General features: G+C 42.5%; 3 protein-coding genes across 3 annotated transcripts; all 3 read right to left on the bottom strand.

The window, feature by feature from the left end:
* Nucleotides 1-26424: 26424 nt before the first annotated feature.
* On the bottom strand, nucleotides 26425-28979 carry LOC122401433 (apolipoprotein D-like). The gene is made up of 5 exons (XM_043403559.1): nucleotides 28893-28979; nucleotides 27494-27617; nucleotides 26933-27063; nucleotides 26658-26837; nucleotides 26425-26569 (listed from the first exon to the last, which is right to left on the bottom strand). Exons 2-5 carry the CDS (start codon nucleotides 27602-27604, stop codon nucleotides 26425-26427), a joined length of 567 nt encoding a protein of 188 aa, XP_043259494.1. The 5' UTR covers nucleotides 27605-27617; nucleotides 28893-28979.
* A 1691-nt stretch (nucleotides 28980-30670) lies between these two features.
* On the bottom strand, nucleotides 30671-32611 carry LOC122400382 (apolipoprotein D-like). Its single transcript, XM_043401829.1, has 4 exons — nucleotides 32441-32611; nucleotides 31816-31946; nucleotides 31359-31599; nucleotides 30671-31117 (listed from the first exon to the last, which is right to left on the bottom strand). The coding sequence occupies exons 1-4, from the start codon at nucleotides 32552-32554 to the stop codon at nucleotides 30671-30673; spliced, it is 933 nt and encodes a 310-aa protein (XP_043257764.1). The 5' UTR covers nucleotides 32555-32611.
* A 1802-nt stretch (nucleotides 32612-34413) lies between these two features.
* On the bottom strand, nucleotides 34414-70019 carry LOC122401255 (transcription factor Ken 2-like). Its single transcript, XM_043403283.1, has 6 exons — nucleotides 67024-70019; nucleotides 40484-40774; nucleotides 40220-40392; nucleotides 39731-39958; nucleotides 38764-39055; nucleotides 34414-38245 (listed from the first exon to the last, which is right to left on the bottom strand). The coding sequence occupies exons 2-6, from the start codon at nucleotides 40772-40774 to the stop codon at nucleotides 37784-37786; spliced, it is 1446 nt and encodes a 481-aa protein (XP_043259218.1). The 5' UTR covers nucleotides 67024-70019; the 3' UTR covers nucleotides 34414-37783.
* Nucleotides 70020-72089: the final 2070 nt, after the last annotated feature.

Raw genomic sequence — 72089 nt, 5'->3', positions numbered from 1 at the left:
CCGCACGGCGGACACGACGGTCTTTCTTGGCTGCCGAGGGTTCAGAGCGCATAATTATTCATCAGGGTCTTTGCCTAATTCTCGCTCGTTAATCACCGTCTTCGGGAGACGCTGCGAATCCTGTGCTCGGTCAATGACACGTACGAGATCGACGCTTTAATCTCCATTATTAAATCGTCGACCGTGTAACGGTGATATCTTTCCAACGTTTATAAAACCCATCCATCTTCGACGCGAAACTATATTTTATTAAAAAACCACTAATCATTTCGTTGCATATAAAATCTCCCGTATTTATCCATTGCTTTCTTATTACGTACACGCAATTTTTCAGCTAGAAATGTTATCGAGCGGATCGTTCTCGCGATTAGTTGAATCGTCGACGCGATGGAAGTCTATTACACGGATGGCTATTAATTGAATCCTGTGGACGGTTCGTGTTATGTAACCGATACGCAAATAGACTGATCCGTTTCGCGGCGTGTCGTGCGCAGAATTAATTCCAACAATTGTTTAACGCACGAGCTAGGAAAATCTGAAAACGGCTTTGAACGACAAATTTGGAATTTCTCTTATTTTCGAATTATCGATCGCGAACGAATAATTAAATGCCATTCTACTTAAACCTGCATCGGTAAAACTATGAAGATTTTGCGAGGAAGCGTTAAGAAAAATATGGATGATATCTTGTTCGATTGGAACGAATAAAGACAGATTCTCATCTACGACCGACGGACTTCATTTATTGCTTCTATCCGTATCACCGCAGCGCAGAGCTCGTTCGTACGGACAGAGATTCGTATCGGTAACGAAACCGGATCGAAACTACTCGGGAACGGGTGTGTATCGCGGCAGCGTATCGAAATAAAACCATGGAAATTAGAATTTTCGTGCTAACCGATACGCCAAAGGCAATGCTGGCAAGATGACGCGTGATTTTTATTTCCATGGCGAGACGGTTGGAATTTCCAGATAAAATACGTAACTGGATCGTTTAAATATCCATTAATTATAGAGCGCGAACGGTTACGGATTTTCGACCGATCGAGAACCAAGGTACACGGTGGGATTTTTTATTCGCGTAAAATGCTTAAAACTAAAAGTCGAATAGACGTAATGTAAGGGGAGTGTATGCGTTTCGGTTGTGCGTTGTAACAATAAACGTAGTACGAGTATGCGCCGTATCGATCAGCGACTCTGATCGTGTCTGCGTTTTCCGGCCTGCTATCCCCTAAATTCTCTCCTCGGATTTTATTTCGGAGCGTTCGTTAAGCCGTCAGCCGGAAACGTATTTGGCCCCGTAGGTCTATCGGTAATTGACGCCGTTCGATCCGGTCGCGTACCGTCGATAGATCGTCGAAGCAGGTCGGTCAGACTGCTTTCGGCCCTAATTACCCAGCGCGTCCGCGTAAAAACCGACCACTCGTTACTTCTCATCTCATCCCCCCGCTCCCGACGGACTAATTAATTCCAAACGAGTCCGCTTAAACCGTGAAAAGGTGACGCGGTGGTGTGCGGCTGGCTGTGTGTGGACGCGCGCGCGGCTATGGAGAGGGATGCGCTTTTAGGCGGTCTCCAATTAGACACGGATACGTAAGCTTCCCCCGTGGTAAATTAACTCCGCGAGGCTCAGTGTCATGCGTGAGATTGATCGTCGGTGTTCTCGGAGCGGGACCACGTCCCGGAGAATAGTTTTCTTGACAGAGATACAAGCGCGTGAAATACAGAACGACGCTTTGTGCGCCGGACAGCAGAGAAATTGTGCGAGAACGTTTGCTTGCGCGTCGCGAAAAACAACCGTCTCGAGCTTGCCTTCGGAACATTAGTTTTCCACCATTTTCGAGATAAAAAAACTCTTATCGAATCCTATATAAAGACAAAGTTCATCCAAGGATCAGAGTTTATCTCGTTGCTCGCGTACCGACAAAGTTTCTGGACACTCGACAACTTACGATCTTTCCACGGTACTCGAGCAAGCCATATTTGTTTCAGCCAGTCTGGTTTCTTCCAGAACATCCCGTGGAAAAAGAACCAACTATGATCGAAGCCGCGAACAATGCCCGGAATTTAATTTCTTTCTTTCTGATTGGAGTCGTTTAGGTGCGTGCGAAACCAGCAGGACGCAGGGACTAGGGAGAGAGAAAGAGTATAAAAGGGCTGCGTCATGTTTGGAGTTACCGGTGAGTTCGCTGCGCGAAAGAGACTTCATGGGAAGAGCAGAGTCGTGCAGACCCTGATTACATCATAAATTGAATCTCGACCGTCCGCGCGGAACCTCGGATTAAATGAAATTCCTATGCCGACTCGTATATCTTTCGCCACGACCGGTTGCTTCGGTAACGAGTATTACTCCGATGTTACGTTTTCCGTTTGAAAACGTTCGCTACTCCCCTTCCAATTATAATTCAGTTTTTCTTTATCATTCAAAGCAATGCATTTTACGCGCCGAAATAGTGTAAAATTGTTTTAAATTTCGGAAAGTTAAGGTCGTGTCGCGTGGTCGAAGAAGCAAACGAAACGTTATCGTGTGGGATGCATCTCGGTTCTCTTTCACAATATGGAAATATTCCGTGGAATAAGGAAGACGAGACTCTGATTAAGAGGAATGTGGTATCACGAGTAAGAGGAATGCGGACAGTGTCGAGTAACTTTTCTTAGCCGCAGGCCTTACGAACGCTGACTACATACGACGTCTGACCCAATACTACTTGCAATTCTTTCCTAGACTGATTTCTCTCTCGCAAACAAAGAAGCCACAGCTATCGTTGAAACAGCTCTTTTCTTAGTCTTACGATACAGAAATATATGCTCGATTTATACGTGAGAAATAGTTGTACCCGAGGAGGCATCCTCGGTAAACATTCGACGAGGCGAACGGACGTCAACGGCTCTCGAACGAAACGTTAGAGTAGCTCGTTGTGGAAATATCTAGCCTCGAAAAGTTTTTAACGAGCTTCCTCGCTCGTCTTTTACCGCGAGACCGGGACGGTGTTTACTTTGTCCAAGTCCAGGCGACGCTGGTACCCGTAGATGGAAAATCTTGCGGTGTACCGTCGTTTCTTATTTGTCTTGGCCCGTTCCAAGGCAACTGACGAAAAACCGTCTCGCGGTACAACTAAAATGCGCACACCGGCGGAAACTGCCAGTCCGATTGCTCGTGTTCGACGCTTGCTCCTTCTCCGCCTCGCGCGATGTTAATTAAATTGCGGAATTGAATTCCCGCGGGAATCAGCATCGATTAAAATCAAATCGCTTTTAACGTTCGCCAACGAATCTCGGGCTTTATGCATCGTACCGTTCAATTATCAACGCGTGACTCATCGTTGAACGGTCTTTTGTTCGTTTTCCGTACGTTTCCTCGTTGTTTCCGGAAAATGAATAGATAAATAATCGATGCGTTACGTGCAAACATTTCGAGAGTAGCTGTTAAAGCAGAAGACGAAGCTGAAACAACTTTAATCCTTTGACGGTCCGAGAAGGACTATTTGTCGTAGCAATGTCACGCGACGGAGTGGATTGGGAGGGGACGGACAGAGAAAGAGCGATAGTTGGTAGGGACCAGAGTATAACCGGGATGACCCTCGTGCGAGTGTCCCACCCTTTATTTGAGCTTTGCCAGGCGAGATACATTTTCCATTTCGCACCGAGGCGAGGGTGCGAAACGATTGTTCCCTGCCAGGAGTCCACGCACCAAAGTATCCTTTGGTTCTAGTTACGCGCGTGATCACACCCCCGCTTCTAATCGCTCCTTCGCCGCCTCGACAACGCGAACGATGACAGTTACGAGGATGAAGGTCGGTGCCTTCATACAATAACAAGCAAAAAATCAACGATTTAATACGAAACCATTCCTACCATCATCGGTCAAATGACCAGTCTTTCTTTTTTTTTACACGAAGCAACGCACTTGTAATTTTTCCATTATATCTACAGAAAGTTGTGTTTTGAATTTTTATCCTTCTCTTATATGTCGCATATTCTTTCTTGAAGCATGCATTTTAAGAACCTATACAAAAATATTCAATACTTAAACTTCGTAAAGAAAATTTACAAACTACGTCGAAACTTTTTAATTTTCATCGGATAGAAGATAAGACGCACTTGAAAACGAATTTTGTATAAAGTCAATACCGTAGTTAATTCCGGAGGAAGTAGTTATTTACGAAAAAATGGCATAGTAATTACGCAACCATCCTGTATATAGTAATTTTCAATCAAATAAACAATTTATGGTCCAGTTGTATCGTACACTAGTCGTATAATCAATAGAAGTTGTCGAAACGTCTTTGGGTATGTAGAGTCAAAGTAAATGTTAAAATAAACACCGAAGACAGCATAAAAAGTAATAGTTGATACGGTCATCGGATAGAGGATGAAATGCCCTTTAAAATGAGCGTTCGAACAAGTTGATAGTGTAATTAGTTCCGGAGATATGAGAATTTTAATTTCAAGTCGACGCGGTGGCTAGTTTCAGAGATACGAGGATCCGAAGCGTTTGTTTACGTTCATTGACGCGAGGTGAATGAACTCGCACGCGCAGATAGTGCGTAGTAAATTCTTGGAAATACTACGCTTCCGCGTCACGCGACTGTCTCGACTCACGCGCGAGAGAGAGGTACGACGCGACGCGTCAGACGATGACAGAGATAGTCAAATTAAGAAAAATACTCCTTTAGATAAATTACGATATCTCGAAAACGGAAAGTCGGATCGCCAAAAACCAAAAAACATTTTAAAGGGGAAGGTTTATCGCTTCCAACGATGGCTGAATAATGGATAAACCATGAGTGATTTCGGAACTGCAGGCGTTTAAAGTTTATGTATTTTTAATACGCGTTCTTAGACTGTTCCAAGACAAATTTTATCTCTGTTTTTACAAAATAATATAAATCATTGAATAGTTTCGCTTTAACGATGAATAAATACTCGAGCGTGTTTTCTAAATTCCAATGTCGAGAATTGCAAAGTCATCTCCTGGCGAATCTAAGAAAAGAAACCACGGTGGACAAGAGACAGAGGAGAGACTCGCGGTCGATATATCGGGCATTCCTTGTAAATTGAATGAAATTGAACGGTTGCTCGATAATCGGAGAAAAAGCGAAGGGCAATCGAGGGTAACGGCGGGACGAGAGAGGATCGCGTCGTCGGCGCAGGTGTGCGCGACGATGGGGCGACGTGCAGGTGTAATCCGCGTCGCTCAATCGCGGCGAGAATCGGTTGTAGCGGGAATCGGTATTAACACTCCCCGATTATGTAAAGCCCGAGCGATTATGGAGATCGAATTAAGCTCGTGGCGTGCGTTGGCGTACTCAACGGGCTTGACGCGTGAAGAGATGGCTCGCGGGGTGCGTAAAGAGCCGGGTATTCGCGAGTGCTCGCAGCTCTGGGAGAGACACGAACCGGGGCTCGCAATTCCCGTAAATTAAAGGACAATCGAGCCGAGGTCACTCCCCGGCCGTGTCTCTATTGTTACTGGCTCTGCTTGAAACATTGCGAACGGACAATGCGCATCGAGCGAGTTTCACCCTCGTATTTCATGTAACTGCCAAACGCTCGTGGCTTCCGACACGAAAGAGAAACGGAGATGCGCGGAGACGGACAGACCGGGAACGTCGACCGGAGAAACAGAGAGGACGATCGACGACGAACGACGCCTAGGCGGTTGTTGGGTAAGGGTGAGTCGGCCCGGGCCCGGCCGACCCGGAACGGCTCGTGTTTTAAGCTCGTTACACCCTGAGTAAATCGACAAGTTCTAGAGCCGGTTTAACACCACCACCTTCTGGGTCTTGCGTTTGCATACCTCTAACCGCCCGCTCAGTTTTCTCCAGTTAGACTGGATCTTCTTGGTTTACCTCGGAATCACGACGCTTTGCCTCGAGTTGCTTGCCACGCTTTGATCTTCGGCTCCGATAAGTCGCGAAAGGACCTCCGTCCGTGTCGATTGGTCGGGCAAACTTTGACAAGTTTCGATGCTACCTTCCCAAACTTTGCTTCCTTTCTTGCCGCTGTATAGCTCGGCAATGCTTTTAAAAGAGTCGATTTTCGATTCGTCGACATTCTCTTTAACTTTCGGAAGGATAATCACGAGCACCGTTTCAGTTACCAATCCCAACTCGATCAAAGGACAAACTAATTAAACGTGTTCGAGTGATTAGGCCGAATCAGGAATTAAAAATGCGACCTTGTTTCGATATTTAATTTGAATCTCGCGTTGCATTAATATTCGTCGAAGCATTCGCGGGACGGATAATTAAAGCCAGGAGGAAAGCAGAGCCGTCGTATAAATCAGGGATCAATAAATTAGTGGATGGTTCAAGCTCGAAGGTGACTTTATCTTCGCGATGGCATCGCGGCGTGGCAGCTGCTGGCCCGAGGGAAGTAAAACGGAAGCTGGCTCCAATAAAACACTTGCCACCCGACGCTCTTACGTTTACGTCTGCGTTTGCGTTTGCGTTGCGCTCCTCGAGCCGCGCTAATCTGCATTTTAAATGTCCGAGCGTCCCTCCTGCCGTGACGACCGATAACAGAGCCGAAACTCACCGAGGCTCCACTGGTTTACCATTACGGGCTCCTTCGACCCCAATGCCGGATCTAGCACCGGATACTTGCCGAGTACGTTTTCGCACCCACCGCCGGAGATAAAGGTACGTGGCGTTGCGCGGTTCCTACGTCGAGTGCCTGTCCGTGCCAGACCTAACCCACACCTTCGCGAACGCCTAACGCCATTATTCCTTCCTCTTTTTCGACATTTCACCATTCTAAAGATATTAATATCCGCCCGGTCTCGGAGGAGCGTTATTTTTGTTACTTTCGCTCCGCGCGATTATCATTTTCTCGAATAAGTCTTCCTCTTTTTACGCCTCTTTTTCCAAGCGATACTTTAATTTGCGCGCTGCAGCCGATTCTTTCAACACGCTCGCGACGTTTAACGGCACCACAAAAATATTCTGTAATAATAACCGAAATTCCGAATATTATTTGTAAATCGAACGATTTCTACGGAAATATCGCTTCTTCCCGATTTTCGATTTCTTTCCAGCACGCGTATGTGTACATGTTGTATGTGTGGGAGGTTCTCGATGAGAAGTAGAACCGAGCATCGACGGAAGTGAGATGTCGCGGATCCTCCGACAACATAAATCACCATTGTCCGTCGCTCTGCCCGAAGAAATGCTCGATTTTACGGTCGTCTCGAACCGAATGGGACAAGAGTTACGAGGACGCATCGAAATGCATAGCCGGAGAGAGGGAGTCGTCGACGAAAGGGAAAGATGAGTCACACACAGCCAGCCGCCTCGTTGGCTAAATGGCCAGAGATCATGGGGGGGCTACGGTGAAAAAAGTTCCTTCATGCGTGTGCAATTGTTTCGCGAACGGCAAGAGATCTCGGAAACGCGACACAAGAAAGGACACCGTGTTCGGCTTTGTCACGGTAGGTACTGTGCGCAACCAGCCGTCCCAACGCGTTCAAAGGATCAGCAGACGTTTGTTTCGTCGAAAATTTAGCTCCTCGTTTCTCCGTTGTTTCGCGCGAAATTAAATACCTATCTACGATACACCATTCTATCTTTTTTCGCGCAAACGGTGCTGTTGAATTATTTCTGGGAAATCGCGGTAGAAAATTAAGAAGCGCGAAATAACATTTTACGCACCGCGATAGATTGGCGACCTGGGAAACGAAACGCAACTCGAGCGTGATCGTAAGGTCATGCTCGCGCAAAGTAGATAACATACGAAAGTCGCAGGAATAGCTTTTTCTCAGGTACATCTTAAGGAGACTGCGAGCACGATTGTCCCGTAGGAAAGCGAATAAAGAAGTCAAAGGCACGAGTACCGACTACTTTCATCGTTGGACCTATCTACCTTCTTCGTTTTCCCTACAGTAAATTTCGTCGTAGCTGTTCCCGTGCGGCCGAACAATGGATTTTCGCGAGCGACTACCCGAGTCGCGAAAAAACAGAAATTCCCGGAATGGAAAGATCCTTTGTTTCCTGCAATACTTGGTAGCTTTTAAAGGGACCAGCCTCGACGAGAAAGGATCCCGTCTCGACCAGCAAGTTTCTCCTTTTCCTTCGGTACAATATCTTTCTACGTTAAATCGGAGGAAACAAATAATTCCGGAGTACGCCGGCTGGAAACTAACATCGCCCCGTGAAAGCATCTTTTCGGAAATCATCAAATTAAAACATTCGGTCGGCCAAAGGAACTTTCAAAGTTCCGCGGCGTTTCTATCCATGGAAATTTTCCAATCTCTTAGTCTTTCGAGAAATGTCTTTCTCGCGAAAGTCCTTTGGCGTTGTTTGTCGGACGCAGTCTGGAAACTCTGTCGAAGACAAAGTTCGAAACCTGAATTACTCGAGAAGCGACAATCCAGAGATTAACACGCCGCGACGCGAATCGTCAAATTCGAGTGCATAAAACGACCTTTGGCTTTGAAATATTCGTTCGTTTCTTAACCAACGACGCAACGATCGCGTACCACGAACCAAAATCGAAAGAGTTGGTTTAAAAAGCGATCAACTATTGTTTTTAGTTACGTTTGACTTGTTGATTTCTATAAAATACGAAAGAATCGTGAATTAAAATTGCGTGTACATTTGTTCACGGTTCGTATTCCCATCTCTCTGTTCGTATTCAGCTCCGCCCAAATTTATTAACACCCCATAGGATCGAGCGTCGAGGGGAAAGTCGCGAACAAAGTAACGTGACGGCGTGGCGTGGCGTGGCGTGGCGTTTCCAGTGGCAAAAGCGTCATCGAATAGAGATACGTCGGAACTACGCGTCGGTTCTGTCTATCTGTCGCGGGCAGACAAAGCGAGATCCGACGACAGACGTGGCCGACCGCGCCCCTTTCGTGTACCACTGATTGATACCCCCGGTCCTGTCCGATGTGGGGTTGCGACGGTAATGTCGTCCCCATTGCCAGCTCCGCCACATTATCAACGCCGGCTCGAGATGCTCCGATCAGATCTGGATATCTCACGGACGCGAGGATGCTAAAATTGTTTACAATCAGCCACGATCCGCGGCACGTTTCTGTCCCCGACGAGATATATCCTTGCAACTATTTATACCCTGCTACCGTACATTTCTAAAAATAAACATTCTTTTCGAGACGACGCGTCCGCCTAGCATCGACGGAATCTATTCTTCTCGGACCGCGAAATGACCCGTGTCTCGATTACGATGATATTTTTGCTTTCGAACCGGAGTGGTCCTTCTGGAACTTTTCACAAATATCGTTCGCGTCTGTAACGGAGGTGTTTCAAAGGACCAGACGAGAGCTATAACGGGAGGATCAGCAGATACAGAGCGGCGAGTTATGCGCCGTTTCTTGTTAGAGTGATGTTCGCGAGTGACGATCAAAGGGAGCATTCCTCGGAGGCAAGAATCTACGGAATTGCTTCCCGGATGCGGTGACAAACCGAGTGTGACGATTCCGCGAGGAAATTAGCGGCTCGTCGTCTCTGCGTCGTCGACCAAGATGCCTCGACGTCTCGATGCTACAGTTTCTCGGCTTAAGCGTTCCTGATCCTCTACGTCGGCGCGCGTGTACACAGCAAGAATCCCGAGTCCCTCCGATTACCGATACCGCTAGCCTCCAGGCACTTTTCGCTCGTTGCAAATCTCTAACGCCGGATGCAGAATCGCTTTCAACGTTAAACGAATATAGACGGACTTGCACGTTCTTAAAATCTTGAAATTATCGACATGCTTTAACAACATAAAACCTCCCTTACGAAAATCAAAACACGGTTTCCATCGATCGTAACGACTATAGTGTTCTTTTATGCTCTACGTACCGCGATCGTCCACGAGAATACCACCGCATAAATATTCACGTCCCAAAGAGAAAGAAAAACATTATAACTGCTGCGCGTTTTGGCTTTTGCTTTTTTCTTACCGGACTAAACGAAGAGTAATTACGCAAGTAATTACGGGACGTTAAATACCCTTCAAGGACTTTTTTCGCCCAAGGGTAATCGTGCAAAGATAAAAGGAGTAGCTTCGGGTTGCAATTAAAGTATTTATTGCCGTAAAACGCACGACATCTGCCATGCTGGTACGAACTTTCAACTTTTTCGTACTCTCGTAAAAATTGTTTACTACGTGGTCGTGATCTGTTCGGAGCATCTTTCGCTATGCGAAGAATTCGACGTCTAGTTTATCCAATTGCATTTACTAACTATCTACGTAATAATCATTTAAGTTACTCAATTTGTAAACGTCAAACAGATTTTCACATTTGAGTACCAAAGCTATTACGCCCTTTTCCTTCGAGTTATTCCTACTGTTCTCCGTAATTGACTACGCTCGAATCGCCACCCATAAATCCATTTTTTCCAACTGTTTTATCGGATTCGTCGATTACGCATCCACCGTCTCCTCGATAATCCGATGGCTCGAGACAACGTCGATCTAGAAACGTATCGAAACACCGATACTCCTGACGATCCGCATTTCGCATTAGAGAGAGATAGACACCGGATCAGGGATTCGCTCGAATTTCCGGCTCAGCGAGTCGGAAGTGATTTCTCTGGGCTACATCGGCCACGCGCCTCTTCGTGGAAATGACCTGCAGAGTATGGCGAGAACATCATTTCCGGTCCTGTCAAGTCACGATGCTTGCCTACGTTATGTAAATACGGAACGACCGAATCTCGGCAACGTCTTTCCAGACGTCGTCGTACTTATCCAGGAAAAATAACAACTGGCCGCAACCTCGTTTATCATTCAATCGCGATAAATTTTAACAAAAGACGCGTTAAAAAGACTTGAAATTAAATTAAGATAGAATAATCAGGAGATAACGATTGGACGAAATTTAATCCCTTCTCTATCGATTTCTGTTCATTTACGCAAAGCTCGTTCGTTACCACGTCTACTCTCGAAACTTTTGCGACTTGAAATGTCTTTCAAATAACGGAGATTTCTCTCATAAAATGTTCAAAAGTATCAGTCATCCGGAAGAGGACATGCACAGAAGAATTTGCCTCGAGAAACGCGTCATACTGGTATCATCGAGCAAGACATTTACCAAAAAGACACAGACCGAACCAAGACGTTCGATATTTCGGATGTAGCGCTCCAGTTCTATATCTACGATTGTATCCTCGAATCTCACCTCGACGCGACGCGACGGTCTCTCGATTAACGGGCAAATTGGATCCTGGCCTCGAACCGCCCCGGGTTCAGATGCATCGCACCGATCCACTGCCATTAATTTCCCTCCCGGCCTTTCCTGATTACCTTGCGAGGATTACACGGATCTGCCGAATCTACGGGTTTTCGGCTAGTCCGAAAGAATCCTACAGGTTCAGTTTGACCACAGTCTTATTCTAACTACTGGTACGATCCTTCCCCGTCTTACGATCTCATTTACGAATCTGTTCGCTCTTGGTTAACATTTTCAATCTCGCCTTTTAATCAGTCGGTTGTCTCCTACTACCGAGTCAGCTTTCTAGGAAGGTGTCTTGCCTTTTTTTAATCGATCGTTATGGGAAGAGTAATATCTTAAGATATCAACTCTTCTTTATTCGATTTTTACGTAGATCTGATTTAATCGATAACGATACAAGTGACCTGGGAATGATAATGATGCTTTAGAGCCCCAAAATGGTATGACAATAAAAAATAGCATCGTTTGCTAGGTCTGTTCTATACTTTGTTTGTGATATATGCATTTTACTTATTGTCGTGCATCTGAGGTGTTTCGATAATGTCGCTATTACTATCGTTATCCCTTTTAAAATGATATTCAAGGGATGCCCTATGAAAGGGTATGCTGGTAGTGACATCTGTGCACACCGAGTAGAAACAGTAAATTTCACACTACACCATGGTTCGTAACAATCAAATTTATCAATGAGTAGAGTACCGTCATAGACGAGATATATGTATAATAACACGGACAAGGTATACGAGTAGACCGTTCACGCAATATATATTATTACGGCCCATTTTTCTGGGGTTCTAGAGTCCCATTATCATTTCAGCATCGCTCACAACATTACCAACAGGCCAGAGAAAACGACCATAGCGCTTCTTATGGTAGGAGATGAAATTACAAGAATTTTTTTGCTTTCCAACGGAGTGCAAGGAAGACTCAGGCTGTGGAAATTCACAGCCGATTCCTGGACCCTACCCTGAAAATCGAACGCGAAAAAATAATCGCAACACTAAAGACAATCGCGGTCAAATTTATATTATTTACAACTTGCAACGCGATTAATATTCGTATTTCGTAACGCTACTGCAAACCGAGATTAATGTTTACACGCAACTCTACCCTGGAAAAACAAACGCGAAAATTGTCATTATTCGCAACTCTAAAGTTAACTATAAAACTAATTATTTGCAAAAATAACTAGACCAGCAACGCGAATAACATTCATGTTTCGCAACTCTAATGCAAACCACGATCAGTGCTTACTCGCGACACTACTCTGAAAGCAAACGCGAAAATATTCAGTTCGCAACGCTAAATGGAATCGCGATAAGTTTATAATATTCGCAACGCTATCTTGAAGGCAAACGCGATCATTTGTACTTCGTAACACTAATGCAAACCACGATTTGCCCCAAAGTATTGGACGTTGTGGTACAAGAGCCATCTGAAAAACTACAACTACTACTGCTACAACTACAGACGCATACAGTGACAAAGTAGTAACAGAGAATGACTTTCCATCCTCATCCGTAGATGAAGATGAAGAGCCATTTGTTGTAGCCCACTCTTGAAACAATTTGTCAGGGCCTCTTCGACTCCGCAGAGCCTTTTCTCTCTTCGGCGGTCCTGCCGAAGCCTGAAACTTAATACTAGGCTCGAGATTCCGTGCAACGTACAGTTCTTCGACGATTCTAGAAATCGTTATCAGAACAGATGCGACGAAACTCGAGCGGGACGAGCGTTTCGAGGAACCTACCGCGACAGAGAACGCGACCGCGAAGAGCGACTGTGAAAGCCGCGCGATTCCAAGAGTCGAAACTAAAACCAAAACAAACGAAACAATCCGTTTGGATCGGCTAACGTTTCGACTCCTCAAATCGAACTACAGGCACAGGACCTGTACAGCCCTGCCCTGACCCTACCTACTTACAACTAACACACATACCAAAAACCAAGTTACCTACCTACCTAACCCTGTATTTAAAAAATTGCAAAACTCATTCTCGCAAGCAAACACTCCACGGTTCTCACACATAATGTTCGGGCGCAAAAGCCTACACTAGAGAGGATTCCCCGGGGTTCCTCCGACACCCGAACATTGTAACACATTCATACTCTAAGGTACGTACCATTTACTGAAATCGTCTGACAAAAACTAGCGACCATTGCGTGTTTTTATTATATGTATATATAAGCATTTATACAGAACGTTTTAATATTGTCTTTAATAAAATATAATATGTGTAAAATTGAGAAGTTAATCTATTAATCATTTTATAATATTACTGTAGTGTATGCAATATCAACTATTACCAAATAAAAGATAAATAGAAATTTCATATTATTATTATTATAATTCATGAGAATCTAGTGTTAGAAAATTCTAAACTACAAAATAATGAACTTTTGAAACGACGCACTTCCACAGCCTAATCACACACACATGTAGAAAGTACGTCGTGCACGATACACTAGCATTGCCAGCCGCACATACATAGATTATTGTTACAAATCTAAGTCATCATGCCCATTGCCTTCGCTCACGCAAGTAGCACCTGGGCACTTGGGTGAGTTTAGGCAATGAACACGGAAAAATAACCTGAAAATCCTCAACTAAAAAAATGATTATAATGAATACTAACGAATAACGAAATAGTATTTATTTATTTCTTTTACTGGACTTTCTATTTCCGATAAATGAGGAACAAACTTTAATATACATTAATAATGGAAAATATTATTAGTTTGGAAAATTATTCAGATTAAAACTGAATTATTTAAGAGAAAATACTTTAATCAAGACTTTACGATAAAATACTTTACTTTGAAAATTGAAGATAAATTATTGAAGGATACTAATTAAAATATTCAACCCTCGGGCAATTCTGTCATCAAAGCATATTTTTTAAGAATGAAAATAGTACATAATGCATGATTCAAGAATTTATCCGTCGCGAAATGTTTTCTTGTGCATAAATTGAAACATATTTTTCAATATGTAAGGAAAGGCTTTGATACAAAGTTATTAAATTATATTTACATGCAAGACACGAGCAATATAAAAAAACAATCAATATTCAAAATTATATATTCAATAATCATTCTATAGTATATGAAATTAATTTAATACAATAATTTATCATACTATGGAGCATCCATTTGTCCAATTAAAAATCGCGGAGCACAAGAAGACCCTAGCCTGCACTAAAAAAAATATAACAGTACATGTTACTACTCACGGGTATGATTCATACCCGTGGTCACTGTATTTGTCAAAGATTGCACGTATACAACTGGTCACCCGCGTCGATTCGGACCTTTTTGTCCTACGACGTGATTGGGGACCAGAGGAATAAAAATTGGCATGCAACTCACCAATTGTAGAATGCAAGCACCCTCACGACGATGTTGGCTAGTAGGAGTCATCAGCAAAGTCATCAGCAAAGTCATCACCGAAATCAGCAACGTAGTCAGCAGCGAAGTCATCCAAGAGGTTACTGGATCCGTAAGTAGGTACGTTGATGGGATGTTAGGAACCTGTAAAAAGAAATAGCAAATATAACACTCTATTTCTTAAATTGTAGAGATTTTAATTTGAATAAAAAAATGTTTCCTAATAATGAAGATTTAATGTAGCAACATTTCAAAAAAAATTTTTTTCTAAACGTACTCGGAACAAAGTACGAAGATACTTACATTTTTTGCTCGTGGGCATCGCCAAATATGTACACCTGTTCATTGCAGCCCTGACTCTACTATCTCGATTCATGAAGCAAAGAGAGCCCCGGTGCTCTGACTACAATTCAGGAGAACTCAATATACACTGACTCGAATTTCGTGTGTCTCTAAAATCGAAACGATAATTTACTGGAAGCCACTATGCTTCGAAAAAAAAAAGAAACTCTAAACAACGCAAGCACTGAATTTACTGATCGCATTGCGCGCGGTCATCAAAATTTCTAAAAGAAAAAATTAAAATTTGGTATTAGAAATAAAAAATAATTTAATAAACACACAGATCAGTCTATCTATCGATTTAGTATTAAATTTCATCGATAAAAACACAGAAACTGCTAAACATATGTAGGTACATACTCACTTGTTACATATAATAAAGTTGAGTTTACCAATATTGAATTTCGTATTCCCTCGATTTGCGATTCCCAAGCAACAATGGCGTCCATCTATTGCATGCCGGTAGCGTCCCTTCCAGTCGAATTGCAGCAAAGTTTGTAACAGAAATAAAACAAAAATTACGATCCGATGCGTTAAAATAAATGCATCCACACTTTAATCAAAGATCGACTGAACCCGAAACATGGTATATGAATTGATAATTACGGTTGCAGATATCATAATTGACGTCGATTAGACATGTAAGAAAATGCACGAAACAGACTCGACTTTTTTCGCGATGCCGGCAGAATTTCTAGTAGATACGCGTTAATATTGCATGAAAGCATCAACAAAGAGTAACGGAGCGTAGTATGAACGATTCGGGACATTCAGATGACAATATTTATAAATTACGTACCTCATTAGATGCGAATCTGTTAACGCACTTATCAGCTCACTTTCCAGACGAAGAATGACGAACAGGTTCGGACACGCTCTCGCGCGAGGAGTGGGGAGTGGGGGGAGTGGTGTGAGGGAGTCACGTACCCCGTCTCGATTCTCGATGTTTACTTCCAAGGTAAGATTAAGCCTGATATTTCGAATAACATCGATGATATACATATTTAGGATCTGTGGCTGTAAAATAAATATAAAAAGATATCAGAGAAACAATTAATTACTTAATTGACGTTATATTCTTGTGACGTCAGAATGCAAGCTTCTGATTGGCTCTGCTTGAACTTTAAATATCGACCTGTTATTGGATGCACAAGTTACTAGATCGATTCAAATATATTAATTCTAATCATAGAAACATATAATGTGTTAATATTAATATTCAACCTAAAATTCAATCGGTTTCTTATATAAATGTTCCTATTGTGTGTAGTATATTTTCTAAAGTTATTTGTCTCAATTTTCACTAGATCTACATAAAAGCCTATCGTGATTCTGTGACGATACCACTGGGTAATCTGTTGTGGGGGCAGATGTCAGCAGCAATAATTTTTTCGTGACAGACGGATTAACGACACAGACAATGGATCGTGTAGACGTGTAAACAACACAGTTTCCCGTGCCACGCGACCAGAGAGTCACGAGCCCAGCTTGAAGGTGAAGTCGAGAGCCCGGCGACCAAAGATATAAACACGGACCGATCGAGTTTCCAAAGCACAAGCGTCTCGAAACACCGACCCTGGCTAGCAAATGCTAGCAATGGTAGGAATAAAATTACTTTTAAGAAATATTTTAGAATAGACATGAAATAGTTGCAGACGAGTAACAGATTAGAATAGTCATTTAGTCAACCATTGTGAATATTAATGCTTCGTGTATTCTATACATAAACTACAAAATTTTCATGAAAAGCATTGATTAATTTTTCGATCAAACATTAATATATTTACATGTCATTAACTAGATATTTCGATCGACTTGATTACCCATGAATAGTATAATACATCGATATGTCATTTTTAAGAGACACTATCGAATTAATCGAATGTATCGATGTTCTAGCAGAGCCAATGACAAGCTTGCATTCTGACGTCACAAGAATATAACGTCAATCAAGTAATTAATTGTTTCTCTGATATCTTTTTGTATTTATTTTATAGCCACAAATCCTAAATATGTATATCATCGATGTTATTCGAAATATAAGGCTTAATCGAAGTACATCGAGAATCGAGATGGAGTACGTGACTCCCTCACCCCACCCCCCACTCCTGCCGCGGTGGACACGTCCGATCCTGTTCGTCATTCTTCGTCTGGAAAGTGGGCTGATAAGTGCGTTAACAGTTTCGCATCTAATGAGGTACGTAATTTTTAATTATTGTCATCTGAATGTCCCGAATCGTTCGTACCACGCTCCGTTACTCTTTGTTTATGCTTTCATACAATATTAACGCGTATCTACTAGAAATTCTGCCGGAATTGCGAAAAAAGTCGAGTCAGTTTCGTGCATTTTCTTACATGTCTAATCGACGTCAATTATGATATTTGCAAACGTAATTATCAATTCATATACCATATTTCGGGTTCAGTCGATCTTTGATTAAGGTGTGGATGCATTTATTTTAACGCATCGGATCGTAATTTTTGTTTTATTTCTGTTACAGACTTTGCTGCAATTCGACTGGAAGGGACGCTACCGGCATGCAATAGATGGGCGCCATTGATGCTTGGGAATTGCAAGTAAGTGTGAATTAGTGTGATAGACAGCAATTGAAAAGTACGAATTATTCGCGATGCCTTGACTAGTTAAAGTTGTAAATAATTTACTTAAAATCAGTCTATCCGCGGCTTCTACCTGAGGCAGCGCTCGGATTCGTAATGCAAGCTTCGTGAGACATCGGAGCTGTCCCCACCCCGACGCCTAATTCGCGAGCGTTGCCGAGCACAGCGGACGGCCGTCATTCGTACTTTGAAAATAAACATAGCAAGACGTGTCAAGACGTATCGGCGTTTCGCGGCCGAGGTGCGTATTTCTAACCTCTTTATCCTTCCACTATTACTACTCGCGTATTACTACTTACGATCTCTTGCAATACGGCTTCGATTTAATCATTACTTAATTGTAATAATCGTTTGCGTACATTAATGCATCGTTATTTCGTTTCTGTTACAGTCTCTTATTGGAATTCGAAGTTAAGAAATAATAAGACTTGTTGAAACCTGTCAAGACATGTCGGCGTTTTGCGACCAACGAAGTACGTATTCCTAACCTTTTGTTATTTCCTCATTGTAATCAATCATTGTTTAATTATGATTTAATTTGTATTTTATTTCTGTTGCAGTCTCTGATTGAAATTCGACGCCATGGGAAATTTTATTGGCGCGTAAAGGACACCATAACAGATGGCAGACGAGTCGACAAATTGTGGTGGGAATATTGGTAACATTTAAACAATTGTAACAAAAATTAACATTCATATTAATATTTATACATTTTTATTGTAGCTTTATTACGTTCGTTGCAAGCATGATTTTAATTTTATAATCGGTCATTGTTAAGATAAAATATTAAAATCATTAACAAACTTTTTATCTACTTCGATACATATCGAAGTATACCGAAATGGCTTCGGTAGATATTAACGATAAATTGGAATAGTTTATATTAGACTGTATTCCGATCGCGATTAACTATTTCCGACTTTTATTTATTCAATTGATCGTTTATATTTCTTTATGAATTGTTGTAATTGCAATTTGCATACATATTTCGATACAAGTTTCAGAAAACGTAGTAACTGCGAAATTGAAATATGCTATTCGAGAATAAATAACTAGCGAACTTTAATTCTCGCAAATTTCGGAATATTTATAAAAATTACGGGATATTCTAACGTTCGATAAAGTATACTTAATCATGCTTACAACTCTAATTATGAAATTTGGTGATATAATATTTATAAATTGAATAATTACTTCCGTAGATAATATTTTGTCGTTGAAATTCTCATTGATTGAGAATACACAGAATATACAGCAGTACTAAGTAAAGCAGTGTTTTCGTTGTCGAACTCTAGTAAGAAGAAAAACAAAAATCGATAGGCAAAGCACAGATGTGCTTGTTGTATTTCTTGTCTCCTGTCCCTTTTCTTTCAGCTCTTTTCTTTCCAGGAAATTTGTTGGCCGAGCGCAATGCGGCCGGTAGATTCAGTGATTGTGCGTAGCAACGAGTTTGTTTTTCTGGGCAAAGTGACCCCAAGCACGTTATCGTTCACGGTGTTAGACAAACGCGAGAATAGAAGCAGTGTTTCTTACGCTGTATTAAATTATTTCCAGAGCATCGTGGCTCTTTCTGTTTTCTGAATCGCGATAATAGAATCACTTGTTCGCCGATTTCAATCTTCGGTCGCGGTAATCTAATTTATTATTTTCTAATCAAATCAATTATTTTTACAATTTGAAATTTAAACTCCTCGTTATCGGAATTAGAGTCAGTGCATCACCGAAGAGGATTATTTGGCAATGCTCCACGAGCAAACAATGTAAGTATAAATTTATACTTTGAAATTTTTAATTTAAAATCTCTACAGTTTTAACAATAGATTCTAATTGTTTTCTTACAGTTTTCTTACAGTTTCTGAACATGCTCCTGGGAACCAGCAGCAGTACCCGGGAGGTATCGGGCGGTGGACCACGAGCGAACAACGTAAGTATATAAATTTATACTTTGAAATTTGTTAATTAAAAATCTCTATAATTTTAACAATAGATTATAATTGTTTTCTTATTCTTTATAGAAGGACCATGCAGGGGGCTCTGATGACTTTCACTGGACAGCAGCAGCATAATTATGCAGTCATCCCAGAGGTACAAGTTCATCACTGGTGAGTTGCATGCTATTTATGTTCCTCTGGTCCCCAACCATGTTGTAGGATGAAAGATCCGAATCAACACGGGTGACCAGTTGTATACTTAGTATTTTTGACGAGTTAAGTGACCGCGGGTATGAAAAATACCCATGAATTATATATTTTTAGTGCAGGCTAGGGTCTTCTTGCACTCGCGTTTTTTAATGTTATCAATAAATATTACACAATATGTTTATTATCTTTATATGAATTAGATAATTGAGTAGAATATGAATTAATATAATGTGAAAACATTATATTAATCGTACGATTGAGTAAAATATCTTACATCATTGATATAATTTATTAAATATTCGTTTTATCAATTAATACATCATTTGATGTATTTTATGTGCAAGAAGGCGTTTCGCGACTGGTCGATTTTCAACTCAAAGGAACATGCATGTTAATTTTATTTTTTTAAAAATTTACTTTGACGACAGAATCGACCAAGGTTAATTGAATATTTTGAATAATAATTTAACAAATTTATTTCAATTTGCAAAGTCAATTATTTTATCATGACATCTTTATTAAAGTCTTACATTTTGAACAATTAGATTTCAGTCACAAATTTTTCTTGAATAATAATATCTTTCGATATTAACGTACTCTGTTGTTGATATATTACATATAACGAGTCGAGTCATTTTAATTGAGAATTGATACCGTTTAGTTAATTATTAATAACCAGTTTTTCTAGTCAGGATTTTCAGGATACTTTTCCGTGTTCGTTGCCTAAGTTCATGCACATGCCCAAGTGTTATTTGCACGAGCGAAGGCAACGGGGCACGATGACTTAGTTTGTAACATTTATAATAATAATTTATCCGTGCGACTGACAATGCTAGTGTATCGTGCACGATGTACTGTCCACATATGTGTGTTTGTGGTTAGGATGTGGAAGTGCATCGTTTCAAAAGTTTATTACAATTCAGATAAAGAATTTTTTCAAATTAGATTCATACTAGTCACAATAATAATATTAAACTTATAGTTATTATTTACTTGGCAATTGTTCGTATTGCATATTAGTCAATAATATTGCAAAATGCATAATGAATTAGCTTTTCAATCTCATATAGAGTATATTATAGAGTATATTTTAATAAAGACTATATTAGATATATCAAAATGTTTTACATAAATAATAAAAGTACGCAATGGGCACTAGCTTTGTCAGTCGATTCCAGAAATGGTACGTACATTTAGAGTATGAATGAGGTTGTGTCCGGGTGTCGGAGGAACCCCGGGGAGTCCTCTCTAGTTTAGGTCGCGCCCGGACATTGTGAATGAGAACCGTGGAGTGTTTGTTTGAGAGACTGAGTTTTGCAATTTTTTAAATATAGGGTTAGGTAGGTAGGTAACTTTCTCTCTGGTGTTTGTGTGCTTAATCTAAGTAGGCAGGGTCAGGGCAGGACTGTCCACATTAGTAATTCGGGTAGGCGCGTTTTCGCGTGGCAGTTCTGTTCCTGTAGTTACGATTTCGAGAGTAGAAATTTTGCTGATTCAAACGGTGTACTTGTGCTGTTTGTTTCGGCTTTATTTTCGACTCCTCGAATCGCGCGGCTCTTAAAGTCGCTCTCTCGCGCTCGCGGTCGTGATCAGGTCCCTTTCGAAACGTTCGTCCCGCTCGAGATGACCACGTTTGCTCTTTCAACAATTCGTACATTGTTGGAAGACTACGTATTGCACGAAATCTCGAGCCCGGTCTTTCGTAAGTTTCAGGCATCGGCAGGACCGCCGAAGAAAGAAAAGGCTCTCAATGAGCCGAAGAGGCCCTGACAAACTGTCTCAAGAGCGGGCTGCAACAAATGGCTTTTCATCCTTATCTTCTGATAAGAATGGAAAGTCATTCCTCTTACTACTATGTCACTTAACTCGTCCGTAGTTGTAGTTAGTTTATTTTTCTGGCTGGCTCACGTATGCATGTACCTGATGGTACATGATTGCACCATACATGCCAGCCATCCCTCCCCATAACTCGCGGTTATGATGTACATAGAGTTGCGAATATCCAATAATCGCGTTTGCTTTTAGAGTTGCGAATTGTTATTTTTCGCGTTTCCTTTTCAGGGTAGTGTTACGAATAATTACCATTCGCGATTGTTTTCATGCAAACTTAGGTACCGAAAGTTTGCTTTAAAAGTAGCGTTGCGAATTATTGATAAACGCGATTGCTCGTAGAGTTGCGAATTACCATTTTTCGCGTTTCCTTTTCAGAGTAGTGTTGCGAATAATCACGATTCGCGTTGCTTTTTTACTCTTTTATACATATAATGGACATCAACCGCGTTTGCAATTTTCATACTATAAATTAGCGTTGCGATCTTGATCAATCGTGCGATTTTTTATTTAGAGTTGCGATATTTTCAATGCCCAAATTCTACCCTAACTGTAGTAATAGAAGTAGTTAGTTTATTTTGTGGCCAGTACATGTCTATGTACATGTACCAATAGCCCCTGATTAAAGTTAGAGTTGTGAATAATATACAATGTTCGCGTTTGCTCGTAGAGTTGCGAACAAATATTTATCGCGTTGATATATCAGTGTTGCGAATAAATACGATTCGCGATTGTCTTTATGCAAACCTAGGAACCGGGCGTTTGCTTTAAAAATAGCGTTGCGAATTTTTAGTAAACGCGATTGCTCGTAGAGTTGCGAATTACTATTTTTCGCGTTTGCTTTTCAGGGTAGTGTTGCGAATAATTACCATTCGCGGTTGCTTTTATTCTTACAAGTCGCGTTTGTAATTTTTCTATTATAAATTAGCGTTGCGATTGTTGATTTATCGCGCTGTTGCCCCGTAGTGTTGCGATATTTAAAACGTCTAACTTCATCCCCATATGTGCCACACTATTGTAGTTTGAAGTAGCTTGATGTAGTTAGTTTATTTCGTGCATGTATGTTTGTAGCTACAACCGAAGACGCCAGCACCTGATCCAGCGTTTTTGGGCAACGCGATTTGCATTAGCGTTGCGAAACATAAATGTATTTCCATTAAAGATAGAGTTGCGTATATACAATAATCGCGTTTGCTCGTAGAGTTGCGAATTCCTATTTTTCGCGTTTTCTTTTCAGGGTAGCGTGGCGAATTCCATACGCGATTGCTTTTATTGTTATTTAAGAATAGTGTTGCGAACGTACCGATCGGTTTGCTCTTAGCGTTGCGAATTACTATTTTTCGCGTTTACTTTTCAGGGTAGTGTTGCGAATAATCACCATTCGCGGTTGCTTTTATTGTTATAAATCGCGTTTGGAATTTTTATATTATAAACTAGCGTTGCGATTTTGACTTGTCGCGTTTTTTATCAATTAGAGTTGCGATTCAATGCCCAAAAGCTGGCCATAACGCTGGCCACTGTTTCAAGATCATCAAGAAGCAAGATGGGATTCTACAGAGCCTCGAATGGCTCAACATAATTATTAAAATTAGTGTTGCGTATGATTGAATATGGGTGCACGCGATTTAATTAATAAAGGAGTCCTGTGCGATTCATTTTACGAATAATAAGCACCACTCGCGTATACTTTTATATTTTATAAATTAGCGTTGCGAAAGAAATCCACTCACGGGTTGTTTTTTGAATTTATGAGTGGAAAATATATCCTTTTCTTTATATCTTTGTCAATGAAAACACTGCTTGAAAGTACTGGTGTAAATAGACCAATTATTTTCTTTTTCAAAACGTGTTAAAACCTGTAATTTTTATGAATATACTTTTATCACAGATTTGTGATGCATTTAAAAATGCTGTATTGTAATTAATTGTGTCATAGATTAAATTCACGATTCATATATATATCACCAATTATTCATTATTAGAGTTGATAATTTTCACGGGATATAATAACCTTTTCAACCTAATTGTTATTTATAAATAGTGGATTTTTTTATAAATATTCTGTATTCTTTGCATAAATCAAAGTTTGCTCGCGATCATTGTTTTAATTAATGGCAAATAGAATGCTTGTATCAAAAGGGTATGCAAATTGCAATTCGATATTTCATATTGAGAGTTAATTTCCGCGTAGAATCGACATTTTCGTTCGCTATTGCTTGTTCTGTATGAACTTAATTTAGTTTTTAATACAGTAAAATATAATTATTGCAATGTATACGTCTTGAAAAATTTTTTATTTGATAAATGAATATTTCGTATTTATCTTAACACTGAGACGAATTTAACTTTTCATTTAATTTCAATTACATAGTATTTATGTTTTTAAACTCTTTAATATAAATTTTTGTTCGTGGAAACTTCAGTTCAAATATTAATTTCATAATATAATATTATTTTTTTCTGTGTCCATTAATACACTTTCATTTCAGCTATTAATCCTTTGAACAAGTTCTTGTTACAGGATAGAAAATCATCGAAGAATGGAATTGAAATGGTACACGGATTTCATCTTGATCGTTCGTAGAAAAATACTTCATACAATTTTATTTATTGTCTGATTTATGTTTCAGGGAAACATCGTGGGATTAATCAAGATACCAAGAAGAAATATTTTTTCATATTTATTTGTTTTATATGAGACATATTTTATTGGATATGAGTTTTTGTTTCAGGAAAACATCGTGGGAGTGACGAAGACACCAAGAAGAAAATATCTTGTCATGTTTCTTTGTTTCACGTCGGTTATATTTATTGTATATGAGTGTATGTTTTAGAAAAACATCGTGGGATCGATGAAGACACCAAGAAGAAAATATTTCCTCGTATTTCTTCATGTTTCTACAGATTGCGTTAGAATATAAGTACAAATGTATATAGATTATAAGATAAAAAAGCGTTCTCCTGCCGTTTATTAAATATTACCGAAGCGTAAATTTAAGTGGGAATGATTAATATGAAGATACATATTAGTATTCTAATATGCAAGGTCCATACGTGCAGTTGCACATTTCTGGTTGGATCTTCAGGATCCTTTCTTCGTTTTGTACGAGTGTCTTGTTATTTAAAAAGGAACAATTAATAATAAAGTACATATTGGTACTTTAGTAATCAGGATTCGTACGTGCAGTTGCACATTCCAATTTCGTTTCTAGAAAACATGTGATGGATTATTTCACATGTATCAACATTTTGTTAGGTTTTCGATCTCTTCATCGGTCAGAGTTCGTGCGTGCAGTTGCACATTTAAATTTCGTTTTTAGAAAACATGTGTATCATCTCACATGTATTGACATTTTGTTAGGTTCTTCGTCTCTTGATTGGGCAGTTCTTTTAAGAACTCTCCTTTTGTAGCTCGTTTCTAACTTTTCGTTAGCTTCTCCCTTGGATAGGTATTCGAATTCCTCGCCAAAGGAAGGGTGGTTGGGGCGAGGCTAGGGTGGGTCTCCAGTCGCAGCAACCTCCTCGCGGTGAGACCTGGGTCATATTATTTACTATGCAATTAATATAATTATTAATTACATAGCAAATAATATGAGCTAATGGCTGCGTTCTTCTTATAGTTCCACATACCTTCTTCGTCCTGGTGTGCGGTCTAATAACACTGATTTCGAGTCGCAAATACGTTTTTGCCGAGTTAGTTTTTAAATAAATAATATATTACAATTTAAAATAAAAAATAGAGGATTTGCGGTGTATTTATCAATGAGATCCTTACGTATTTTAATAATTTCGAAATCTTTAAATAATCTCGATCGATTGGTTATTCCAATGAAATTAATCGATCGATGCCCAATTCTGGACCATACAGCTTTCATTCCGTTGAAAAATAATAAAATTTATGTAATTTTATTTTCTGTCTCACTTCCTCTTGTGTTAATTTCTAAATCTGTCGATAACGTTGCGAGTGACACGAAAATGGTAATGGGGTCCCGGGACCCCAGAAACTCGGGCCGAAAAATTACATTAGGTGAAAGGTCTGTTCATATACCTCGTCTGTGGCGTAAGGACATTGTCTTTTATTAGTTGTTAATTGTTAGTTGTCTTTAGTAGAAGTTGCCTATGAATGGGATTCAAATTCATTTTTGAATCTGTTGGTAACGTTGCGAATGACACGAAAATGGTAATGGGGTCTCGAGACTCCATAAAAATGGGCCAAAAATTCATTGGGTGAAAGGTCTATTCGTAAACCTCGTCTGTGATAGCGTTATAGTGTAATTTCATTTCCATTAAGCGTGATTTACTTTTGAGAACTAAAAAGAATTCCTGTAATATCATTTCCTACCACGATGAGCGCTATGATCTATTTCTATAACCTGTTAGTAACGTAGCGAGTGACTAACTTCTTCTTCCAGTTTATTTCAATAAATAGCACTTTATTATCGTACATTTTATTACAGCTCAGTCTAATTACATTGCGTAATAAATAAATAAATAAATAAATAAGTATAATAAATGTAACAATAGAGAGTAACAAAATATAAAAATAATCGTCACATTATCTTTTGTAGTGCCAAATATGCAAAAAATGTAATACTTTTTAATTTTTTTATCTAAACGGAGAATCAGTTAGCAGTAGTTTCGCAAATTCATTAACAAAAACAGGTGAGAAAATAAATTGAGCAGATAAAAATCCTTATAGATCAGACGACTTTACCAATGCACGATAAAGCGAATTACGTGTTGCTCGTGCGATATTAAACGCACAAAATAAATACGACTTATTATTAATAGCAAGAGAACGTTAACTATATACGATCACGAAATGAATTGGGTATTCATTATGATTTACGATTTAAAATAAAATATTAGCCTAGGAAATGCCGTTAACATATTTTACAACAAGCTCCGCGATAATTTTTAACATTTTGATTAATTTCCTTCCGGACAATTCTTCTGGTCCGTGCGAATGAAGTACGCTCTGCTTATGTTATTTTTATCGATCACTTGATACGCTTTCTCCAAAACTGAAACTGGCGGTTTCGGTTCTCTCGTGAGGATCCAAGCGTTTCGCACGCTAAAACATTCACACAATATTTATAACGTAATTATGACTTAGAGTGTGATCTCATTTGTCGAGTGACCAAACGATGCAGTATGGTTACCTGAATACACCAAAGTTTGAACAACTCCACACCACAGCGTAGGATTTGTAATCAGTGTCGAGGATCCAATATGGCGCGTCTATAGGCAGTGGTAGGGATGGAAATGTCACGATCAATTTAGGATCCTCGTTCCTGCCAATCACTCTTCCGATACCTTCGATGCTCGAAGATACTCCCGTCCTAAATACATACCAAGAATTTCAGTTATATTTTTTCTAGTAGTTTGAATTTCATTTCGAAATTTTGGAACGTTGGAATTTTGGAATCATACTTACAGGGCAGATATTTGCTTGTTCAAAATTTTTACCGATCCGTTTTCACCTTGGCTGTAATTGGCAGTCACGCATTTCCCACCAAATTCGAAAAGAGCGAAATACCTCTCCACTTCATACCATTTCCCTATATACTGGAAAACACGTTAAGGCAACTATGATTACTTAAATTGTAGAGCAAAATTTGGGTGCTTTTTTCGAAACGATTATTCGATATCAGCTCAGAAATGAAAACGATAATTATTCAAAGAATATCTTTGATAGTGGAATAATAGAAAATTATTTGACATGTGATTCGATAAAACTGGAATGAACTTTCGCGTAACCCGAACAATTTATGTGCTTCTCATTACGTCGAATGTATATCACTGTCACATCGAGGACAACTTTCTAATTGACGGTTGCATTAACTCATAAGTAAGTCAATAACACAGGGAAAGGCTGGAAAAATCCATTCCAGTTTCTAACATTTCTCGCTATCTCGAAGATGAGTAATAAGTTCATAAGGTCGAGTATTTGTACTCACATAAAAATATTGTCCATTTTTGGTTTTGTTATACGTACCCTGTTTAGATCGAAATCCGGCATTGTTTCTAAGTTTGGACACGCACCCAAAAATGGCACCTGCGCCGCTGCCACGCTCGCGATTATTAGAATTAGACACACCCGCAACATTATCCTTTCTTTTCTGCAAATAAAATAACAACAAATTTGATTTGTTCCAAATGAAATTATCTTTCTGCAACAACATACGTTCAATCGTTACTCTGAGCGATCAAAATACGAATTAATAATTTTTTATTCATCCAGAAATTCTATATTTTGAATTATTTGTTAGTAAACTATATCAGTGGCTACAAATTATTTTACGTTATTGGTCATAATACGTAAATTTGCAGCGTGATCTTTTATGCATGATGTTTGCAAATGTATCGCGGCAGAAAAATTACGGTCTCGGTTCGAACGAATCACATTTCAAAAGAACAGTTAACTTTGAGTGGTCGAAGCTCTTTTAGCGATGCAGTTATGATACAGGTATCGCTTGCATAGTTACCGTTATTTCTATATCTGGGCGCAACAAATTCAGAATGATAACACGCTGGAAAGAATATTTGTTACCAACGAAGATAACTCTGTCGCGACGACAATTTTCCTACCTATATCGTAGATTATTAATATAAAACTGAATAATATCCGCGTTGCGTTAGTCCATACTGGATTCATTTTTATTAGCACTTTTTCAGTATGCAATTAAGAGTTGTCTGACGAGTTTTCGCGGTTAAAATGAACTTTTATATCATTGCAAAAGAACATACTATCTTGTTTTTTTTAACAGTAACACGTATACATAGAAAAAGAATTACAAAACATTGAAAGCATTCAGGTAACCATACTAAGATGGAGAGTATTCTAAAATAGCTTAGTTTGAATCGAGAGAAATAAATTTTCTACAAGGCCAGTTAAATTATAATATTTTAATAAAACTATTCTAAACTCTCCAAGTCAAATATCCTGTGAAATACAAATAACGCGAGAAGTGAAAATTCAAATACACCTTAAATCTAAAATTTTTTATCAAATCGTGCACACTACGTTACAAGTTTCCATTAGAGAATAAACCTTAAGCGACCTTGAAATTTCTAAGAGACCGGTAACCTAGAAAAATTTCATCCTCGCGAGTACGTTGCTCCTTCGAATCAAGCTACTTATTTCTCTCATACTTTCTCCTATGGAAACAAGAACATCCAAAACGATCGAAAAAAAGAAAAATTGGAGTACACTGCGCGTTCGTCTCGTTTTCTGGACAATGTTTTTTCCCCCCTGTGTAAAATTTGAATAGAAGCATCGACGTTTCACTGGAAACGAACGCGCGTGTCTCGAGACCGCAAACTTTGTAATCGTCGTTACGAAGTGGAAACCACGAAGATCACGAATCGTTTCGATACCCATACGCAACACGTACCGAATTGATAATTGTTGTACACACGAATAGTCGTCGATTCGAGGAACTGGTCGTCGGGGTTGACTGTTACACTTCTCGCGCGATGAACTGTTCGCCGGTGACTGGCCTCTTCCCGTTCCTTACGCCGTCCACTTACGCGGACGAACTCTTGAAGGCTGACTGGATGCGTTCGAAAAATTTCTGTCAGTTAGTGGGTCACTAACGGTACGTCCCAAGTTCAAAAAACCCAGGTCCGCGATCCAAATCTACCATTGACCAATTCTCCGGCGACCGATTCTTTAACATCCACCGTGGATCAAATATGTATTTACACTCTTTGTTTCTTTTTGGGGATAACTTTATACATAGAAGCATCGTTGATCTAACATTCAGAGAAATACTGATTCTTTAACATCCACGATAGATCAAAAATATTACATTCTTTGTTTCTTTTTGGGTATAACTTTATAGATTGAAGCATCGTTGATCTAACACTCAGAGAAATACTGATTCTTTAACATCCACGGTGGATCAAAAATATTACATTCTTTGTTTTTTTGCGGGGTATAACTTTATACAAAGAAACATCGATAATTTACCAGTTTGAGAAATATCGATTCTTCAGCATCCACAAATGTTACATTCTTTGTTTTTTCGGAGGCGAGGTATAACTTTATACATACAAGCATCGATACCATTTAGAAAAATATCAAATCTCCGTTGATCGATTCTTCAACATCCACAGTGGACCGAACATGTATTTGCTATCTTTCTTTTTTTTGGAGGGGTATAACTTTACACAAAGATGCAATATATTAACGAAAATTTGTATGGATAGTATATTATACGGAGTACAATTTATAATAGTGCATTGGAAAAAATTGTGGTGATAAAAAACACGTCAGATAACTGTTATATTTTATTCTTTGATATTCGTATATTTTTTGTATAAAGTTTGAGAACTCCTTCCAAATTGTTTCTTCTGTACGCTGTTTAGAATACGTAAAAATTTTCCTTTCAAGATGGTTTCTGATCTTCGGTAAATAAAGTGGGTGTTTAGTTAGTGTAACACCTATTTTGGCCTAAATCAGTTATAAGAATGCAGCAGACTCCGATTTCTCTTTTCACTGTACCGTAGTCTTCTTTGAATCGGTTCGAAATTACCACTGAAAAAAATAGCTGTAATTGACAATGCATTCGTCTTCGTACGCGCTTTCCAACCATTTCGAAAGTTTCTGTGGCTGTTGCATGTAGTTTGAAATTAGAACTTGATACTTATTTTCTATTCCATCTTGAAACTATTACGATCTATCAAAATTAGGTCACGCAAGTATACTGTTGATTTTTGACAAGATTTAGACTATCACTAATTTTGTAACTTCATTGTCGCATCTTGCATATATAAATATTAGAGATTAAATTTTAAAGCTCATTGATAATTGTCGAATATAAACGTTAGTTCGTTTTGATCATAAAGTATATTATTCTTACGACATTAAAGGAGTAATTTTAAAGGAGAAGGGTACAATAAATAAAATAAGATTTCTCAGTAACATTTTACGTAACAATTTATTCAACTTTTCTTTTCTTTTCGCATTTGTACATGATTAAAGATAAGCAATTACCCGTTCCACCCATAAACAAATGAAAGTGATAATACCCGGAAGGAACAATGACTAATGAACAATAACATTCTGGCGAGACTGGTTTTCTCGAGAAAACCGCTACGAGCCCGAAGTCGTCAAACTAACCACCATCTACGCGTCTATCGAGGAAAAATAAATTTTTAAACGCTGTTTTCATGCGGCATTTTCCGTTTGTACAATTGGTTTTACATCTTCGTCGGCATTCTCTTTTTCTTTAGACTCGTTTGGTTTCATCTCCTCGGCGATCGTTGCGCTTTCCTCGGGCATGTCCTCTTTCATGGCGTCGGCCACCTCTATGATTCGTTCGGGAACGGTGTTGATCGACGGTTTCTTCGTTTTCTCGACCGGCAGGACGTTCTTCGTTATCTCCTTGTCCTCTTTCACGTTCTTTATTTCGCTGATCACCTGTGGAGCGTCCGGTACTATAGCTGTTCTCACGTTTCCGGTAGTACTTTCCTCAGTTTCCTCCGAGACACTCGCCTCTTGAGGTTTCGTTTCCGCCGGTCTCAATGGCAACACATCGAAGTGAGCACAGTCGTCTTGATCGGTTTTCACGAAGAACGTCCTGGAGATCTTGTATTTGTCCAAAACAGCGTACGCCTGGTCGAGAGAAACATTGTTTTACGGTTTGAATTTTATTTTAGGTGGAAATAAAGAGGGGAATAATTTTGTCTTGATTCTATGGGGATGCAACTTTGAGTCACGCTTTGAGTTCGTATAAATTTAGGATCAGGGAAGTTTGAACGTTTTATAGATACTTCTGTACTACGAATAAACTTTGAATGTTACTTCGTAGAAAAGTGATAGTTTAGATAACAAGTTGTGGTAAAAAAAAAATAACCTTTTGCACGACCGTTCCTGGAGCCAGCCTTTCTCTCGTCATGACCCAAGCGTTCTGCGTGTGGAAAGGTCCAATACCAGAACAACTCCACAGAACTGCATAGGTGTCATAATCGGTTTCCAGCACGGAATATTTGGTCTCTGGCGTCAATGGTATCGTGTACTTCACGACCAGTTTACCTTCCTCGGCTTTCGAAGGAGCTTTCTTGATTTCACCGTCCACTACCCTCTTGATGCCAGTGCTAAATGTTAAATTAATCATGGGTTACGATCTGTAGACTATTATTCAAAACACAGAAATATTACGTGGAAGAAAAATTTTGTACAGTGTAAATGACAAGCTTTTCGATCTTAGAGTTGTATACGATTGGAGATCAGTAATGTATAATAATAATAATTGACTTTTTACGTACGAATCCTCGTTTGGTATTTACACTGAATTTTTTAACGGTACTCACAATCTATTCGTAACTTGATTGCTGACGTGGAATTTACCGCCAGTACCCACTGTGTAATTTGCCATAACGCATCGCGACACCACCTCTGTGAGCTGGAAGTACCTCTCAGTTTCGTACCAGACGCCCAAAAACTGCAACACAAACGAGAACAATAATTAGAGAGTGTTTTCAAACATAAATGTACCTTCCAGCATTGACGATAACCATCTAACAATTATTCTGGTCTGAAAAATTTCATCAATAATTTATTTAATTCTTTTAGTCTAGAATATTCTAAGATTCTGGTTAATAAAATTAATTCTGTATCATATTGATTTCTCAACAGAAAAAGAATATTTCCAAAAACATAAAGTACTATTGTTTTTTACCATATACTTATACAAGTGTCTCAATGCTTTTAGGTACTTCTAGGTGTGAGTAGAATGCTTGCAAAATTTATACAAATATAAAGAACTATTATTTAGTATATGGTAAGAAATAATAGTACTTTATATTTGTATAAATTTTTGTTTAAACCTAGTACAAAATGGAAGAAATTACTTCGACAGACGATCGATAGAAACTAGACAATTTTTAAAACGCGAGAATTTAGACTTTCGTTGGGCAAAGTCAGTGTTCTATTTACCTTGTGCATGTCGAAGTTCGCCATGGGCACGTAGTCGGGACAGAAGCCCAGACTGGGTATCTGGGCCCTGGCCAACGCCAAAGTCGAAAGTACCAAAACAATTTTTCCGATCATGTCCTCTGTGGATCTGTCGTTGGCATCGTTCGAACCTCTTGTCTTATATACATTAACCGGGGACCGAAGGAGCGTTGACCGGCCACTACTCCCCTCTGTTTTACCTACACGTGAGTATTCTTACGGTACTCTCCGTGGGCCGAGAATCTGGTCAACAGGCGATGGTCATTGGTCAATGTTACCGCCGAGACTTCTTGGCAAACGAAGTTCAAGAAAGGTGGTAGCCGCGACCGCTCGTCGTCGTGAAACAGGCGAACGCAAGCTCCATTATGCAATTCTCTCGAGAAACGGTACTTTCGGTCGGCGAAGACGAATCCCCTCGGTTGGCGGATCGGTGTCAGCCAATTTGATGGAACGCCAAGATTTCCTGGATATATATGGCAATTGTAACGGGCTCGTCACGACTCTGGAACTGCACGAGGTCACAGGTTGCGCGGTCCCTCGTTTGAAAATTTCCCTGCCTCGACCGTGATCCCAAAAGCCGGCATACGTGGATCTATTTTCTTTCATTTCCACTTTCAGACAGTTAAGAATCTCTCGCAATCGAGTTAAATTTCTAAATTTTCTTTACGAGCACATTTTATCATCCGGGGATCAAGTTTTATTCGAATCGGATCATTCTACGTGAACGCTATTTGGAGCAACGTTTAAAATCTAGCTGCAATAGGGGTATGTTGTAATCGAAGAATTAATTGCAAGTGAAAATACTCGATTTTCAATTGCAATCTTGGCAAACGCTAGTCTCCCAGAGCAGCGTGCCAACGCTGGGTCACTTTGATCCAGCCTGGCTGGCCGAGGGTTAATGATAATTGTACACTAATCACGTATCTGTACTTTACACATGTTCGTTCATACGCGCCAAGAGTTACTAACAGCTAACTTCCACTGCCACTTTTTATTTCGACTCTCACTTGGTATAATTCCACAAAAGGACCCATTCGTAATTTGTAATAAAAATTCTAAAAAATTTACTCGACTAGATTTTTGAAAAACCGTAGTTTTCTATACGAGAATGAATAAACATTTTAATTTCGTTAGTACAAATAAATACACCATAACTGTTGGTAGTTCTAGTGTTAACAAAGGAAAAACAAATATAGCCATAATATTTTATGCTTTTGACCATAATCTTGATAATTTAATGCTTTTGATCATCTGGGAATGCACGGATTACGAAACTTACACCTTTGATGGCGTCGTTCCTCTTCTTGCGGCCATTCATGAAGTCGGTTTCCACAACCTCGACCTTACCGTCCGTATTTATGTTCAAAAACGGAATAGGTATCAGAGTTCTCCGCGATGCAAAACAAGAACCATTACTTACCACGTTGCAATTATGCAATCGATACTATTGCCAAAGTGCTTAGCATACACCTCAAGCAGTATCGGTAACGGGCCCCTCGACGAGTTCTTTTTTTGTACGAAATCGTTAAAGCCATCGAACCGTTAGTTTCGGCTCGAATACTTCTCCGACATTTCTTTCGAACCGTAAACGAGGAACCGCTACGCCCAATTTACATAATCCTTCGATAGAAATTTCCTGTTATTTTGTGCTTTGGTCGCTTCGTGCGGTATTTGACCATGTCCAAAAACTACTCTTCCAAATTTTGACTCTATATTCGTACAATTTATCAATTCGTACACCTTTGCGCTTTAAGAATTTTCTTACTCTTTGTTTTGGTGACGTTTAAAAGACTAAATTCCATAATAGTAATAGCATCAAACCGTAAACGTGCACTATTTTCACGTACCGAGTTAATAATTACGAATGAATTGATTTTGTCAGGAAACGGGAAGGGATGTTGATGCGAGCCAGATTGCCATCGCTCGTTTATCTCCTCTTACACGTTCGTCGTCTGAATTAATTTATTTCTTGTAAACCTATGAACACTAAGAAAGCACGCGGAAAACAGTTTCCGCTCGGAAGTTGCTTAAAATCTACGAAACTCTGACCAGATGTCCAAAGGGGCAGAACAAACGTAAACGACGATAATTCGAGGAAATAACTAAGGGAGGGACAACGAAAAACAAATAATTTTGCGAACCTCGCGAACCTTGAAATCGAAAGCTATCGAACTGGCCAAAAATCGACAACCCTCGTCGAGGTTTCCCATATTTGTCGCCATAAATATTTCACTCGTATCCGAACAATACTGTGTGCTCGTGTCGATGTATTGCAGGGAGGAAGAAAAATTAGACCTGGTAGGTTCCGGTCGTTTTATTCAGCCTTCGTAAGGTTCTGTAACCAAGCAAAATCTTGCATTGATCCTCGTTAGCGATACTCGCGAAACGCCTCCTCCTCCATCGTTGTTTATATTTTTGTCAGCTCGAGCCGCCAGTCGTGTAATTAAAAATCCATTTGAAACGAAATATTGGCGGTCACGATTTGTTTGCAAAACGACAGAGACCTATCTATCCTTCCCTCCGCAATACATTTATCTCCGATCGGTTGGGAGTGACGAGAATGAACCATCGAATCGATCTAAAATCATTTATTTTTACAAGTAATTCGCTACGCCCGAGAAAGACGAGGTGTCCATTTTGGACATCTGGACGCGAGCGTGTGCGTATACAGTGTGGGTGTTCGTGTCGGTGTACGTGTGTGTCGGTGTATGTAGGTGTGTCTGTGTGTGCGTATGCGCGCGTATGCATACACGGTAACGTAACTAATGAACGGTAAAATAATCTGTATACGTAACCCTAGTGCACTTACGTCTCGAGAAGAGGGGACGAGGGGGTTTTTGGAGGAGGGTTTCTAGGAGAAAAAGGGGTTGAAAAGAGAAACGACGAAACGTTGGTTACTAACAATTATTTAGGCGACTCGCAGATGAAAAGGGATCGTCTGTCGGGCGTATTGCAAACCACGGTCGAGAGACTCGTTCCTTTTCACTGTCGTAGCCGCGGATTGCGCTTGTGCCATGCGCCGAGGCGTCGCACGCTAAACAATAATTACTTTATCTTTATTATCATTTAGTATCACATTGCGTTCACTGTTTTGTGCTGGCCGTTTTTGTCTGGCTTAACGAGAGCGCACACCACCCCTCTAACCCCTTCTTACGCTCCTTTCCGCGTTGTCGAACGTTCCGCGAAGCCATCGTCGCCTCGAGGGATTTCGTCGCGAGAACAAAAAGAGGGCGTTCCATCGATATTCCGTTGCGATCGAACCTCGATACTTGCACGCGAACACCTCGTTATTGCCTCGGTAATTGCACGAATCTTGATACTTGTACGAAATTTCCAGTTCGCTTGCAATCATCGAGGTCCTATCGTGCATCGACACGCGTTTCTTTCGAACGTACGTTTCGGTACGCTGATTTGGTAATTTCATATTTACGGAGATTAGTGGAGGTACAGTAAGGTTCCCGAGAGAAAAGCTCTAGGAGGAACGCGATACACTAGCGACGCCTGTATTCTTAATACGCAAACTACTGAGTTTGGGAACCCCATGGTACGAACGTACGTCGACTCGATACAATATCGTTTGCAAACGGCCGCTCGTTTCGTGCTCGAGATTTTCGCGCGGACAAGGAGGTAAAGAGAGGTCGAGGCCCTTCTTCAAGGCACCTTAGGTAATAATACCTACCTATAAAAAAAAAAAAAAAAGAAAAAAAAAATAATAATGATTATGACGTCCTGCGCCAACGGAAAAAAGGAATTAGAGAAACAAAAGCTACTACTTAAAGATCCTAACAAAACTTGGATTAATTCGAGTGATATTTAAAACCTTTCTACGTGAATTAATTAACGTTTCCTTCAATTCCTAAGCGAGCTCGTATCGTCATCTTACACGTGTACGTATCTTAAGCCTATGAACACATGAAATCACTGCCCAATCGACCAATTTGGACCCATTTGACAAGGCACTCGTGTCGCTGAGATACCAAAGATGTCTACGATGGAAAGAAATGATAAAGAGAAAACACACGAGAGGAGGAATATGGGCATGGTGAAGGAAAAACTGAGGACGATTAAGTGGAAGACGAGGGATCCGTACGCAGGAAGAACATTATTAACGTTTATTCCATCGATCGTTTCCGTCACGTCGATAATGTTCCTCTTCGCAGGATAGAGGAGAACGCCAATGTCTTTTAGTTCCCGTTTCCTTGGCCTTCGAATACGAAAATTCTTCCCATGCGTGAATTTGTTTTCGACACCGTTCAGCTCTCGACGAGCGAATTTGTTCGAGGCGATTGGCGGGCAGGACACCTAAGATCTACCTAAGACAGAAATCGGTGGAAAATCGGTTGGTCCCTTTGCAAAGTGTAAAATAAATAAATTGTTATCCGTCCGCTTTTGTTTTTTTCCCTACTACTAACGTTAACGTTATTTACATGTGAGATTTATTCTGCGCGCGCTGAGGTAAACGAGACGTCTTGCCGAGAGTGTCACGTGACGCGAACGAAAGCGCTAAAAAAAAAGAGCTTTTCCTTCTTTTCGTTTCGGTGAGAGCAAGACGCAACGAGAAAAATGGTGCGTTTACGCAATTATCATTCGCGACAATAATTGACTCTCGCCGCCTTCCACACGTTTTTTTTTTTTTTGCATTCTCGTTTTCGGCTTCCTTAACGATTCCTGATGAGAAGACCGTCAACATACCCGACACACTTCCGACTTACGTCGATTGGCGGAAATATGTTATTTGGTCAGAATTACTGGTCATCGCTTATTATAATAAACTGGTAGTTGATTGTCGCGTACCCGAAGAGTAGCGAGAACGACAGAACGCTTTCCGTTAAAGGCTCTTCCGGTGCCCCCGTGTGCGTGTCTGCTGTTTCTTCCGAAAGAAAAACGCCGTTTTGGTTTCACGTTAAATCCGTACAATTCGAAAATCGCGTTTTCTCTTTCTCGTCGCGAAGAAACAACGATCGACGCGCGCTTCCTCCAAAGATTTTCAAAATCGTCGAGGGTACGACATCTTCCGAGACGCTAAAACAGTTCTCGGGATGCATGCCGTGGGAATTAATGAAAATAATTGGAGACAGCTGTTCGCGAGTGGCCCTGGGCGTCTCGAGATCATCGTCCAGACCCATTAATTTTCTATTAAAAAGCGGTACAAAGAAATGCTGGATCGAGCGCACAAATACTGTGAGTGGTTCGCGTCGCATTAAAAAAAAAAAAAACAAAAAAGAAAATAAAATTTAGAGAAGGCACTCGTACTTTCCGATCCACCCCCCCGTAGAGGATTCGCGGAGTTTCGGTTCGAGCACCGGTTGGGCCTTAACCTTGTCGCTAGTCGTGGAGATTTTTGCTGAGCAGCAAATTGTTGTGCGGTCCCGACAGATGCCTGATGAGCTCTTGCAGACTATCGAAACTCAACGAGCAGAAGCAACAGGTGAACGTATTGTCGGGGGCGGCTATGACGCCTCTGTGAACCGAGCAGAGGTGCTTCAGCAGGTGGGCCTTTTGCTTGAACATGGCGACACAAAGTCTACACGCGAACGGTTTCTCGCCGGTGTGCACTCGCAGATGAGTCTTCAAGTTCCAAGACATCCCGAACTGTTTGCCACAATAACTGCACCGGTACTCGCGAACGGGGGTGGATTTCGGCGGGTCGTCCGTCGGTGGGGGCGGTGGGGCCCTCGCTGGGGGCAGGGCCCAAGAGCTCCACGGTGGCTCCAATCCCGTCGCCGACGCCGGGTCCGCGCTCGGTGGCCTGTGAGACGCTCCTGGTGGCGTCACCGACCTGTCCTGCTGCAAACCGCAAATTTTATTCAAATTTAACATCATAGAATCATGTACGATCCTTGTGCCACTATAGTACAGCAAAATTCCGATTATCCGCCTATTTTTCTGGGGCTCTAGAGTCCCATTACCATTTTCGTGTCACTCGCAACATTACCGACAGTTTAGAGAAAGTGAGACGGGAAATGAAATTACAGAAACATTTCTGACCACAGATTATAATTTCGATGGAGAATGTTTGTTCTCGAAGGTGTATAGCATTTGGGGGGTATGTGTATTCACCAAAAATGATTCTAATTGACAAATAATCGATTAAGAAAGTAAATATCTGAAACTTTTGTACGCTACTCTATCGGAGGATAGGGTAAATGACAGCAGAGTGGCTGTTTCTCGCCTCGACCGTTGCGGCCTTACGTGCGCGTATTTTTATCCTAACATTAACCTTTTCCTGTGTTTGTTACGTAACGAGAATGTTATCGCTATTATTACCACTATATCGTACCAAGAAAATGATATTCATATCGTACCAGGTACGGAGGTGCCGAGACGCTGAGGGGATGTGGCGCTTGCAATCGCCTTGGCGTCTCGAATCCAGGATTAAATGGTACAAAAGCCGGATTCTGCGCAGGTGCGTTGTGAAAGCCTGGCCTTCGTTTCCGATGGGGCGTGACAACGTATGCCTCCGCAGGTGGTATAGGTATTTCATCTGGTTTCCGTTTTCCCGGTTCTAAGCCTAGCGCGAGTCGAGCCGCCAATTGCCTTCTTCTCTCCTCTGCCTCCTCCAGAGATTCTCGCCTTTCCAGCATTTGTTTTTCTGACCTGGGTGAACAAAATTACATTCGTCATCTTGCCAAATAACGTATCCAATGGTGGCCAATGGTAGCCAATGATGGGATCAAGTAGGCTAGAATATCGACAAATGGAAGTACCACTTCCAAAGCAGAGTCGAATTTTCAGGGTGAACACATCCCTTAAATACACAGACAGGTGTTTCTCTATTTTACTATATATCTTTAACACCATACAAAAATGGCTGAAATGGTTTTTCTTTGCTTCATCAAGCTGTGCAAATAAATTGCTGAACATATCTTTGAGGACGAGTACAATTGTATGACAAAAATAAAGTCCTTCCATATTAAACCTCATCTTCTTTGGTGCTGGTGAATGTCCACCATGTATGACAAAAAAGTAGTTTTATAAAACACAGAAGACCATTAAAGTATTGCAACCACTTTCATATAATTGTAAAGATACATAGTAAAATGGAAGAGTATCTACTCCAACGTGTATTTTAATACTCTCTATTGCATAAGTGGATTCTTGAAGCGCGTTTTACAATTGCATTTTTAATTGCCAAAGAGTTTCCTTGAAAATACATTATTTATCAGGCGAATAATCGAGATTGCCCCATTGTGTGCCCCTGTATCGAACTTGATCCCATCCCCTGGCAGCAATTTATCTAAAAGATTTGCATATCTCCTGACTAATTCGTACCTAGGCACGATATCGTGGGAACTTTCGCTGGTAGTGGAGGTGCCAGAATTTAGACTCAGGTTCACAGGATCGGAGCTATCCCTCCTTCGGGGCGGTTCTATACTGCTTTCCCTGTTCTCCGTGAGGAGCGCCTCCCCCTCGATGCCCTCCACGTCTACTTCCGGTTCCTCTTCGCAGCCTTCGGTTTTTATGAGAACCGAGCAACAGTCCGCGGGATTGTTGGACTGCCTGAAACGTCCAAACGCGCGCTAAATTGGCTATAATTTTCAAATTACTCGATCACACGAATGTCGAAACGAGATAAAGGAATGACATTACTCGAATCGATAGCTTGCACAAGCGTAACCGTTCCTCCGGCGGAGCAAAGATCAGAGAAAAGTTGAAATTAATCTTAATAGTTCTCTATCTGAGAAATTACGGTATCTCTTTCGCTGATCATTTTGACATTTCACGAACACTTTAGCGCCCGTAGACCGTCTCTCTACCAACCTGCCGTCGTATTGCGACTCATAGCTCGAGCTTTCTTGGCCCTCGGAAGGCTGAGGGGTGGGTATTCTTTCGGGGTCGGAATTGCTAGAGGTCTGAAGTTGATTCGGCTCGAACAGCTCCGACTTTATTTGAAGAAGCTCGAACAGTTCCCTCAGCGGTGTAAGTTCCGTCGACTGAAACGAACAACAATGATAAAAGACACTCAAGGAATATTTTTATCGGAAGAAAGGTGTCGGACTCGATTCGACGAGACAGTTTGCTCACTGGAATTAGAGCTTCTCCGTTGTAGAGAAATTCCAGCAGGTGAGTTAGCTGGGTTTTTCGGACCCCGGACAAGTGGACCACGTGGTCCAACGCGGGGTTACGAAGGAGACCAGCCAAAAGGGGACTAGCTGCCGCCAAAACTACGCGATGGGCCTTGACGACGGAACCATCGTCGCAAGCCAACGTCACGTCCACGTGACGGTCCCCGGTGTACCAGGCTCCGACTTCTGCGGCCAAGGTCGCTGGATGCTTCCCATAATGGAGTGTTAGGAGACCGTCAGTATACATCATCTGCAAAGAAAAGACATTTGTTACACGCTGAATATCATCCAAGACATTTAGAAAGTGTCTAAGAAAGTTGCAACTTGGAATTACGACAAAATTAACTACAAAGAGAAGATGTTGTCGATGCCAAACAGCGCCAAGGAATTCAAGATTGAATTTTTATTCGTTACTTTGATAATGTTAGCGAGGGACCATTCGATCGTGCAGAGAAAAATTACGAAACAGATGTTGCAAAATATTACGAAGGTGTATCTCTCGCAGGAAGATTGCAATAATTTATTGTTCGCGGGTACACGTAACTGGGCAGTAACATTTCTTATCGTCGCGACGAGCGCGCAGGAATATGCAGCTAGATACAGTTTCCGTGGAAATTCTTTCGCAACTACGAAATAAACGAAACATGTGTGACGTCCTTAACCCAATAATGCGGTCTTGTCGGTTCGCGTCATACCAGAGACACGGCTTCGTTACACTAATTTCATCCTTCCGTGCCCCGCCTCTCTTAGAAACGACGGAAGGCGGTGACGTGTCGCAAGATTATGTTTCTCACGTTTCTCTGACATTCGCTTAGCTTTCTGCTAAGGAATTGAATCGTGCTTGATGGGAGCTCATTTATGTAATTAAGCGTCGAACTTATGCTCGTTCTTCGAACAGTGGCTCGCATAGATATTTTCAAGCAGATCATTAATACATTTCCCCCCTTGCAAGGTGATTGATTTTATAAGTTACCATTTAATATTTCTAGTAGATATTCAGTTCCAAAAATAGTTTTTACCTCTGGAACCTCTGGACGTTAGCAAAGGTTCATTTTATTAAACCGTGGCGTATTGTCGAAACGGGGATGGGTAATAGTTGGAATTCAGCCGCTGGATCGTAATTTTATCGTTCTGGGAAGAGAAATCAAGTTTACTTATCCGCCGAGATAATTGTTCGCGAGTAACAGTGTATCGATAAACATAATAGAAGCCTGAGATGCAATAACGTAACGAAGCACTACGCGATCTCACTGATTAATGATCTTGTCGAGAGGGGAAATCCTGCAGTTCTCGGTGCAACTCTATCGAGAAACTTCCTGTTAAAGAAGCGGCGTCGAAGATCAGGCTCGCAACGAAATGTTACCGTGACTCACGTAACTGCAGTGCAATTTAATTCGCGATTAGAAAATAACGTGGTAACTCAGTCGACGGTGAACAAGTCGCGCATTTACTCGGAGCGTCGTAACAAATTATACACGGTGGTACAATATGATTTATTTATAATGAATCTTCAACGCGTGTCGTTCTTGGACGGTGACGCAACGATGGAAAGAACGTTTTATCCATGCTCGCTATCGGTGGTTTTTTCAAAAATAAATTTGGCGTCTCGATCGTGCATTTCGTCGTTTCACGAAGGGTGCCGCCGAGAGAGAAAGTTTCGTTTCGCGTTGTAGTCTCGGATAGCTGAAGTATAATTAACATTATGAAACCAATGCCATAAGCATCGACGCGTTCCGCAATGTCAAACGTGTCCCAGGCACAATGGAGTTTCACGCTCGGGACTCGCGAACGCGAGCGAAACTTTCGTTCGTTTTACTACGGAGACAGCGCCAGATCCTCTCGATCGCGATCCTTCCTCTCTTTCGTTGACCAATTCTTTAATTGTAATTTTATAAATGTCCGGACCGGGTAAAAAATTGTAGAAGTTACAGGAAAATTACAAACACACAGATTTCAAATTTTATATAAAAATTTTACAAGAATCGTAACTCGAATCCCTCTTGGCATTCTTCGAATACATTTTGTAACATTTTTAATAGAGGCTGGAATCTTTTTGGCTAAAGAAATCCTAATGTTTTAAAATATACTTTCAATACAGAAAATAGTATTCAGAGTTTGTTCGTGGTATACAGATACCTATAAAATATTCAAATAGTCCGAGCTCTACCGCGAACTAATTAGGTGAATAATGGTCGCGAATCATTTTCACAAAGTCGTCCTCGCGTGGTATCGGCATGATAGAAGAACTCGTCAAACGAATACTCATCAGCCTGACCTTCGACGAGTGATCCGATCGAATTGGAAAGGCAAGACCTTGGGTAAGAGTCACGAAGAGGACGCGAATTCCATCCTTCTAAGCAATCGAGGCTCACGTACGTTACTTTCTTCGTTACGATCGATGTCATGGATACGCGGCAACGCTCCCATATTTTAGTCGAACGGATCGACAGACAGAAATGCGCAATGAAATAGCACGCTCTAGGTTATGATCTCGTTCCACGTTTCGTCACAGCCGCGAACAACGTCGTTTAAACCAGCGCTGTGCACAGAGCTTAAAACTTTCGCGACGCGTCGCTTACGAGTGAACGACAGCGTTTCTTGCTATTCCAATCGTGTCAGGTTAAGAAAAGCAGAGGAATATTTTTAAAATAGTTTATTTATGCGAATGTTTCAGAATTTGTTGGTTCAAAAATCCCAATGCGGATAGAAAATAAAATTTCACGGATACATATTAGGCACGTATCGCTTGGCCAACGATCGAAAAGAGAAGAACGCGAGAAAAAAGGTGCACGATTCTTGGGCAAGAATTATGGTACGACAAGCGCGGGGCATTACTCGGCCGTATACGTAATATCTCGTCGACCGCTTACTAAGAAAATCGCTGAATAAGGAAATCATTGCTGATACGTCTGCGTTCGTGTTGCTGCTGTTAACAAGCATGGCTCGTGAAGTTCAGGGTCAATCGCTGGCCGGCCGACTGCATTACGTCCGCGCTTACGCTTACGTTCGTCTTTCTTCTTCTATTTGGGCCTTGAAGACCTGCCGGGCAGGGTCTCGTGTCTAGTGGGAGCAAGGCTCCGCGTCGATAAGTGTAGAGACTGGCCCGTTTGCTCGCCAGAAGGGCAGGGAGAGGGGGGCGAATCAGGCCCCGACTGCTCGGAGCTTGTCTCTGCTTTGCAGGTGCTGCACCGCGCGTGTCGAGTCAAACTCTGTGCGTCGTGTCGTTAAACAGCAACGAATTTCTATCTTATCGACCGTTGATAACTGCGGAGCGTCGGTACCGTGGGCGGGAAATTCGAATCCTCGGAACTTCGACTTTCGAACAAGTTACTTTTCAAAGTATTATTTGAATCCTCGATCCTAAGATGGTACTTTCGTAATGACGTTGGAACATTTTGCATTCGACGAGGGCCGTAACATTTATTCGATCGCAGAAGAGAACCGAACGTTTTACGCAATCGCGAGTGGCTTCGAGTCGGCAAACATTTCCTTGGAGCGGAGAGATAATACCAATAGGTCTGTAGACTTTCGTGTCGTCACCGTAAACGACGAGGCTGGCATTTGTGGCAGGAAAAAACGAGTGACGATACACAATGGGAAACTGGTGCAACGAGTTCGCGAGGTCGGGATAAGATAAGATAAGAGGAGAAAGTAGGTGGAATTCGTAAATTTTGTTGCGCGAACTCTCCGTGGACGACGCTTCGCTTATCGCCGCGGCATACTAATACGGTCGCGCGCGCGAGCGCTCCTATCGAGAAATTGTGTGCGGTTACTTTCGGTTTGTCACGATCCGTGCACGTACACGCGACGCTCCACACTGTGGCAGCCTCTGTGCAACGATGCGCAGTACCATGAACACGCGAGCATTATAATCTTCTATCCGGATGGCGGACGTTACGATCTACCATTGAATCGAACAATGGCGAAACTGGGTTACGCAAATGTCGAGGCTGGAAATTAAAGCGCGAGACACCGGGGGCCGAGAGAGAGAGAGAGAGAGAGAGAGAGAGATCGGGAGGGGCGTACACACCGGGGTCGAGCAGCGAAAAAGATCGAGCAACTCGCACGAAAAACCGTGGCCTTAAACGGAGAAAACGTCTGTCGATGAAACGTTATTACCCGACGTTGAAAGGAACCTTCTTGACGCCACTGGTTAATCCATTTTGGGCTCGATAATAATTGCAGTTATCATTTTTATGTTTCAACTTGTTACGGGAGGAAAGACGTTGTAAATTCCGATAAATATGTAATAATTGTATCATCGGTATTTGTAACATGGTATGATTAAGATTTGCATTTCTAATTACACTGTCAGTTCAAATGAAGATCAACCTAGGGTACGATCGACAAGAACGTTTAAATGGAAGATCGAATAAAATTATTCCACGTTCCCAAGAAAAACGTGAAGATTGCACAGAATGCTCCAATCGTAAAGTCCAAGAAGAAAGAAGAGAAAAATGTTATACATGCGAAGAATGCAAAAGAAAGTCTGGTTTGCACGTTGGAGAGCGTTTCAAGAGATACCAGAATAAAACTCGGCTCATTCGATTGCCAGCGAACGGTCATAATTTATGGAATGAAATTTTCGTACTGTATTATTCCAACAATTATACGTTTTAGTATCCATTTTAACACAGACTATTATTCACTATTATTCAAAGAGCTGTAAAGTCAATAATTTTCAAAATTTTCAAGTTTCGGTAAAATTTGAAACGTAGTTTCGGAGAGTATTCGATTTGTCAAGGAACGATTAGTGGTCGAAACGCGCCACGATTTATCGATAACAACGGGCATGTGGAACGAAGTAGCCGCGGCGTTATCGTGCAACTGTTACTTTCGTTCCGACGATTAAATAACAACGAAAGAAAAAGCGGTACGTCGAGGTCGTCGAAAACTATTTCGCGGGAAAGTGAAACGCGACGAGTCGAATATCGACGCTTTAGTGGCGCGAACGATCAACCCTACAGACACTAGAAGTGGAGGAAAAGGGACCAAAGAGGGTCCCTATTGGGCCCACCAGTCAGTTATTTTACATCACTATCGATGATAATAATTCCATTTTAAAATTCACAAATATTAATTTTCACTCGGTGTAATCGTTTCAAACTGGTTGCTGGTTTGTGGGAGGACTATTTTCACCTTTTTGGGGTGAAAAAAGATTGGGGTGGCTTATCGAGTCACTTATGTTATGCATATTTTTTTAATAGAAAATGTTTTAGAAATAATGTGAGCAGCAAGAACCACAGTATTTTTTTTAGTAAAGTTTGCTTTATTAAAACTTTACGCATCGACACACGCTAGCGCGAATTAGGCCTCATTAGAGAAACTTTTCCAGTATCAGTTTGAATCGTTACATTGTTTCTGTATCGTTATTTGGTTCTATCAAGATCACAGCTCAAAAAGTTCGAGAGTTTTTGAAAGTCCACCTACATACGCGCGTACGTAATCATTGCATCCTTCGATTCGTAAACATTAATCTCAATAAACACATAAGACACGATGAACTATTTTTCGGTGGGTTCGATCAGCCCTGTCCTAGGACCAACGCGATTACCGATATCTCAGATTTTCTATGATTTATTTGTCGTTCGAAATGCTTAATAAAATTGGAGCTGTGCGATTCTCGAAAATAATGGAACCATTTGGTATTTATCGCGAAGCGAACAGATCGTGACGGCGCGGATTAAGGCGAGGCGGCTCAAACCGTTCGAGTCAGCTAGCGAGGATTGAGCAACGCGGAGAGAACTCGTTACGAGGCCTGTAATGGGGTCCGGGCGTTTCCGCTCCATTTTTTGTGGGCCCAATTACGTTTCGCCAGCCTCAATAGGCCGTGTTTCGCGGTCTCATCGGGCCTCTCGCGTGTACATACACGCATTCTACCCCCCAGAGCCTCGAAAACCATTCGTTCGGAACATCGTGGAGCTTCGCGATGCCGCGTTACCGCAAACCGCCGCAAACATCATCGACCGGAGATGAAATTCCCCGCGTCGCTACTACCGATCACCGATCAATCGAAATTTCATTCGTACGATACATCTCTGCAAATAAAATTCACAACTTTGTCATTGCAAAATTTTGTTCGAAATAGTCCGTTTATAGGTTTGTTCGTTTGGTGTTGATTGGATCGGAATCTCTGTAATCGCTTTGCGAATGATTGCGTTCCCCCCGCCTCGTTTGACAATCGATTTGAAATCGTTGGAAATAGCTTCGTGGATCGTTAATTCTCGAGCGGACACCGGTGTTTCATATTTTCGAAACGAAAACGCGTAACTCGAGGGCAGGGTTATGACACCCCGTGAAACCCGTGACTCACACCTTTCCCCGATTTCGAATCGCTATTTTCCAGCTGGTCTCTCACGCTCTCCCGCTTGCGCGTCGCTCCGTCGACTGTGACGTACTCTCTCCGGTTATTCTTTCTCTGTCCCACCTTCTCATTTTCCTCGCCCCTCTCGGTTCGCGCCGGCACGTTACGAAAATCCCCGGCGCGTTTAGACATTGCGAAAAACAATATCGCGAGATACGAACGGAGAGGAACGATCGTACGAGACGGGATCGTTGATTCTTGCGGGAGATAGCGATCTCCATAAATTGGACGCGATACGGTCTTATCTAACGCTTCATAAATACAGGAAGATTCCGGGAGGATCCAACAGGCAGCCATCTTTGAGAATAAACCAGTTGCACCATCTGAACGTCCGACCCAAGTACTATCCTATAAAAATTACGCGAAAGAGAACCTGCTAATAGGCTGATGCGTTTCTACTGTATTAAAAATATTAATTAAAATACAAACTAATTCCGAAGATTAATGGTAATTTTACGTTCGACGTTAATTAAAAACCGAGTAGATATTTATAAATCAGATTGTTATGGAACGGGTGTAATTGGCAAAGAGCCAGTAAAACTGTTATAAATGTGCGGATACACCGTAGGAATGACTATGAGTCTTGTTCATTTCGTTTGTAAACTTCATTCAAATAATATAGTGCGAGAGTGGTATGGCCAGCCGACCGTAGAAGCCAAGCGCGTGGATCGGTTACCTGAAATGGGCCGTACCGCGGCTCTTAACAGCTCGTTATGATGTCAATTATAAAACGTCCTTAGATATTATCATATTTCGTGGAGAATGGTTCGAGAAATACGCCCGTTCGCCGACTTTTCAATCCAATAAAATATTTAACACACTGAAATTGAAGACGGTGGACATAAACACCAACGAGAACTGGATGATATTTTAAAGGTTGAACCTTCTACCTTCTCATCCCTAAGTTAGTGAAGTCTGAACGAAGGAAAACTTCGAAGAAATCATCGACGAGAACGATATAGAGAAGTGGACCAAAATGGCCGCGGGGAACACCCGACATCTGTAGGAAGAGATCTAGAATTGGGGACACATACGATTCGAGCCACGATATTAGTTTACCCTTGCAGCTCAAGGATGACAACTTTTCTAATAAAAGCGTGTGGTTTCCAAACAGGAGGAGACGTAGCCGAGGAATTTCGATACTTAAATATTCCATGTTCGATTTGCAGAGAAAACATGGTCTTTGAACGGTTAAAGATCGACCACACAGGATATGACGAAGTTACAGGTTTCGAATGATAATGGAACATGGTCCAATTCTCGTCAATAGATCGTTTAGCGTATTTCGGTCGTGGACGACGATCCCGTTTCCGTGATTCCGGCGACACTTTCATATCGAACGAGAACAATAACGCGCGGATGCATTTCTGGATCGCAGCCTCGATAACTGCGCCGCGCCGCGAAACCTGTTATTATCCTATCCACTTGTCCGTAGCGGCAATTAAACCAGAAATCGGTTCGCACGGCGACACCGAGCGCGCGCGTCAAAAATAACGACGACGGTCAGGATAGCGAGGAGAGGACTCGTTACGACGTAGGGGAACGACGAAGTTCCCTCGGCCGATCGGCGGTCGTCGAGTCACCGGATACATTTCGTTCAAGGCCAGAAAGTAAAAAGCCTTTTCAGCTGCACTTACGTACCAACCTAGCCGACTCTAACTGGTACGTGTTCGAGCACGAGCGCGCGCCGCACACACGCACACGCACACACATACACATACGAACGCACACTCACCAGGTGTACGCGTCGCGTGTGTGTACGTGGACGTCTTATGGCCTTGTATGTGTACGCGCGCGAAGGTGTCTCTCTCTCCGCTCTCTTCTCGTTTCTCTTTCTGTCTCTTGTTTCTCGAGGCGAGTCCGTGAAGCGGCTAGTTACATGATCCATTCATTATATAAGAACAATCGCCTCCTCTAATAGATGCTCCATCATTGTGGATCTGAAGGGCACGCTTGTTATGCGCATGCGTCGTGTACTTCTCCGCTCTATGGAGCAATCGGGTGCACGTGCGACGCGCGCACGTAGCAGCGTTGCCAAAATCGGGGAAATTTTTCACCAGCGTTTTCGGGGCGAAAGTCCCAAGGTCGACCGCGGGGAACTCGGGACTTTCTTCCATTTTCCTTTCGAGCCACGTTCATCTCCGTTTTAGCTCCTTTTATCTTCGTTCGTCTTATCATTCTTTCCTTCGAACAAGCGATCGATCGGTTTTGTTTTTTTCGCGCTTAAGCATCTCGCGCGATAAACATGATGTCAGACGTAAGATCGAGCGCCTGACACTTTTAACCGGTTGCGTAACCAGAAGGACGTCCGATCGCGGTGCACCGGAGCCGCAGGATCTCGCGGAAACGCGACGGACGAACGATTTCGCGGCGGTAGGAATAAATGAAAAATACGCTTCTGCGTTTGGACGTCGGCAACGTTGCTCTCTCGATTCCACGACGCTCGTCCTTTCTCCCCTTACATTAACGGGGGAACACGTACCCGAGTGTACGTGCGCGCACACAACCTTGGCGGGCTCGCATACACGCGTGTAAACAGTCGCGCGCGCGTGTGTCCGCCTTTATGCCACGCACGCGCCTCTCCGCGCGTTGCGTGTTCGCATGCAACAAATGATCGTTTCTGTCAAACGCACCGCGAGCTGCCTCTTCGGACGTACGATCCAAAAGCAAGTGCACCGATGTCCGCCTAAGTGTCCACGAATCTGTCCGCTCAAGTGTCCACGAGCTATCCCTACCATTCTTTAGAATTCCTCGGCGCTATCTACGATCTGCATCGACAGACGGATTTATTTACGCGTATGACAGCGTGAGCTACAATCAATTCTTGAAATAAACTTTTCCACCGTTTACGAGGCAATACTGCACGTCGAATTTATTTTGACCCGCGGGTCGATTTGCATCGAGCTACCATGTCGCACATAACCGTCCAGGATCCCGGAAAAAGCGACGCGAGATAATCTCGTCTCAAATTTCCAATCCGAGACGAGACTGGTTTGTCAACCGGGATCTTGTTTCAAGCGAGATTCTCGAAAAAAAAATCGAGAATCTCGAATAGAAACCGAGATCCCGGATTTTCCGAGACGCTCGGATACTTGGGAGATTCTCGAATGCAAAAAGAAGATCATGGGTTTATCCGCTCTTGCTCGGATAAGTGAATGTTAACGACGAATAAGAATGTTGATAGGCAATGAGTCCCGGTTAAAGCGAGTAACAAATCAAATTTCATTATAACGTCGTTGTTAAATAAGCTGTTATCTCATTTTTGATTGATTTTTCTTGACTATTAAAATAATATTTGCATCGTTCGCACCTACCTCAAGCTGGTACCGACAATAAGTGCGTTTATGGTAACAGTATGTAACCTAAAATCAAAGATAACACTAAGAGGCACCAGATAAGAGTTCATTTTCGAAGAATGTACATATTTAACATGGACTTTAGGCCACTAGTTCCTAACCTGTAGGTCGCAACCCTCAAGGGTGCCACAAAAATGCATTGAAATGCATTGAAATCGAAGAGAAGTTTGGGGAGAGATTTTCATAAAACCTGGCTTGATCGTTAGATTTAACCCCTTTAGACTTCTTTGCATGGGACTTTATCAAATCCCATGTCTATCACACCAAGATAACGAGTGTGGAAAATTTACGTAAACGAATAATAACTGCTGCAGATAATATAACACTGCTAATGCTCTAAGACGCGTTTAGAAAGAACGCAGAACGGTGTTTCAATCGTGCAGGGATACTAATATGATCGTTACATTGAATTCTACTTTTAATTAATAATTATTACTCCGTCGAACTACTCTACCAAAACATCAATTACACGAATCTACCATGAAACTCAATTAAGAACCAATGCAACCTTACGTACAATAATAATCATTAATAATTATATAATTAGCCCGTGCAAGATCGAGGTTTATTGGAGGTTTGCCAGCAGGTAATTTCATAGAAAAGATCAGTGGAAAGGATGATCGGGCAAACCCGCAGGTAAACCTCCCGATAATCCTTTGCATTTGTAATCTGCTTTACACAGCAAACCATAGTTTGTTAACCCCTGTACCAGTCTTTTCCAGACTAGGGTACATCTTTAAGAGGGGGCTTAACCTGTTAACCGAGCAAGACGAATTAAATGGGTACTTTCGTATGCAGGTTCGAAATAATCGATGGTTTGCGTCCAAGATGTCTCTCGATCGCCACCTAATTCAGTGCAGCGTCTCGAAATATAAACCACAAATTATTAACGAATTCTTATATAAAATATTCTCGAATCGAACGTTCGTAAATCGAGGGGCGTCCGCGAAACTTTGGTCGTCTGGTTCGCGCGGGAAGAACCGGGCTTCGTAAACCCGTCTGCGCAGAACGGATGCGCGTGACCACGTTTCGTGCATACCGTGGCGCGTGCGCACACGTCGACCAGCGCGAAAGATTACCAAACACGTCGATTCGAACGAAATTTAAAAAGCACGCCCACGCTGCGAAAGCAACGTTTGCGCAATTAAAATCACGCGAACAACGGTCGCGAAAAGGGGAACGGAGGCGAGGAGAAATTTCGATTCAATGTCAAAGGGTGGTGGCATCCTCCGTCGGTGGTTTTCTTCGACTATGCATCGGGAGATGTACCGCGCGCGCCATAACTCGTCGAATCCTTCTCTCGCGAGTTAGTCATCGGAGATCCGATCGCGCATGCAGCTGTTTGAGGACTATTAAACGGATGACCTTTCACTACCTAAAAGATCTACATACACCTACGTACGGTGGCGGTACACGGCCGCGAGATACTCGCGTGCATTCGTGTTACGCAATCACGATCGTTCTTCTTTCTCTCTCGCCGTATCTATCGCTTCCCCTCTTTTCCGCTATTTCTCTCTGCCTCTCCTTTGCCGAGACACGCGCTCCAGCGTTTCAGAGCTGGGGCTAGGACGACTCGAATTATTATACAGCCGGCTAATATGGAACACCTTATCAGCGCACAGTAAACGGTTTACTCCGTGTTATTAAGATTGTTTCACCCTCGTTGACTCCACATAGCGACTGTGGAGAACCATAAGGGTATCCTACGGTCTCTCAAGTTGTCTCAAAGCCAAAACAAAGATGGAAAAGTAAAAATTTTATGATAAATTCGTATACTCGATATTTTACTTGGTTTATATAAAATACTAACAGTGTGAAACTTAAGTATGAAATTAATCGAGTGATCTGGAAGTGCTACAATGTTACGTACGCAGCAGAGTATTGTCGATTGTTGCGTCGCGATCATGCTCCATTGCAGGGGGAATAGAATTTTACGAGAATGAATTTAAATGCGACGCGCGCGTATTTTTTTTCTCTAGAAACGGCGAGCAGCTAGCAAACTTCTTTTATTTGGTTTCACGCGTGCTCGCTACCTTGTGATCGCCTTGCAGGCATATTTTAATAAAGCCAAGATCGCTGGTTTTGGCTCGGCCTTGCTGCCGCGTCTAAATGAGTCAGACGGAAACGAGAGACGTCAAGTGATGACCAACGTTTTGCGCGAAGTGGACTCTTATTCTACGTGCGATTTCGCGTTTGCCGCGAGATGAGCATACTTTCTCGAAATAGATCGGCCGATCGCGACGATCTGCCGTGCAATTTTCAATTCGAATCCAATCACACCTACGACAAACACCGTCCAACCGTGGCGCGCCAATTTTCATCAAACTTTTCCCGCGAATAAAGTATACAAATGTATTTTTAATGAATTTATTTTATTAATTTTCAACATTTATTATTATGTTTTGACTCCGTACATATGTTTCTTTTGTGAAAGATAATCACCATAATTTTATTTATTATTGAACTATTGTATACAGAATTTTCCCGCTATCAGTTTTCAAAAAATCCAACAGTACGTAAACCATCCCTTTACTATGATTACGTAACTTTAATTCCATAAATTTTATTTCCTGAGACTATGAAAACAGTCGGTAAGTTTTTTTTTTTTATTTGACGTGAATGGAAGAAACAAACGATAGGTTTTTCATAAAAGGGACGCGTACCATTAAACTCCTTCGTATTCGTTGGTGCGCTTTATAGCTGGCGCTCTTTAAACTCGACGGGGACTTTCATCGACATAACTAGCCAGTCGATATATTGCAACACACCGTAGCCTTGAATAATTATTCCCGATGCCTCGTTACGATTGTCAATCGGAAACCAACGCGTCGAGCCTCCGCTGCTGTTACCATTTAATAAAAAAAAAAAAGAAAAAAAATTTGTTAGAGTCGACGAAACTCCCAGCAATTCGATGATCCGAGCCACTGGTCGGTTGTTCATTTGTTTATTCACGCTTGGTCAGTCGTGACGATACTGTAGCCAGAGTTAACGATGACTTCCGACACGTTACGTCGACTTTTCGAAATGTTATGCAATCCCGTGTTGCGATTGATCGTGTGTTACCAGTGAATCCTATTACAGGCGCCACTGTTGCATCCATCGATCAAGGCACTTTGAAATTCTAGGCAAACTCGATTCCGTGCTCTATTTATTGCTCCACGCAGCTCGAAACAATTAGGGGATCCCGTTTCCGAACAGTTCAGTGGCGTCGGTCGAATTTTATAATCCGTACTTAATTCGAGGTCAGATTGCGAAACTGCAATTCACTGAAATCCTTTCATCTCGCTTTCTTTACTGCGAAACATCTGTGGTTTCGTTTATATACCTTGTATTTATTTAGTATCCAACAACAATTTGAACTATTAAATTTTTTCCCCGATTACGACGAATAAAGTCTTTGAACAAATAAAGATATGGAATCGGTTTCGTTGGCAATAAAAACGTTTTTTATGTAATACATTCGTACCTTTGACGAATGCCCGACTTATGCGGCGTGTGGGTGTTTTTAAATTATCGAATACCTTACCGCGCCAATGCAGTCACTTAAGTTAACGATCCATTAGTTATTTTATGCAGCGTATTTAATTTGTGTCATTCCTCGATTATGAATGCTCGTGTGCGAGTAGTTAAAACTGAATGAAGACGATTTAATGAGTCTTGTTCGGCAAAAAATGCGAACACGGTATAATTTATACGAATACAAATATTATGGTTCGAGATAGAGATCTCGCGTAAGGAAACGAAACGACACTGTCGTTCGAAAGTATTTTACGAGTTCGATGCATTGATAATTTATTTTTATTTACTAAAAAGAAACTGTGATCGCGTTTCCATTTATTACGTATATTTACTTTCATAAAAATTGCAAAATTATAATAATCACAGTTTTAATCTGCTGTCATACTTTCGAGCGGTAATGCATATCGGAAGATACAAACGAGTATAAATGACAAGTTAATTCATATCCCCTCGGTTCACATGTTAAGGCATTATTTGGATGAAAGGGTCAGTAACTCTCGTTTTATTAATACGATCAACAGTGTGTCGAAAAAAATGTCAAAATGCAATCAAAATTTACCAATAACACGGTATAATTTCATGGATTATACAAGTATTAGTAAATTTTGAATAAATCGAGACTTACCTATATTCATCAAATAATCGAATCACCGAATATTCGAACACAGAATTCCAAGAAATGGACAAAATAAATGACAAATATTAAATCTAAGAAAATCGTTGCCAAGTCGATGGAGATCGATCGACTTTCCTCTCGAAATTCTAGTGTGACAGAAAACTATCCGGAACGACGCGATCTATCATCCACTAGAGCGGCATGTGTAGTGCTATCCGATACTTTTATGCGCGTCCACACCGTGGACTGGACACTTACGTAATAGCAATGATCTCACATTGTGGGTGGGGACTTGTCGTTAACGACTGTGTGCTTCAACGACAGTGTTGGTGATTCGCGCGCGCACGTTCAAAACTATTGTATGGAATCAGATGCAGGATGCCCTTAAAATTTTCAAATTTATTCTTAACGATCGTTAGGATTAGTCTCGAATCACGACTTGCTTATTCAATCTTAAGCAAGTAAAAAAAATAGTTGTAACTTTCATATTTTACTAGAAAGTCGAGGAACAAGTGCTGTTCCAGAACTTTGATTAAGAATTAAAGCGTTCACTGTAGAAGTAAACTTAAAACGTAGTGACTTTAATTTATGAAAGTTTTACAGTTTCGTTCAAGTTCCAACGGTGAACCAGCGTGGAGGTGCATTGTTTGATGGCGGAGGCCCGAAAAGATACTCTCGAAAACGGAAGATAGGCAGCGCTGATATCGTTTATCTATCACGGAATCGCGCTGGTCTCGTCGTGGCCCTATATCGTGCAACAGTGGGTATTGTTGTTGAATGCGAACGCCGCGAGATTATTTCCGAAACACAGCCACTTGAACTTTTTCAGCAGCCTCTCTCTATCTGGGTCATTGCGTCGGCCGGATGGAGATTCGCCCGCGTTTCGCCTTTCGCGATTATCTAATTCGATACCCCGGACAGGTTGCTATTGCATTTGAGGTCGTGCAAACTCGTGAAACGTTCCTAAAAGCCATCTTCTATTCTTCGATGGCACTCCACTCGTTCGATGACTCTGCATTGTATTCAAATAACATTAACAATTTAAAAATCGTGAAAAATTTAAGGGCTGATTCTAAAGGCTAAAACAAGAATTATTAATTGAGAGAAAACATCCAATTTGAGACGTACGAATCGGTGGATGGTGTTTCGGGGTGCATTTTCAGCGCAGACTGGTGTGGCTGAGGGACGATAATTCATTCATGCGTTTTGGTTCATTCTCCTCCGGCTCGGGGATCGAGCGTCCGGTCGTGTTCGGCGAAAATAACCGGGAAACGACTATAACTACGCTTTCGGATAGGACAAAGCGGGACGAAATTCGGTATGTGGGTCGGCCGTTCCGTGGCGCGACGTGACAGGCTTCGGGGATGATTAGCGTGTCACGAGAGGGAGACGACGGTTACGAGATCGTTTGACAGCAACAATGGCGAAGGAGAAATTACGCTGTCAGTTGGGTGTAGACAAGCACCGTGGAACGCGTAACCGAGCACGTGAGTATTCAGTCGTCGAAGAAAGTTGCCATTTTTCGACGCATCTAACGGATGATCTAACAGATGCTGTCGAGGCACGACGATCGCCTTTAAAGGTATTTAGAAATGCCAAAGGAAAACACATCCGTCACAAGCACTTGTATCGCGATTTTTTTTTAAAACGCGAATTATCCGCGTTCACGCGGTTTCTCATTTCGTAATACGATCGTTGTTTATTAACACCGATGTTTGGCGAGAGGAATCTATGATTTATTGTTTAGTTTCGGCGTTGACGCGTACTAGAGCAAAAAAAAAAGAATTCTATGCGTACTTGTGCTAGAAACAACGAAAGAATCAGCTTGGGAGTCCTCCAGTTTCCTCGTTGAGGGGAATTGTTCCCCCACTTTGCTGCCTGGCGGATCGCTTGGATGCTCAGAGTCCGGCAGCACTCGATGAAAGTAGCGATGGGATCGAGTGTATCGCGTGATTTATTGTTTATAAGAGAATAGTAACGAAGTCGCATACTTGGGTCGGTTCGGTGACTTTTTGACGAGCATTTTTCTGCTTCGATCCGTAACTGTCTACCAACGATGATACTCACGAACGTGTCATAAGTCAAAATGATTTAACTATTTTTATTTTGCACGTTCATGTGTTTAAAATTAATTTTCACTATATTCTTCATGTATTTCCGGGGTGAAAGATTCAACTATTCAACCGTGAATCAAAGCAATTAACCATAAGAATGACTTCGTAACATCGATGCTGTTTAGAAATTCAGAAAACGTGTCCAACGCACGCTGAGATACAATTTTTAGGCTTAAGACCTCACCAGCTTGCACGATACAGTCATTTCGAGACTTTCGTGGCGAGCAATGGCGACAGATATTCAAATCGAACGAGTTTCGAAGCGAACGACAACACCGTATTATTTCGCAGATTGGCGAGATTAATTAACCGGGCAGCAAGATCGATGGAAAGCTATTGAAACGCGGGTGAAAGAATCAGATATCGATCGTGAGTAATAGCGATGACAGAGACGTTTGCGCCTAGTATAAAATAAAAGCACAACAATCGGGACAGTCACGGCCTCTAATGAGGCGTGCTATGCCTTTCGACGCAACGGCAAGTGAAATAACGATTGCAACAGGAACTTATTATTGCAAAACGAACGTGTGCTTATGCTAAAGAGGCAAAGTGAATCCCCGGTGGGCGGGCGCGAACCGTTCAAAACGACGATAATCCTTATCGCCGTTGCAATTTCCAAACACTATTCCCAACATTTTTTACAGACCGACTATATATTCGCAACAAATAGCGGTAACAATGTATTTAAATCGTATTCGTATCACACCAAAAAATCAGTATTGCATAGCACAGTCATGTATTTAAGTCTGCATAATTTACGATGGTCAATTTATTTTTCCGCTTTCGTTCATGCGTTTGATTCGACGAACAACAGATTCTAACAGTACGCTCGACAATGGTTACGTGCGCCCCGCATTACCGTTAATGTTTTCGGAAACTCTTTCTCTCCTGAAAATTGGGACACTTTCACTGTCGCTTGAAAGACTCCCGGCACTTCGAACCAGCCATATTTCATTCGGGTCACAAAGGAAGGTTACAATGCCGTTCTTCTGCAGGTCACTACTTTCAATCGTGCTAGGCTTCGATTTGCATAGCTCCGTTACAGCATACTTGTTGCTAGGACCGACGGTACTCCAACAATTTCATATTCGACTATTTTGTAGCCGTTCGTGCGTAATACATACTTCGCTATTCGAATACTCGAGTGTCTAAATATTATTATTTAAATCACGTTACGACATTTAAATATGGCGGATATCAAAGTGCAATCTAACAATTTCTTGGGAAATTAATTTTTGGTAACCTCTTTAAGAAAATGTAACTAATGTCCACCATGGGTATCGTCCAAAAATTTCAATTATGGAACGAAATATTATCCAAAGAATGGTTACGCGTTTACGCGTTTACATTCGTGAAATTTTTGCGGTATTCGTAACGTGTGTAATTTTTACGCGGTGTGCGTTACGGTCTGGATCGGAAATATTACCCACACGGCACAAATACCACACACAATGCGTACCAGACGGTGTATTTTATGCGCACAAAACTTTCATCCGCGCAACCTTTTATTCGTTGCACGCGTAATCCGGGAGCAAAGAACAAGGATTCTTCTTGCGAATAACAGCGTACTCACGGTGCTCGTTGTATTCCAGATATACAGCACCGAACAAACATAGTTAATTTTCTATAAACGATTCTACCCACAAACTATTTGGACCGTATACATTTATCATAATATCCGTTGGCGGAATAACGCCGCGTCTTAAACGCCGCGATGCAGGAGTTAACGGCGTCGTTTGTCCAAGCGTTAAATTAATCCCCGGGACGATTCAAGGCCGGCTCAGCCAGCGAAACAATTCTTTCGTTGCACATGGCATACATTATCTTTCCTATATTCGTATTTTTTTTTCTTCTCTCTTTTCCTGCGGCTGCACGTAGAGAGCAAGTAGGTAGCAAAAGAGTAGGCCAAGCGAGCGAGAAGCAGGCGAGTTCCGAAGGGGCCTCGAGTATATGCGATAGATGAAAGTGAAAGGGAAGGTAGAAAGGGTTGGCGGACGTATACATATACTCTTAGCCGCTGTTACTCGGCATGTACTCGGCCGCGGGGGCCCAGAACGCAAGATTTACAATCGCCACGAGCCAGAACGGGCCAGAACCCAGAGGAAAATACCACGAGGCAGTCGCGAATACCTGCGCGAAACGGGCAAATCGCGATACCAACCGGTGATAACGAACGCGAGGTAATCAGGACCCATCCTGGTGAATCGCGCTGAAAATTTCAAGCAAATCGACCCGCGTTACGGGCCTAGCCAAGATCCTGCGAACGGGGAAAATGTTGCAGGATAAAAATAGCTAACGCTTCCGAGTTAAAGGTCTAGAAAGTTGTTACGATTTACTAAATCTGAACGTAACAGTTCGCTCGGTTCTTCCACGAGCGTTACCGTTTCGCGTTCGTTCTGAATGGAAGCGGCGCTCTAGGGACGTCCATTCTTCTGCGATTCAAATATTTCTATACTTCTAGACACGCGTTGAGAATTGAAAATAATAATAGTCCGTTGTCAAGATAATTTTACTAAATTCTGAAATCTAAATAAATTATTACGACATTGCTATCCTTTTATAGTATATTTCTAGGTATCTTACAAGCCTAAGCAATGATCCAATAGCCTGGCCCATCCCCACCACTCGCTCTTTCACGTTCAAGATACTAGCTCAGGGATCTTATTAAAGAGCTACACGCGAAGTCAACTATTACTGGTTCGAATAATATTTTGAGGATAACACGGGATATATGTAATAGCATAAAATAGGAACAAGAAACGTAGTACTATTTACAATTTGATATTGCATTTCATATTTAATAATAAATTATTTGAATAGCCTACACTCGATGTGGAATCGAGTGAAAATGCAGGCAGACGCTGTCGGTGCGTTCCTAACCGAGGCTTCGCTCGACTACAGAGGAATCGTTATGTTTTTCCAGCGATTGCGTGGGCGGAAACTCTCTCCACACGATCCTGACAAGCTCCACGATAATTTTCCATCGCTTACCTCCGGCGCGGGGCCACGCAAGAAATTATAAATTGGGAAACTGCGGATACAAGGGACGATTCTATCGATACTCGAGGGAACGGGAATCGCGTCGCGTGGGCGTTCGAAGTATTTCGATTTCTGAATCCTGTCCGGCACTCTATTTTAACTTCCCTTGAGGTATCGAGGACTTTACGGTTTACGTAATTCGCGTCGTTTCGGAGATTTTACTGCCAGACCGCGCCGAGATTTGCACGAAATTGTCATTCGAGGTGGGGCCCGTTTCGCAAATGCACGTTCGACCGGCGAAAAATGCGAATGGTTTTAGCGAGGTTAGCTTTTATTACGTTTCCTGGCGATCCGTGTCTCTCACGCACCTACGTGATTTAAATATACGCGTACGTGTATAATCCAAATAATTCAAAAGTGTCTCTTTAATCAAATAATGACAACTGAATGTTTGGAATTATATTTCAAATATACAATTTATTAATTATCAGTATTTAAGTATGTTTTAGAGTCGAAGTATCAAATTCAAAATGGCGCGCCATGGTGGGTAATAATTGATCAAAACTCGGTGTCTGACTACACGAGGGCGCTGTTTACGAATCTGAGGTAATAGTTTCGAAATTCAATATGGACGATACAACCCTTAAATATGCGTACAGATAGGAATATTCTATCCTTCATATCGAATCCGACTATACTGACGAGAAAAGTTCGTACTACGAAGGTTTAGGGTTAGATTTTATACTGTATCTAATAAATAAATTCAATAATAATAACGATAACGGTACTAGTAAGAATAGGACTAACGAAAGCTAATGTTTTATAAAAGGGGGATAGGTGTCGGTCGTTGGCTAAATTCTCGGTGCCTTCTCAGACGTGAAATATTCAAGGTTGCGTCACCGTCGTATGGCAAAACGCGTTCGCGTGGAAACATCGATTAGACCGAGAAGAGACTCTTTCTATCGGACGTTTTGCGATTCAGGGACGAGAGTGACTTTCTTCGCGCGTCGAATGATAGCGACTCCTGCTGGGCCGCGCAGGAAACGTGCCTCGGCTGGGTTGGGAAGATCGAGACAGCACTGACGCGACCGTGTTTCGCACGATCGACAGAAACCTCGTCGCGCGACGTAATCGTATCTGCCAATTCGGCGAGACGACGCGACGCGACGAGTGAAAGTGTACGCCGCCGGTGAAACATTTTCGCCTAACGTCTCGCCGAGTCGTTAAAATCCCCGAGCTCCGTGCACCGCCGGGGCGGACGTTCGATTTTTATTCCAACGCGGAAACAATAATCGACTTTTCAGCTGTATTCTTGCATACCAAAGCGTTGCGCAATCCGGGACCTATGGACGCGAATCGAACGATCGATTTCAATTCGAACCCGTTTCGCTTAAAATCGCGCGCCTCGAAGCGCTACATTTATTTTTATTTTTTAGGGGACATAGCTTGGAAGATTCGTGATTTATAGTTTACTTTGCAATATGGAAAAAAATCTTAGGGCTTATCGAGACTCAAAATTAACTGCTGACCTATTGTCTTTCATTTTAATCTTCTTAAACTCGCCGCTAGATCCGCCATCTTTGACTTTTCTTAACTTCACCAGGCTATCGTGTATATCTTTATTCCTTTATTCGCCAAATAAAACAATACGTACGAGGAACGGTTCAGCAAATAACTCTAATATATGGGTATAATTATCATTCGATTTATTTTAAACGCGCATTTCCTGCATCGATCGGTTTTGTTTCAAGTCGGGGCTTGCAGGTTAGGTTTTTAAGCAGCTTCCAGTCGCACCTTGCGTGTAGTCGCGACACGGACGACGAATAAAACGAAAAGGAGAAAGAAAAAGTAATAAGAAATGACACACGGTCAACGTCCACGACCAAACGGTGCACCGTGGGCCGATTATCAAGATCCAAAAGCAGAAATGGGTGGTCGAGGAACGAGACTAAGGACTTCCTCTCTCTCGCGGCGCGAATCGCACGCGCGGTTTCCCACGGTGCGAGATAACGCTTGCCAAAGATAAAGAGAACCAAGAGAGAACGCGCATGCCGAGATGTCAGGGGCGGCGATGGGGAGAAGGAGGAGGGGGGAGGGAGGGAGGGAGGGAAACCGAGGTAAAAAGAGGAGGAAAAAAGGAAAGGGAAATAATAAGCGGAGAGAGGACGGGAGAAAAAAGGGAGGAAGGGAAGAGAGAAAACGGCGAGGACGATGTGGGAAAAGAGGAAGCTAATCAGAAACGGAAGTACGCTCCGGCGAGGCTCGAGGCCTTGAGAAGCACAGTCAGCCGCGCAGCTTTTAGCTCTCTTAATTGCAACTTCATTTAACGTGTACCCCGCGCACGTCGAAACCGTTCGGCCAATCCGTGGCCTCCGCGGCGCGAAACCGCGTCTTAATAACCGTGTTATCGTCGGTCGAGAAACGTTCCAGCCAACCGCAGCGAGACCGAGGAACACGAAAATTGCAACGAAGAAAACGCAACGCGCTTTTCATCCTTCGCGGCCTGCCAGGACGCATTGTACGGCGCCCTTTCATCGATCGATAACAAATCGGCAAGATTTTATACTTTTGCAAATTTTTAAACGTCGATGCACCATGTGATTATGTCGAAGTGCTTTTGTAGAAAAGAACTCGTTGCTTGGTAATTGTTTTCAAATGTAATTCGCTCGAAGCTGATAATGTGTAATTGTTTCGCGCCCAGCATGAGCACGAACAGATAAAAGTATTGAAAATCTGTAAAGTGATGACACTTTAAAAAATAATAACGAAACACTGCAGATAACGGCGAAACGTTCTTCTAAAAAAAAAAAAGAATGATTACTGATACACATACATATGCTCGTTGTGGCCCCAGCGATAAGCCACGCATACTTTACATGCCTATTAAATTTCCTGGAGATTGGTTAATCGCTGTTTGTACATACCACAACAATGTTTGCTACCGAGATTCAGAGATTAATTCGATCCTATAAATATAAATCAAGTTCTTTTTTTAAGATTCATTGAAATATTCAATGATTTATCTTTTTAGTTTACGATCTTATACGCCGTAATGGAGGAATGAAAAAGTACAAACATGGCTCCGTGTATACATTGTCCCCCTTATGGCAGGCCATGAATGTGAAAACTTTCACTTTTTGCAGTAAAGAAGCGTTTCGAACCGTCGAGCGTCTTTTTCTTATGTTCCAAGCTTTATGCCAAAACCATAAATGTGTTAGATAACAGGGTGATTATACTGTGAGCACGGTGCACGAATAGCGAGTTACTATCGACTGCACGTTTGTAATTCTGATATACGAGAGACAGTATAATGTATAATATTCTCGTACGTTGACGGGCAGGTCGTACGTGTCGATTGTAATAGCAAATTGTACGAAATTATGTTTGAACCGAGGAGCTAGGTAAATAGTGGTTTTGGAATAACAGTGATGTCATTATCTTGCACGCTCATTTTTACGTTTCAATCATCTTTCGTGGTCCTCTTCGAATGTAGCATCGATCTGCAGAACGATATAATTTATAAAGAAATTTAAGCATGTTTAGAATTCTCTCATTTAATAATATAAGGCTTATTTGGGCCCTTAATATTTTTATCAACAGCATGGTTCTTTTCTTTATAATTATGTTTAGTGATATACATACAATTCCTGAAGCTTAGGTTGAAAAGCGTAAACTAGTCGATGCCTCGTCATTATGCAAATCGTTTTTTTACTTGCCAGAATAATTTTGAAAAGAAAATTTATCGAACGGAACGTAAGAAATTATTTTCCATTTACTTATATAATAGATTACTTTCTACGTATTTTCCTATCACATCCGCGCGGCTAATTATCAAATGTCTCGAAGTGGTTGTAGCGAGAAAAACGAGAAACTACGGTTTACCGCTTCGTAATTAAACGTAATCGTAATCGTACGGGCTCAAAAGGCGACATGTTGCAATCGGTTCAAAGATAGCGTTGTCGACGCGGCATGAATGAAAAGTTTGGCGTCACGTGACTGACGTGTCAGTAACTTAGCGATTAAAGTAGCTCCAGAAACGATTAATATAGTTTTTTACCGTAGATCAACCTTCGTTATTCCGGAACATATAACTATTACTCCGATATTATTATTTATCGAAAGGAAAAGATCGAGCATTCATGTATTCGCTGATTACGTTTCGCGTTTAACAAATATAACTCTAAACAGGTACAGTTTTGCTGAATAGTTGTTTTTCCGGTCGACGATAATAGTATTCCGTTAGATCGCAAAAACATTGAATTACGTTTAAGCGTCCATGTTTTGTCGGATATTATTACCGGCGCTTCGTATCTGTACAACGTTTAAGCGCCAAAACAAAAAATTGCAACAGAGTTAAATATACACACGGTAGTATACACACTACGCGCGCTCCTGATTATAGTTATCTCGCGGCACCTATATTAGTTACAATCGTTTCGCGATAATCGAGTTTTTATCATCGTCTATGAAACGTTTCTGCTTGGCGATAATTCCGTCGCGTTGCAGTTTCGCCGACACCCGGAGGACTCGTCGACGTCGATCGAGCCATCGATTATCCGTACGCGAGAACGAAGAAAGTCGATTCGCGGGTATCGAACACGCTCGCGAAACCGATCGACGAAAGGAGAAATAAGAAATGCCGCGGGTCTACCTGTCGGTCGCGATTACGCGAAGAAACGTAAACTCGACTTACGTAAGATCGATTGGGCATGACTCACGATTGATTTAGTCGATGGTGCGTCGATCGTTGGGAGTTAATCGGCGCCGATAGACGCGAGAGGTGTGCGACATTGTTTCGAATGAGTATCGTGGTCTATCTGATCCGTGCGATACTCATTACCGGCTTCCCCGTTAATTAATCGCTCGAGAGTCCCGATTACCGCCTCTAATGAATCGATGATGCGCTCGATCAATGAAGACGTAGCGCAGATAAAACGCCAATCGGATTTTTCGAAGTCACTCGAACCAGGCCACTCGAAAATTCATGAAAACGTAAACACGATGGTTTTTTATGATTTTTCAAAGCAAATAATTAGAATAAAGAAAATAAAATTGTTCTACTTTTTCAGTAAGCATGTTTGAAGAATATTCAAACCAGTTATTTCATTATCACTTATATAGAAACTATAATACCGAAGGAATGTTTAAAGGGGACAAGAATAAATCAGTTTCCAATGATTCGTGTTCTTTTAATAGAACGTGCGTTTAGATTATTTCTACGAAACATAATATTAAACGAGAAAGTCGCACAAAGGGGCCTAGAACGAGAGATAAGTTTAATTAGATCGTGGATAGCTAGACAATTTATTTGACCATGAAAAACTTTTATAAATGGAGATAGCATCTTTCAATGTTTCATGAGCTTCCAGTCTTTGCACATTGAGACTATTACAGATAAAATCATAATTATGCTTTGTCGTACGTGTTGTGCAACCCAATTTGTAGGAAGCTAGAGACGTATACTTACGTTGAACCGTTCTGTAAGTATCGGAATGTATTCGTAGCATTTAAGTTATAAATCAAGTCCTTTAAGTTCATCGATAATAATATTTGTACAACGATAAGTTTCAACGGAAGGGTTACTTCCCACATTTCTTCGCTTATTCGGTTTATCAGGTTGGCTGACTTTTGAATCTTCATTTCAGAGAACAGTAATAGTATTCATTTCGTTTCTTAGGCCTTGATACTACGCGTTAATTCCACTTTGCATGTATAAATTAATTAACACTCGAACCAAACGACGAGCGACTAAAAAGCGAGTAAACTTTATTGGGATTATTTTTATTTGGCAAGTTTTTGATGTACCTTGGGAAAGAATTGTTCGTTAAAAATTTTAATTTGAACTGCTAAAACGGTAGCACGTGATCTATCATTTATTTTGGACGTTATGTCCAAGCGTTTTTAAGAATTATTTTCTATTTATAATTTGTCTATTTTCTGCAGCGTAACTTTGAAGTAGAAAAGTGTTGCAAAAATCTCTAATCGACGGTATTTAAATATTCGAATAACAGTCACGAAACGCTCGAATATTCCAAGCTCATTTAAAGCATCGGAATACTTATAAAATATTTGAATAATCCCAGCCGTAGTGTAATCACGAACGTTTACTATCGTGGAAGTTCGTTTACCTACGAGGCCAATAATTTATTCGCGAATGTGTCTGCTAACGTAGAAGCTGCTAAAGCATGCAGATAACCCGTCTTCGATAAGAATATTTCCTGTTCGAAGCTTGGAAAAGTTATTCCGATGAAATTCTTTCGTAGCCGCGAGTAATATTAATCGGATCGTCGCGCTATCCGTACGTTAACGTCAACGATTCCATCGCCGACAGAAATATTTAAAACATCGTTGGATCCCTGGGCATAAATCATCCGTCGAGAAAGTAAAATACAGAGGAATAAAGAAAAAAAATAATATCCAAGCACAAAGATCCTGTTATGGACGGGAATACAAATCGCGCTCCGAACGAATAAATTGTCCTTCTTTTTGTCCCGTTTATGGACAAGGAATTCTATCGATGGTTAGTCACGGTTACCTTTTCCTTTCGTTTCGTTCTTTTCTCTCTTCATTAAAGGCGAGAAATTGGCACGCGGGGGATAAGGTAAAATTAACTCGTTCGTCTCTCAAACTTGACCGTAATTTCTGTTTGCATCGCCGTGGATATTTGCGTAGATGCAAACTCCTATATGCGTCGGTACTATGAGAGAGGGTAACATAAATATATCCGGCAGATAATGGCCACATGAATACGAAATGACGAGCGTAAAGACGCCTTTCGACGAGCCCGACCTTGACTCAAGATCGCTTTTTCTTTACGATCCGTCATCGCGAACCATTGATGACCACATTGGACTCTCGCGAGCGCGCCTTCTTCTTCTTTCTTAAAAATGGTTGCGCAACTAACGCTACGTACCGGCCATGGAAACACCTGAACTTGAATTACACGTCTCGGAGAGGTGTTTTTTGCATAGCGATCGAGTCGACGTTATCCTATTCCCCGATGGCCGTTAATCAACCATAGACAACGGGGGATGGTAATAACGATGGCGTGCACGATGCTCGACGATATTAGCCTGTTATTTGTTTCTTGCGACAGACCCTAGTCGCGTCTCCATTTAAACTGGCGATCGGGCGACGAGTTGGAATTACTTTCGCCCGGTCGTTACTTAAAAAAAAATATCGCAAAGAGTAAAACAGAGAGGAAAACGAGAGTGAATCGGAGCACGTACGCGCCAGAAACGATTGCGTCGCCAGAGAGTGTAAATATTATCAGCGGTAGCGTTAAATTTTCGCGTACAAAGAGCCACATTTATCTGCGCGCGAAAGGAGATTCGCGAGAAGTTGTACGCTCCCGTCGCGATAAGGAAACGTTTACCAATATGTTTACACTTGAGTAGCAGTCGGAAGCGTCTGTTGTTTGCGAATCGCAGATACTCGGGTTACGTTCATTAGGAACGAGACGGCCGTGCAACGAGCGTCACGCGAGATTACGTTCCCCGAAAGCAATGTATCGCGGCCGTTTGCGCGTGTTATATTTTTGTTTTCTCTCACCTTGTAATTTTGATCGTCCGCACTTTATCCAATATGGTATCCAAATGGGAACAAATCGCAGTTACTTTTCGGTTAAGACTCTCTCGAGGAGTCACGAAGCATCTCCACGAGCCGACGACCCGAAATCCCGTGATAGCGGCGACGAGGACGACGGTGCATACACGTGACGTACATTGATATTCCGGGAGCGTAGATCTCACCACCGGGAAACAGATCGCGGCACGTCGTGGGTGGAACGCAGACGAAAAATCGCGACGATATCGGGAGCACTGAGAACACTTCACACTGTCGAGCACGTCCGCATAGTCGTGATACGTGGAAAGAAGAGCAACGGCGGCGGCGGCGTCGGTGGAGGCGTCGTGTTCGAATATTCGATCGGTGGGTTTGGAATTCTTCCGACAGACGAGGAAATTGGAATTTGTTCCCCGGATGTTTCCTGATCCGTAGCTGGACGACTTCGAAACGGGGATGCAAGATGAGAAGAAACGCGCACAGTGGAGGAGATTTACGGACCGCGATGATGACAACGACGACGATGACGATGACGACGACGACGTCGACGACGACGACGACAACGACGTGGATAACTTTTTTCAAACGGGGTCTGCTCCGTTGGCTGCCCAGGGTCAACCGGCTGGCTCCGCGCGCGGCACTTTTACCCGTTGGGTACTCTCAAGGACTCGGAGGTGGCTCCTATTCCTTTCTCTTATCCTTTCGCGCGCGCGCCTTTTTTATCCCGCTAACCTTTTTAAGCGCACTTTTAATTCCGCTCGGCCGCGTGTCTCCGCGCGGCGTTCACGAGCTCGGGATCTCGTTGGGATCTCTGCTCGATGCACCACCAGGAGGACGAGCACCGGGGAAAATCCAGTTCGAGGAGGCGTCGAGGAGGCGTCGAGGCGGCGCACCGTCGGCGACAGCGAAGAAAACCAGTGGATCCAGCCACATCCGGATCGTACGATCGGACTCCTCCCTTTTCCCCGGATTTACTTTTCCGCGGGTCTTGTCGTCCACCTCGTCGTCGTCTACCTTCGACGCGGTGCTCGAACACCGTATCTCCACCGTGTGTATCGTTGCCTTGCGATTTCCTGTGGCGGGATTGTCTCTCTCCTTGTCCCTCTCGCGCTTCTCTTCTTCCTCCCCTGCCTCTCCCTTTCTCTGTCTCCTTTCTCTTCTGGTTTTGTAATCCGTTTTACGAAACGTTGTTGCAGCGAGCGGGACGCGATCGAGGAATCAAGAGACAGCCACGCTCGAATTGAACCGCGAGATCGGGGTGTCGTTGCTTGCGTCGACGACGTTCGTCCCGGAAGCGGGTTACCGGTGAGATACAGGCGACGACCTTGAGCACTCGCATTTCGTAGCGCACGACGCCGGCAGCAGCGGCCGGGCAACGATCGTTTCCATCGCTTTCTTCGCCGTATCGAACTTGAACGACCACCGCGTATCGCCGCGCTCTTTCCCTCCCGCGGATTTCACGAAGCAACGGTATTAGAAATGTCGTTGCACAATTGCCCCACGGTTCTTTCGTCGCTCTGGTTTCCCGTTTCGTGGTTCGTGTTCGTGTTCGCGTTCGTTGCGTTCCACCGTTCGAATTCCTCGCAATCACCCGTGTTTGCTTTCCGCGGGAACACGTCGACGTGAAACGGCTCGCGATGGTGGCTACACCAAATCCGAAAGCCGCCGTCGAGAAAGAGAAGGAGAGAGAGAGGTAGGTAATATTCGGCTATGCCCAGCCTACGAGACAGGATCGGATTTTAGCGCGCTCCGCACGCGCTCCCGCGAGCCCAAGTCGGCGGTTTCAACTTTTACTTTCAGCTCTTACACAACGCGGGGCCCGCTCTTGCTCGGTGTACGTAAGCGGCGCAAACCGAACGGCCGAGAGACTCGCTCTTCGTTTCGATGCTTCTTCTTTTCCTCGTTTCTCCCTTTCCTTCGTCACCTTTCACTTCCTTTCTATCGATCGGGGTGTACGTTGGTCGCTCCACCGACAACCGTCAACGCCGTGCCCACCGAGACGACACCTGTTCGCGCGCAAATTCCCCCGTAAACTTTTTCGCGTCGATTCCTCCAGCTGTGCCGTGCGCCGCGGCTCTTCTCCCCGATCGTTGTTCGAAACTTCTGACGGACTTTCGGGGGAGCAGCAGGCCCCGAAAGCGATTCCTCCGTGCACGCAGCCGGACCAGTCCGAACAGAGCACGTGCGTCGTCGAAAGCACGTGCGGATGAGCACGTGTTCTGGTGTTTTCGTTCCTCGGGAACGGCGCACTGGGACCGGAGAGACGATAACGACGACGCCTCGAAAGCCTTCCGCGCGATCCACGAACCGAGTCGACGGAATTTCGCGCCGCTGGGGCGACGTTCGTTCGCGTCCTGCCGGGAAACCCGGAAGAAGAAGGAAACCAGGTGGACCACGTGGCCTGTCCGCGCGACGATATCAAACACCGCGGGTCGGCGAGAAAATACGAGAAACGAAAACGGAGAAAGAAACAACGGGCAGAACACGTCGTTGACAACGGTCGACGTCGGTTTCTTCGATATTATTTCGCACTGCACACACGCCCGCGCACCCGCGTATGTACACAGAGTCGAGACACTCGATCGAAGCGATCTATGTTTTTCGCGCGTGGTCTCTCTTTCTCACTTCGCCGGAGGACTTCTTCAGGGAGAGAGGGTCTCTTCCGGTCTCCGCGGTGTGTCTCACTGCTCCTCGCTCCGTCGTAACTTTTGCGCAAAGCCGAGACCCTCTCTTACTCTTCGCCTCTCACTCTTTTGCTCTTTCGCTTTCTCTGTCTGGTCCTAGGTAAACGCGGAGAGAGGTAGACTGGGCAGTCAACGAGAGATGGTGGTGGTGGTGGTGGTGGTAGTGGTGACGATGGTGGTGGTTAATGCGATTCGATGGTAGTGGTGTGGTCACACGGACGTGACCGCTCGTAAACGCGCGTGTATATACACACCATCCACCGATCGGAACGTCAGTACGGTGACGATAAATGGCAACGGTGGTAGTAGTGACTCTGCGGCGGCGGTGGTGGTGGTGGTGGTGGTGGTGGCGGTGGTGGTGGTGGTGGTGGTAGAGAAGAGGCCAGGTGGGCCCCGTGGCTTACAGGCGAGCCCAGAAAGGGTTGAGGGTCCGAAAAGCACGGTTCTCTCTCTCGAGAACTCCCTGGCGGAATACTCACGCTAGAGAGGAGGCCTCGCGAGTCTTGTGAGTTGGTTTGTAAAGGGACCGTAGTATTGGTTCCTCGTCGAGTGCCACCTATTCACATCTCCCTCGCTCCGTTGCTCGTTCTCCCTCTACCTATCTCTTTCCTACGCTTACTCTTTCCTCCCACCATCGCCCTTCCACCTACCACCACCTTCCTCCACTCTCCCTTTCCCCACTGGTGCTCTCACTATTACATTACAAATAGCTCTCTTGCCTAGGCCTCTCGTTTGTGAGGTGTTGCTCCTTCCGTGCACGTTCACGAGCCCCGTTCATGTGTGCGCGCGCCTCGTTCGCCGCTCTGGTTGTGCGAGTAGCGCGTGTACTGGCGTCGGTGTGCCCCGTTGCACATGCACGTACTCTCGCGCGATACCAGTATAGAGTTGTTCGTCCGTCTTTCTTCGTTCGCTTTTCCCTTCTCTCTCGCGACGGTTTTCTTTCTCGTTTCTGTATCTAGCCGCGTGCATAAGTCTATCGCGGGAACCCGCGGTGCGCGCACGTACTTGACCAACGACCACGCACACGCAAATAATCGCAACGGTTCTACGCTGCTGGTGCTTTCATCCTCGTCGTTCGGATGCGGTTGGATAGAAGGCCTCTTTGTCACGGTAATGGTGTAATACAAGACTCGGCTCGTACTCGTGCACGTAATACGTAAGAATGAAGCGAGAGAGCTCTCCGCAGACCCCTTGCGCGCTCTTTTTCTTTCGACGACCCTCCCCCTCCCCCGCCCCCACCCCCCTCGCCCTCCCGTCCGTCCTCCGCGTCCCTCCTACCCCGTACATTTCCGTTCTTTCTGTTCGTCCTCCCATGAGCCTTTTCTTCTTGTGTCCACACTGTCTCTCCGGTAATTTCTATCTCGTTCTCCCGATTCTTCCCGTCTTCCTTTATCGCCGTCACGGAACTTTATCTTTTGCTTTTCTTCTACCCCTCCCACTCCCCCACGGTCTCTTTGTCTTTCCCGCTTCTTTTCTCACTCCGGCTCGCGGTGCTCTTCGTGCGCAAGAACGCGCTTGCGCGTCTCCTCAGTCTCTCGCGAACCGACGAGATAGAACGTTACGTTTTCACCGCCTCCTTCTCTTCCGTTCCCTTTCCTCGTTCCTTTCTTTCTTTCTTTCTTTCTTTCTTTCTTTCTTTCTCTACGCTCTAGACCCGGCTCCGTTCCGTCGACCTTCCAACCCGTCGGTCTCCTCTCTATTCTTCTCGCCATCTATATCGCACACCCACGTGCTCTTTTCGTCCACTCGAGGAAAAACGACGGGTTTGGCCCCCGCGCGCGCGCCGGGCCCCAATCGGTTCGCGCGCAGCCACCGCGCGTAAAGAAACTTTTTCATCCGGAGGAATTATTATGCCGTTGCTCTAGTTATGCATCGAATACGCTTTCAGCCGTGATCGATAGTGAAATGCTTGAATGACTCGCTGGTAAACACCTTCGGCTTCAGGTTTCCTCCGTGTTTACTTTCATTACTGGTTTTAGCTCGTGACACAAACATCTTTAACGAACACTTACCGATCGCGTTAACGTTATCGCGCGGCTCGAAACGAAACGAAACGGTGCCTCGCGCGTTCGTTTTTCTCTTTAAACCCACGTGTATCATCCTTTCGACCGCGATATTCGAGCCGGACCGCCACCGTTTAGGTCGCTCCAAATTGATACGTAGCTGCGTGTCCGTGCCCCGCGGGATTGCGTAACCGGCCGCGTCGTCGAAACACCAAAGTGGTCCACGATCCCACGAAACCCTTTCATTCATCGGTGGTAGACGCGCCTCGATCGGCCGTCGGACTCGTTTCATTAACGAAACCTTTAGCTCAGGCGAGCGTTTTACTTTTCATTGGAACTATTTATAAACATTCTTCGAAAGAATTTC

The sequence above is a fragment of the Colletes gigas genome, unplaced genomic scaffold (assembly GCF_013123115.1).
Source record: "Colletes gigas isolate AHSC1104 unplaced genomic scaffold, ASM1312311v1 Colletes_gigas_Sc00002, whole genome shotgun sequence".
Classification (NCBI taxonomy): domain Eukaryota; kingdom Metazoa; phylum Arthropoda; class Insecta; order Hymenoptera; family Colletidae; genus Colletes; species Colletes gigas.
Note: the sequence above shows the minus strand (reverse complement) of the source record. Positions and strands in the feature narration are given on the sequence as shown.

Coding starts and splice junctions, on each gene's coding strand:
- LOC122401255 (XM_043403283.1), bottom strand. CDS start 40,774: ATGATGTATACTGACGGTCTCCTAACACTCCATTATGGGAAGCATCCA. Junction 40,393..40,483: donor ACGGAGAAGCTCTAATTCCA/GTGAGCAAACTG, acceptor TGTTCGTTTCAG/TCGACGGAACTTACACCGCT. Junction 38,246..38,763: donor TCTCGGCACCTCCGTACCTG/GTACGATATGAA, acceptor TGCGGTTTGCAG/CAGGACAGGTCGGTGACGCC.
- LOC122400382 (XM_043401829.1), bottom strand. CDS start 32,554: ATGATCGGAAAAATTGTTTTGGTACTTTCGACTTTGGCGTTGGCCAGG. Junction 31,600..31,815: donor AATCAAGTTACGAATAGATT/GTGAGTACCGTT, acceptor TTTAACATTTAG/CACTGGCATCAAGAGGGTAG. Junction 31,118..31,358: donor CAGGAACGGTCGTGCAAAAG/GTTATTTTTTTT, acceptor TCTCTCGACCAG/GCGTACGCTGTTTTGGACAA.
- LOC122401433 (XM_043403559.1), bottom strand. CDS start 27,604: ATGTTGCGGGTGTGTCTAATTCTAATAATCGCGAGCGTGGCAGCGGCG. Junction 27,064..27,493: donor CGGATTTCGATCTAAACAGG/GTACGTATAACA, acceptor CGTGTTTTCCAG/TATATAGGGAAATGGTATGA. Junction 26,570..26,657: donor TCAAACTTTGGTGTATTCAG/GTAACCATACTG, acceptor TGAATGTTTTAG/CGTGCGAAACGCTTGGATCC.